This window comes from Phyllobates terribilis, unplaced genomic scaffold (assembly GCF_046119375.1).
Source record: "Phyllobates terribilis strain yellow unplaced genomic scaffold, ASM4611937v1 Scaffold_241__1_contigs__length_2998254, whole genome shotgun sequence".
Classification (NCBI taxonomy): Eukaryota; Metazoa; Chordata; class Amphibia; order Anura; family Dendrobatidae; genus Phyllobates; species Phyllobates terribilis.
The window spans coordinates 170920-243008 of record NW_027363001.1 but is presented as its reverse complement, the minus strand read 5'-3'; the positions used below and the strand labels follow the sequence as shown (position 1 = coordinate 243008).

General features: G+C 48.2%; 1 protein-coding gene and 1 long non-coding RNA gene across 2 annotated transcripts; one reads left to right on the top strand and one right to left on the bottom strand.

Annotated features, from left to right (window-relative positions):
• Positions 1-19273: 19273 nt before the first annotated feature.
• Positions 19274-44619, bottom strand: LOC141217370 (PIH1 domain-containing protein 1-like). The gene is made up of 11 exons (XM_073665797.1): positions 44533-44619; positions 42827-42957; positions 42550-42616; positions 42138-42323; positions 41733-41794; positions 41570-41651; positions 35015-35114; positions 34325-34372; positions 33832-33922; positions 32423-32560; positions 19274-19426 (listed from the first exon to the last, which is right to left on the bottom strand). Exons 2-11 carry the CDS (start codon positions 42905-42907, stop codon positions 19391-19393), a joined length of 891 nt encoding a protein of 296 aa, XP_073521898.1. The 5' UTR covers positions 42908-42957; positions 44533-44619; the 3' UTR covers positions 19274-19390.
• Positions 44620-44694: 75 nt separating this feature from the next.
• LOC141217369 (uncharacterized) lies at positions 44695-50225 on the top strand. Its single transcript, XR_012286209.1, has 2 exons — positions 44695-44822; positions 49728-50225. It is a non-coding gene; the product is annotated as an uncharacterized lncRNA (long non-coding RNA).
• The last annotated feature ends 21864 nt before the right edge of the window (positions 50226-72089 follow it).

The following is a 72089-nucleotide window of genomic DNA, read 5'->3' as shown; positions in this document are numbered from 1 at the left end:
GGTGGCAAGCCAACGGGAAAGTGGCGTGCTCCGGTGGCAAGCCAACGGGAAAGTGGCGTGCTCCGGTGGCAAGCCAACGGGAAAGTGGCGTGCTCCGGTGGCAAGCCAACGGTAAAGTGGCGTGCTCCGGTGGCAAGCCAACGGGAAAGTGGCGTGCTTCGGTGGCAAGCCAACGGGACTGTGGCGTGCTCCGGTGGCAAGCCAACGGGACTGTGGCGTGCTCCGGTGGCAAGCCAACGGGAAAGTGGCGTGCTCCGGTGGCAAGCCAACGGGAAAGTGGCGTGCTCTGGTGGCAAGCCAACGGGAAAGTGGCGTGCTCCGGTGGCAAGCCAACGGGAAAGTGGCGTGCTCCGGTGGCAAGCCAACGGAAAAGTGGCGTGCTCCGGTGGCAAGCCAACGGGAAAGTGGCGTGCTCCGGTGGCAAGCCAACGGGACTGTGGCGTGCTCCGGTGGCAAGCCAACGGGAAAGTGGCGTGCTCCGGTGGCAAGCCAACGGGAAAGTGGCGTGCTCCGGTGGCAAGCCAACGGGAAAGTGGCGTGCTCCGGTGGCAAGCCAACGGGAAAGTGGCGTGCTCCGGTGGCAAGCCAACGGGAAAGTGGCGTGCTCCGGTGGCAAGCCAACGGGAAAGTGGCGTGCTCCGGTGGCAAGCCAACGGGACTGTGGCGTGCTCCGGTGGCAAGCCAACGGGACTGTGGCGTGCTTCGGTGGCAAGGCAGCGGGAAAGTGGCGTGCTCCGGTGGCAAGCCAACGGGAAAAGGTGTGCTCCGGTGGCATGCTAATGGTAAAGGTGTGCTCCAGTGGCATTCTAACGGTAAAGGTGTGCTGCGGTCACATGCTAATGGTAAAGGTGTGCTCCGGTGGCATGCTAACGGGAATAGGTGTGCTCCGATGGCATGCTAACGGGAATAGGTGTGCCCGGTGGCGTACTAACGGGAAAAGGTGTGCTACGGTGGCATGCTAGCGGGAAATGGTGTGCTTCGGTGGCATGATAACGAGAAAAGGGGTACTCCATTGGCACCACAATGGTCAAGGGACTTGGAAATGTCACATGTGAAGTCATACTCGCATAGTGTCTGTTGTTGCAGGGATCAAAAGAGCGACCCGGTGGAACAAGATGTGGACACTGTGCGGCAGATGGTGGTTTAAGGACAGCAAACAGCAAAATAAGACCAAGCAACAGCAAGAAAACAATCCAAGAATTACCGCAGCAGACAAGTAAGTGATTGTGATTCTTTTAAACGGTGATGTATGATCAGATGAAGTGGAATGCAGTAAGTTTGGAAATATGATTAACATGTTAATAAAGTGTCTGAAATGTATGAGCGAGAAAGAGAAAAAGGTGGATTGTTACAGGGGGACAGCTGAGAGTAGGGAGTTGCAGAGAAAGTCCTTGTGACAGGTTTAGGATGTATACGGCTGTTTATTGCCTCCTCCACATACAAAGGCAGGAGATGAGACTATCAAACTATTGAACTTGGAGTTGTCAGTAATGTTGGAGGTGAAATTAATAAAGCAAGTAAAATGGGAAAGAAAAAAAGGGGTTGTATGTTTGCCTGGTCAGAGGGATGTTTGCCTGGTCATGGGGATGTTTGTCTGGTCAGAGGGATGTTTGCCTGGTCAGAGGGATGTTTGCCTGGTCAGGGGGATGTTTGCCTGGTCAGGGGGATGTTTGCCTGGTCAGGGGGATGTTTGTCTGGTCAGGGGGATGTTTGTCTGGTCAGAGGGATGTTTGCTTCACGTTGGGGAAGAGGGAAAGGATTGAATAATCCGGCACCTGTCCTATGCACAGGATGGTCAGCTAGTGCCGCCATTGGGAAAGAGCTGACCTAGTGTCACTATCAATCATCAGAGTCTGCAGTACAACTGATTAGGGGTCCAGCAGGGGGGCGCTGATGACACAGGTGGACCTTGGGGCGGTTTTCCGGTTGCGGACGCTGCACCTAGAGGGTTTTCTTCATGTAATTATCCTCCTCACATTGCAGACTTGTGAACTTAATAAATTTTCTTCATTTGCTTATTTTCTTCCTTCTCTCCCAAACACGTTGCTGAAGTGCTGTCTCACCCCCACTGCCCCCATCCAGAAGCTTCTTGTGGCTGCTGTTCAGTGAGATTTGTCCTCTATATACCAGCAGTCTGTGTATGGGCCTGTCCCTGTCTGATCCTCTCTGCTCTCCACCCCTGCACTCAGACATGGGAAACCCTGTACTCGGATTACTTCACATCTTGGTGAACAACAGCTGAAAGGACCCTATAAAGGAGCCTTTACCAGGCAGGTGACAGCGGTGCAGCATTGTGCTTGTGGGGGCAATCGGGCGGTGGAGTCAGAAATTGGGGAATACTTGGGTGCTCTCTGGACGGACAATATTAGTGCTGCAGTAATTTCCCACAAGTTTTTGCACAGAGCGGCCACTAATATAGAATAAAGTAAAACAATTGTGCTCTGTAAATAATGGCTGTGCTTTGCTACAAATGCTTCATGTTCGCAGGAGGTTTTTTTTTCTTTAATAAATTTTATTTAGTTTATAATTGATTTTTTCTCTTTCTGCTAGATATCAGCACATGATAGAGGCCGTACGGGACTGATATAAGAAGTTCTTGGCTGAGAAGGAAAGAAGCTTCATTCCTCCATGAGCTGCAGTTCTTTGTGTCCAGTCGGGAACTCTATTAGTAAGTAGATTTTATCACCGGCGCAGACATTTCCGGGAAGGTTCCAATTGGCCGAATACAAGACGTTCATTAAACTCTTCAATTGAAATAAACGTCTGGTTATCATCCACAATACTTAATACCGGTCACTTGTCACAAATTTGTATATTTTTACCTGTTATAAAATGCTGCTGATCCCTTGAATCTTTTCTTTTTTTTTGTCATTTTAGACAAAACATTACATATTTCTGACAAGTCCCAGGTCTTTTCACACCACTCGTTTTGCAGGTTCTTTAATACTACAGCACTTATGTTATTGGGGTCATTTTTGTGCAGTTTGCAGTTACATGATTTTTTATACATGTTTTTTTTTAGCTTTGTCTTGTTATTACATCACATTCATCTTTTTCCTCTCTTGCTTTCCTGGACTGAAGGAAACATATCTCCAAGTCACTCTGAGCTGCCGGCAGGAGAGATGGACCCTCAGGAGCCTCCTAGTCTTCAGAATCCACATGAAGGAGAAGTCCAAGAACAAGAAAGGCCTCCGACAGCAGAGCAACCTGTCCGCCAAAAAGTCCCAGAAGAAGAAGCGATGGTCCCGCAGCTCATCTGTGTTTTTCCTAAATGTGGTTTATACTTTTACTGATTGTAATTTTCTTGGTCGATACCAGATAAAGTTTTGGATGACAACTGTCTGGACTTGTGTCTTATTTTACATTTCTCCTTTTTTCTTCTTGCTTCCCCTCCAGTGAGATCTGGCTTAGGTGATAAAAGCCTTTCTCTATCCGGCATTTTTGCAGCAGGCTGGAGAAAGACTTTCTGGATGATAACTTGCCTTAGTCTCAGGTGCCCATACACTAGTTAGCTTTAGACCGGACGCTTGTCCACACAACACATCCCGACTCCCTCATATACATGAATGTGGTTATATGTGTGGGGGAGATGGCCCCATACACAGCACATGGTCGGCTGCTCCAGCAAAAATCCTTGGGTTTGACCTACCTTCCTGTAATATATATGGGGGGCCATTAGTTGGATGTTTGCAGGACCCCTCTTTGTCCAACAGCTTCCCTCCCCCACACATAGCAAGCAGTGTACAGACAAGCTCCCTTCCCGCACATACAGCATATATAGCATATAAAGAAAAAACTTAGAAGTCTGAACAGAAACATAAATTGATGTGCATGCAAAATGTAAATGCATGTTAACACAAGGCCAAAGCAAAATACTCAAGTAACTGGAAGTAAATGGGTAAATCGCACAGTGCAAAAATAATAAATAATGAAGGGTATTTAGTTAACATAATTTTGATCAAAATAATGTAAAAGCTATCCCGCCACGTCATAGCAACCCTTATGGGACAATCCTAACTCTAATATTAAAACCTTACCATTTGTCAAGTGACGTACATATGGATAAGGGCAGAGAGACTGACCCCCTAGTAGAAGCATAGACCTGAGGCAGAATAAACATTTCAGCTCAGACAAAGGGTGGCCACACCCTAATATGTACTAAAGCACACTGAACTACAAAGAAAAAACCTAGAAGTCTGAACTGAAACATAAATTGATGTGCATGCAAAATGTAAATGCATGTTCACACAAGGCCACTAGACAAAGAAAAACCAAAGACAAGCAAAATACCCAAGTAACCGGAAGTAAATGGGTAAATCGCAAAGTGCAAAAATAATAAATAATGAAGGGTATTTAGTAGTGAAGAGCGAGCACTAAAATGCTCGGGTGCTCAAAGCTCGGGCCGAGCTCGCCATGATACTCGGTTGCTCGACCTGAGCCACGAGCCCAATGTTAGTCTATGGGAGACCCGAGCATTTTCGCGGCGGCATCCCCGGCTGTCTTTTAAAAGCCTAACAAGTGTCCAAAATGTGGCAGTGCTCAAATGACATGGGGACAGCATGGGGATCGCCCCAGGAAGAATTTCTGACCCCCAGGTCACTTCTGTCAACAACGTGGTCAGAGGTATTAAGCCACTTTTAAGGGCTCACAATAAAACGTTCAAAAACTAAACTGAAACTGCTTTCCTGTGAAATATGTTAAGGAAGTTCCTTTCCAGGGTAAAGACTTGTGTATAAGGTAAAATAAATAATAGAAAAAAAAAATACTCCTCCACACCTTGGGCTATGTTCACAAGTAGCATTTTTAATGTGTTTTTGCACTTTTGTATTGCTTCAACCGTGACAAATGCATTCACCGGGAAATGTCATTTTAACATTTTACAACCTTATCTGGCCATGTGCTGTGTGACACATGCATACAGTGCTGAAAAGACATGGGGACAGCATGGGGAAGACCCCTGGAAGCATCTCTGACTCCCCGGTCACTGCCTAAAAGTGTGCCCATCAGAAGTCATCCTTGCCGCATCAGAAGATGCAGACTTGCAACTATCCCCGTGCAAGTTCTTGTCCCAGGGCAGGGTTCAATTGTACCTCCCCCATTCCTTGCAATGCAAGCGCAAATATGCAGCCAACCACCCACCCACCCCCAGGCTGCAATACCATATTGCTTGCTTGCACTTGAAATTGGGCCGTTTAGGCATGTGGAGGCGGAATCTGGCCACCATGTCATGGCAGCGTTGGCGGCCTGGTATCCATACTCAGTCCCCAGCCGCCCGGCGGCGGGGTGTCCACACTCGGTCCCCAACCGCCTGGGGGCGGCCGGGTGTCCATACTCGGTCGCCAGCCGCCTGGGGGCAGCCGGGTGTCCATAAAAGGTCCCCAGCCGCCCCTATTTCTCCTTGGAACATCCCCCCACACACTTTTCTTAGCCTGGCCTGCTTTAGGGCAGCATTGGACGAGCCCACCAGAGAACCAGACTCCTCCGGTGGGCCCTGGCTTCTCCATCAGGGGAGTTGAGAGTGCCAAGGTGAGGACCATGATGATGATACAAGTTAGCATCTGCTTTGTTTTATTGGAATGCAAGCGCATGTATGTAGTAGCGGCAAGGCCTGAGGTGGTCAGCGTTTTGGCGCATATCCTACCTCCTCCGAGGATTGCTGGATGTTTTCCTGCTACTATCCCAGTTCTATGACTCCCGTTAAAACAAAGCTTCAGGTGATGAATGATGGATGAGGTGGTGGCAAAGGAGAGCAGGAGGAACAGGGACCATTCACATCAATATCAGGCAAGTCAACCACATATGTCTTGTAGGATATGTTTCTGTAACAAAAGGAGCGGTTTGGCTACACAGTTATAGGGCATACAGTGAGTGCAATGCCTACCAAAAATTTCGAGGCACTCCAATGTACCTTGGAAATGACATGGAGGTCAGAGGGCCTTAACTAAACAGTTTTTTCCATTTATAGCAACTGGGTCTCCTGTACAATGTTGGCCTAAACAGTGAATGGAAGGCTTTCCAAAAATTATGAGGTACTGCAATGCCCCTTGAAACAGACGTGGATTACAGCGTACTAAAAACCTTCTACCCACTATTGGGGAGTGGGTCTCCCTTAGTATTCGCCTTTGCATTGAAAAGCAAAAGCTGACTAAAATTAGGAGGAAATGCAATGTCCGTTGGGAGAGTTGTGGAGGTTAGAGGTAATTAAAAACAACATTTCAATGCCCCTAGGAAGAGCTGTGGAGTTCAGAGTGGCTTAAGAAGACTGTTTTAATGTCCCTTTGAAGAGACATGGAGGTCACAGTAGCTTAACAAGATGGTTTTAATGCCCCTCGGAAAAGACGTGGAGGTCCCAGTAGCTTAACAAGACGGTTTTAATGCTCCTCAGAAAAGTGGTGAAGGTCCCAGTAGCTTAACAAGACGGTTTTAATGCCCCTTGGAAAAGTGGTGGAGGTCGCAGTAGCTTAACAAGACGGTTTGAATGCCCCTTGGAAGAGACGTGGAGGTCCCAGTAGCTTAACAAGACGGTTTGAATGCCCCTTGGAAGAGACGTGGAGGTCCCAGTAGCTTAATAAGACTGTTTTAATGCCCCTCGGAAAAGTGGTGGAGGTCACAGTAGCTTAACTAGACGCTTTTAATGCCCCTCGGAAGAGACGTGGAGGTCCAAGTAGCTTAACAAGACGGTTTGAATGCCCCTTGGAAGAGACGTGGAGGTCCCAGTAGCTTAACAAGACGGTTTGAATGCCCCTTGGAAGAGACGTGGAGGTCCCAGTAGCTTAACAAGACAGTTTAAATGCCCCTCGGAAAAGTTGTAGAGGTCATAGTGGCTTAACAAGATGCTTTTAATGCCTCTCAGAAGAGACGTGGAGGTCCCAGTAGCTTAACAAGATGGTTTGAATGCCCCTTGGAAGAGAAGTGGAAGTCCCAGTAGCTTAACAAGACGGTTTTAATGCTTCTCGGAAAAGTGGTGGAGGTCCCAGTAGCTTAAAAAGACGCTTTTACTGCCCCTCGAAAAAGTGGTGGAGGTCGCAGTAGCTTAACAAGACGGTTTGAATGCCCCTTGGTAGAGACGTGGAGGTCCCAGTAGCTTAACAAGACATTTTTAATGCCCTTCGGAAAAGTGGTGGAGGTCACAGTAGCTTAACAAGTCGCTTTTAATGCCCCTCAGAGGAGAAGTGGAGATCCCAGTAGCTTAACAAGACGGTTTGAATGCCCCTTGGAAGAGACGTGGAGGTCACAGTAGCTTAACAAGACGGTTAGTATGCCCCTTGGAAGAGACGTGGAGGTCACAGTAGCTTAACAAGATGGTTTTAATGCTCCTCGGAAAAGTGGTGGAGGTCCCAGTAGCTTAACAAGATGCTTTTAATGCCCCTCGGAAAAGTGGTGGAGGTCCCAGTAGCTTAACAAGACGCTTTGAATGCCCCTTGGAAGAGACGTGGAGGTCCCAGTAGCTTAACAAGACGGTTTTAATGCCCCTTGGAAAAGTGGTGGAGGTCGCAGTAGCTTAACAAGACTGTTTGAATGCCCCTTGGAAAAGTGGTGCAGGTCCCAGTAGCTTAACAAGATGGTTTGAATGCCCCTTGGAAGAGACGTGGAGGTACCAGTAGCTTAAAAAGACGGTTTTAATGCCCCTCGGAAAAGTGGTGGAGGTCCCAGTAGCTTAACAAGACGGTTTTAATGCCCATCGGAAAAGTGGTGGAGGTCCCAGTAGCTTAACAATACGCTTTTAATGCCTCTCAGAAGAGACGTGGAGGTCCCAGTAGCTTAACAAGACAGTTTGAATGCCCCTTGGAAGAGACGTGGAGGTCCCAGTAGCTTAAGAAGACGGTTTGAATGCCCCTTGGAAGAGACGTGGAGGTCCCAGTAGCTTAAAAAGACGGTTTTAATGCTTCTCGGAAAAGTGGTGGAGGTCCCAGTAGCTTAATAAGACGCTTTTAATGCCCCTCGAAAAAATGGTGACGTACATATGGATAAGGGCAGAGAGACTGACCCCCTAGTAGAAGCATAGACCTGAGGCAGAATAAACATTTCAGCTCAGACAAAGGGTGGCCACACCCTAATATGTACTAAAGCACACTGAACTACAAAGAAAAAACCTAGAAGTCTGAACTGAAACATAAATTGATGTGCATGCAAAATGTAAATGCATGTTCACACAAGGCCACTAGACAAAGAAAAACCAAAGACAAGCAAAATACCCAAGTAACCGGAAGTAAATGGGTAAATCGCAAAGTGCAAAAATAATAAATAATGAAGGGTATTTAGTAGTGAAGAGCGAGCACTAAAATGCTCGGGTGCTCAAAGCTCGGGCCGAGCTCGCCATGATACTCGGTTGCTCGACCTGAGCCACGAGCCCAATGTTAGTCTATGGGAGACCCGAGCATTTTCGCGGCGGCATCCCCGGCTGTCTATTAAAAGCCTAACAAGTGCCCAAAATTTGGCAGTGCTCAAATGACATGGGGACAGCATGGGGATCGCCCCAGGAAGCATTTCTGACCCCCAGGTCACTTCTGTCAACAACGTGGTCAGAGGTATTAAGCCACTTTTAAGGGCTCACAATAAAACGTTCAAAAACTAAACTGAAACTGCTTTCCTGTGAAATATGTTAAGGAAGTTCCTTTCCAGGGTAAAGACTTGTGTATAAGGTAAAATAAATAACAGAAAAAAAAAATACTCCTCCACACCTTGGGCTATGTTCACAAGTAGCATTTTTAATGTGTTTTTGCACTTTTATATTGTTTCAACCGTGACAAATGCATTCACCGGGAAATGTCATTTTAACATTTTACAACCTTATCTGGCCATGTGCTGTGTGACACATGCATACAGTGCTGAAAAGACATGGGGACAGCATGGGGAAGACCCCTGGAAGCATCTCTGACTCCCCGGTCACTGCCTAAAAGTGTGCCCATCAGAAGTCATCCTTGCCGCATCAGAAGATGCAGACTTGCAACTATCCCCGTGCAAGTTCTTGTCCCAGGGCAGGGTTCAATTGTACCTCCCCCATTCCTTGCAATGCAAGCGCAAATATGCAGCCAACCACCCACCCACCCCCAGGCTGCAATACCATACTGCTTGCTTGCACTTGAAATTGGGCCTTTTAGGCATGTGGAGGCGGAATCTGGCCACCATGTCATGGCAGCGTTGGCGGCCTGGTATCCATACTGAGTCCCCAGCCGCCCGGCGGCGGGGTGTCCACACTCGGTCCCCAACCGCCTGGGGCGGCCGGGTGTCCATACTCGGTCGACAGCCGCCTGGGGGCAGCCGGGTGTCCATAAACGGTCCCCAGCCGCCCCTATTTCTCCTTGGAACATCCCCCCACACACTTTTCTTAGCCTGGCCTGCTTTAGGGCAGCATTGGACGAGCCCACCAGAGAACCAGACTCCTCCGGTGGGCCCTGGCTTCTCCATCAGGGGAGTTGAGAGTGCCAAGGTGAGGACCATGATGATGATACAAGTTAGCATCTGCTTTGTTTTGTTGGAATGCAAGCTCATGTATGTAGTAGGAGCAAGGCCTGAGGTGGTCAGCGTTTTGGCGCATATCCTACCTCCTCCGAGGATTGCTGGATGTTTTCCTGCTACTATCCCAGTTCTATGACTCCCGTTAAAACAAAGCTTCAGGTGATGAATGATGGATGAGGTGGTGGCAAAGGAGAGCAGGAGGAACAGGGACCATTCACATCAATATCAGGCCAGTCAACCACATATGTCTTGTAGGATATGTTTCTGTAACAAAAGGAGCGGTTTGGCTACACAGTTATAGGGCATACAGTGAGTGCAATGCCTACCAAAAATTTCGAGGCACTCCAATGTACCTTGGAAATGACATGGAGGTCAGAGGGCCTTAACTAAACAGTTTTTTCCATTTATAGCAACTGGGTCTCCTGTACAATGTTGGCCTAAACAGTGAATGGAAGGCTTTCCAAAAATTATGAGGAACTGCAATGCCCCTTGAAACAGACGTGGATTACAGCGTACTAAAAACCTTCTACCCACTATTGGGGAGTGGGTCTCCCTTAGTATTCGCCTTTGCATTGAAAAGCAAAAGCTGACTAAAATTAGGAGGAAATGCAATGTCCGTTGGAAGAGTTGTGGAGGTTAGAGGTAATTAAAAACAACATTTCAATGCCCCTAGGAAGAGCTGTGGAGTTCAGAGTGGCTTAAGAAGACTGTTTTAATGTCCCTTTGAAGAGACATGGAGGTCACAGTAGCTTAACAAGATGGTTTTAATGCCCCTCGGAAAAGACGTGGAGGTCCCAGTAGCTTAACCAGACGGTTTGAATGCCCCTCGGAAGAGGGGCTTTTAATGCCCCTTCCAAGAGCCATACAGTACAGCATAGTACAAACATTATTCCCATTATTGGGGAGTGTGTATCCCATAGTCATTGCTTATGCCTTCCAAGCAAAAGCTGCCAAAAATTGGGACGGAGGAACTTGCAATGCCCCTTACAAGAGCCATGCAGTACAGCATATTCCAAACATTATTCCCATTATTGGGGAGTGTGTCTCCCATAGTCTTTGCTTATGCCTTCCAAGCAAAAGCTGCCAAAAATTAGGACGAAGGAGCTTGCAATGCCCCTTACAAGAGCCATGCAGTACGGCATATTACAAACATTATTCCCATTATTGGGGAATGGGTCTCCCATAGTATTTGCTTATGCCTTCCAAGAAAAAGCTGCCAAAAATTAAGAGGAACTGCAATGCCCGTTCGAAGAGTCATGGAGGTTAGAGTTAATTAAAAACAACATATCAATGCCCCTTGGAAGAGCTGTGGAGTTCAGAGTGGTTTAACAAGACGCTATTAATGCCCCTCAAAAGAGATGTGGAGGTCCCAGTAGCTTAACAAGACGGTTTTAATACCCCTTGGAAAAGTGGTGGAGGTCCCAGTAGCTTAACAATACGGTATTAATACCCCTCGGAAAAGTGGTGGAGGTCACAGTAGCTTAAGAAGACGCTTTTAATGCCCCTCAGAAGAAACGTGGCGATCCCAGTAGCTTAACAAGACGGTTTTAATGCCCCTTGGAAAAGTGGTGGAGGTCGCAGTAGCTTAACAAGATGCTATTAATGCCCCTCAGAAGAGACGTGGAGGTCCCAGCAGCTTAACAAGACGGTTTGAATGCCCCTTGGAAGAGACGTGGAGGTCACAGTAGCTTAACAAGATGCTATTAATGCCCCTCAGAAGAGACGTGGAGGTTCCAGCAGCTTAACATGACGGTTTTAATGCCCCTCAGAAAAGTGGTGGAGGTCCCAGTAGCTTAACAAGATGGTTTTAATGCCCCTCAGAAACGTAGTGGAGGTCCCAGTAGCTTAACAAGACTGTTTGAATGACCCTTGGAAGAGACGTGGAGGTCCCAGTAGCTTAACTGGCCGGTTTAAATGCCCCTTGGAAAAGTGGTGGAGGTCACAGTAGCTTAACAAAACGCTATTAATGCCCCTCAGAAGAGACGTGGAGGTCTCAGTAACTTAACAAGACGGTTTTAATGCTCCTCAGAAAAGTGGTGGAGGTCCCAGTAGCTTAACAAGACGGTTTTAATGCCCCTTGGAAAATTGGTGGAGGTCGCAGTAGCTTAACAAGACGGTTTGAATGCCCCTTGGAAGAGACGTGGAGGTCCCAGTAGCTTAACAAGACGGTTTTAATGCTCCTCAGAAAAGTGGTGGAGGTCCCAGTAGCTTAACAAGACGGTTTTAATGCCCCTTGGAGAAGTGGTGGAGGTCGCAGTAGCTTAACAAGATGGTTTGAATGCCCCTTGGAAGAGACGTGGAGGTCCCAGTAGCTTAACAAGACGGTTTGAATGCCCCTTGGAAGAGACGTGGAGGTCCCAGTAGCTTAACAAGACTGTTTTAATGCCCCTCGGAAAAGTGGTGGAGGTCACAGTAGCTTAACAAGATGCTTTTAATTCCCCTCGGAAGAGACGTGGAGGTCCAAGTAGCTTAACAAGACGGTTTGAATGCCCCTTGGAAGAGACGTGGAGGTCCCAGTAGCTTAACAAGACGGTTTGAATGCCCCTTGGAAGAGACGTGGAGGTCCCAGTAGCTTAACAAGACAGTTTTAATGCCCCTCGGAAAAGTTGTAGAGGTCACAGTAGCTTAACAAGATGCTTTTAATGCCTCTCAGAAGAGACGTGGAGGTCCCAGTAGCTTAACAAGATGGTTTGAATGCCCCTTGGAAGAGAAGTGGAAGTCCCAGCAGCTTAACAAGACGGTTTTTATGCTTCTCGGAAAAGTGGTGGAGGTCCCAGTAGCTTAAAAAGACGCTTTTACTGCCCCTCGAAAAAGTGGTGGAGGTCGCAGTAGCTTAACAAAACGGTTTGAATGCCCCTTGGTAGAGACGTGGAGGTCCCAGTAGCTTAACAAGACAGTTTGAATGCCCCTTGGAAGAGACGTGGAGGTCCCAGTAGCTTAACAAGACGTTTTTAATGCCCCTCGGAAAAGTGGTGGAGGTCACAGTAGCTTAACAAGTCGCTTTTAATGTCCCTCAGAAGAGAAGTGGAGATCCCAGTAGCTTAACAAGACGGTTTGAATGCCCCTTGGAAGAGACGTGGAGGTCACAGTAGCTTAACAAGACGGTTAGAATGCCCCTTGGAAGAGACGTGGAGGTCACAGTAGCTTAACAAGATGGTTTTAATGCTCCTCGGAAAAGTGGTGGAGGTCCCAGTAGCTTAACAAGATGCTTTTAATGCCCCTCGGAAAAGTGGTGGAGGTCCCAGTAGCATAACAAGACGCTTTGAATGCCCCTTGGAAGAGACGTGGAGGTCACAGTAGCTTAACAAGATGGTTTTAATGCTCCTCGGAAAAGTGGTGGAGGTCCCAGTAGCTTAACAAGATGCTTTTAATGTCCCTCGGAAAAGTGGAGGTCCCAGTAGCTTAACAAGACGGTTTTAATGCCCCTTGGAAAAGTGGTGGAGGTCGTAGTAGCTTAACAAGACTGTTTGAATGCCCCTTGGAAAAGTGGTGCAGGTCCCAGTAGCTTAACAAGATGGTTTGAATGCCCCTCGGAAAAGTGGTGGAGGTCCCAGTAGCTTAACAAGACGGTTTTAATGCCCCTCGGAAAAGTGGTGGAGGTCCCAGTAGCTTAACAATACGCTTTTAATGCCTCTCAGAAGAGACGTGGAGGTCCCAGTAGCTTAACAAGACGGTTTGAATGCCCCTTGGAAGAGACGTGGAGGTCCCAGTAGCTTAAGAAGACGGCTTGAATGCCCCTTGGAAGAGACGTGGAGGTCCCAGTAGCTTAACAAGACGGTTTTAATGCTTCTCGGAAAAGTGGTGGAGGTCCCAGTAGCTTAATAAGACGCTTTTAATGCCCCTCGAAAAAATGGTGGAGGTCGCAGTAGCTTACCAAGACGGTTTGAATGCCCCTTGGAAGAGACGTGGAGGTCCCACTAGCTTAACAAGACGTTTTTAATGCCCCTCGGAAAAGTGGTGGACGTACCAGTAGCTTAATAAGACGCTTTTAATGCCCCTCAGAAAAGTGGTGAAGGTCCCAGTAGCTTAACAAGACGGTTTGAATGCCCCTTGGAAGAGATGTGGAAGTCCCAGTAGATTAACAAGACGGTTTTAATGCTCCTCGGAAAAGTGGTGGAGGTAGCAATAGCTTAACAAGACGCTTTTAATGCCCCTTACAAGAGCCATACAGTACAGCATTTTAAAAATATTATTCCCATTATTGGGGAGTGGGTCTCCCACAGTCTTTGCTTATGCCTTCCAAGCAAAAGCTGACAAAAATAAGGACGGAGGAACTTTCAATAATGGCAACACGGACCACGGTCACCCTGGTGGTATAGTGGTGGTGGAGGCTGAGGATAAGGAGAAGAACATAAAACAGCCGAAATGAGGAAGCGTATACCCATGTGTGGGTGTGAAGCGGTGCATGTGAATACACTTTCCGAAATAACACAGTGGATTTGACTTTATGTTACTCTGCTGTCATTTGGTGGTGATGAGAAGTCTGGCCCAATCCAGCTACTGTTCATTTTGATAAGGGTCAGCTTGTCAGCATTGTCAGTTGACAGGCGAGTGCGCTTATCAGTTATAATTACCCCAGCAGCACTAAAAACACGCACCGATAACACGCTAGCGGCAGGGCAGGCCAGGACCTCCAAGGCGTACAGAGCGATTTCATTCCAAGTGTCCAGCTTGGATACCCAATAATTAAAAGGCACAGAGGAATCAAGGAGGATGCTGGTACGGTCGGCAAGGTACTCCCTCACCATCTTTTGAAACTTTCCACTGCTTGTGAGAGTACCCCGCGCCTCAGGGCCTGTAAGCTGGGCAGGTCTCAGAAAACTGTCCCAGAATGTTGACAGTGTTCCCCTGCCTCTGCTGGATTGGAGTTGCCTCTCTCTCGCTTGTACGCCTTGGTTGGTCAACGAACTGTGACCTCTGCCGCTAGCGTGTTCAGATGGGAATTTTTTTTTAACAGTTCTGCAGCAAGGGCCTTCTGGTACTGCCCCATTTTCGTAGACCTCTCCACCTCAGGAATAAGAGAGTGAAAGTTCTCCTTGTAGCGGGGGTCTAAAAGTGTCACCAACCAGTAATGACTGTCACCCAACATTTTGACAACGCGAGGGTCACGGTTAAGGCAGAGTAACATAAAGTCAGCCATGCGTGCCAGACTGGTAATGGGCAAGACTTCCGTGTCCTCACCAAGATGACGACTGACCATGCTCTCCTCCTCCTCCTCCTCCCCCCCCCCTGTCCTCAGGCCACCCACGCTGAACTGACAGTATGACAGTTGTACAGGTACTACCGTCTACAGCGCATGATACAAGCTCCTGTTCTTCCTCCTCCTCCTCTCCCTCATTGTCCCCCAATGCACGTTGGGATGAGATGAGGCTGGGCTGTGTGTAATCGACCGCTACGGCTTCTTGATCCATTTCATCATACTCTGGCTGCAATGCCTCCTCTTTAATTCTCTGCAGAGAGCATTGCAAAAGACAGACAAGTGGAATGCTGACGCTAATGATGGCGTCATCGCCACTCACCATCTTGGTGGACTCCTCAAAGTTTGTCAAGATGGTACATACAGTACAGACCAAAAGTTTGGACACACCTTCTCATTTAAAGATTTTTCTGTATTTTCATGACTATGAAAATTGTACATTCACACTGAAGGCATCAAAACTATGAATTAACACATGTGGAATTATATACTTAACAAAAAAATGTGAAACAACTGAAAATATGTCTTATATTCTAGGTTCTTCAAAGTAGCCACCTTTTGCTTTGATGACTGCTTTGCACACTCTTGAGAGACTGCCATAAAGACTGAGAGGAGGGGGCATCTTTGCATGCAGTATGGACAGGGGATTGCCATGCACACACAACAGGTGACACCAGCTGACACTGGTCATGGACCCTGGGGTTCGCCCCACAAAGTCAGGTGCTTTGCTGCCATGTGCCTGATCATGCTGGTGGTGGTCAGGCTGGTAGTTTCGTCACCCCTGCTGATGCTGGCATGGCAGGTGGTACAAATGGCCTTTTTGGGGATATCAGCAGAGTCTTTAAAAAAATTCCAGACTCTGGAAGACCTACAGGTTGTACTGGCAACGTCCCTCGTGTTGGTGTTACGGGGAACTGTTGCCGGCCTTCTGTGTGCGGCCACCACACTGCTTTTTTCTGCCTGTTGGGGTACTCTGCCTCCCTCACCCTGTCTGCTGCTGGCCTCGCTCTGCATGTCCTCCTGCCACATTGGGTCAGTTACTAGATCATCCACCACCTCCTCCTCTTCCACTTGCGCACCACGATCCTCCTCCTCACTTCCTGGCAATTGTGTCTCGTCATCGTCAACCTCTTGTGACAAATTGCCAGCGTTGACTTCCTCTGGCCGTGGCTGTTCAAATATTTGGGCATCTCTACATGGGATCTCCTCTTCCACCACTTCAAGCGGAGCAGGCGAGGGGCACAAATCTGGAAATGAACCAGTGAACTGCTCTTCAGAGTGTCCAAGTGTGGGATCAGTTGCTGTCTGATGACACTCGGCATGGTGGGAGGGAGGAGCATCAGGGTGAGGAGGAGTATGCGGTCGAGACTCATGGCTACTAAGAATTGACCGTGTGGAAGACAGACCGGAGGTGGTGGTGCCCAGGTAACTGGAAGTATTATCTGCTATCCAATTAATAACCTGTTCACACTGATCTGGTGTTGTTCTGTGCTTCCCTAGTAATTCGGTCAAGAAGTGGGAGCGAGAAGATATGGCTGTTGATTGTGGCACATTTTCACCCTGGCCACGGCCCCGTCCTCTGCATGCACCATCACCAGAACGTCCACTTCCATGTCCCTTGCCACGCGCCTTGCCCATTGTAAAGTAAGTAAAATAGCTTACACTCGCACCATCAATGGAAAAAGGGTAATAAAGTAGATTAGAACCGTGGAAGAGGAAAACCACAGTTCTATTTCTCTGGCCTACACCCGACTCTTTTAAACAATCTGAACAATCAGGGAGAAACTATTACTGTTTTTCTTTACGGAAAAAATACCAAAAGGTGAATAATAGAGATTTTTTACCGTGGAATGGCAAAACCACAGTTATTGTTTACTGGGGTATACCAGAAAATTTTAAATAGATATATTTGTGTCTGAACAATCAGGAGATAGTACTGTTTTTCTTTACAGCAAAAAATGCAAAAAAGCAGGATAATACAGAGATTTGACCCGTGGAACTGCAAAACCACACTTGTATTTCTCGGGCCTACACCAGACTATTTTCAACAGATATATTTGTGTCTAAACAATCAGGAGACACTACTACTGTTTTTCTTTGCGGCAAAAAATGCCAAAAGCAGGATAATAGAGATTTTTTACCGTGGAACAGCAAAACCACAGTTATAATTTACTGGTGTATACCAGACTATTTTCAACAGATATATTTGTGTCTGAACAATCAGGAGACACTATTAGTTTTTTTTTACGGTGACACATATTACTATAACTTGCACCCATAGTGCAAAAAAAACAAAAACCCTAAAAAAACACAATGGGTTCAACCGTACTCAAATTGTTAACTAGGAGCAATGATTAGTGTGAATAATATAATATTTTGATTGGAGATGATCCAACCTCTGGTTCCACCACTGATCCTGAGAATGAAGGAATGGGGAACCTATCAGCTTTTTTTTTTTCCTGCACAGCTGTGCTCCCAACCACCCACAGTGCAAAAAAAACCCCTAAAAAAACAATAGGTATAACCGTACTCAAATTGATAATTGGGAGCAACGATTAGTGTGAGGGATATAATATTGTGATTGGCGATGTTCCATCCACTGATTCTGAGAAAGAAGGAATGGGGAACCTATCAGCTTTTTTTCCTGCACAGCTGTGCTCCCACCCATTGCGCAAAAATACCCTAAAAAAATGCACGTACTCAAATTGTTAATTGGGAGCAATGATGAGTGTGAAGGGATATAATATCTTGATTGGCGATGGTCCGACCTGTGGTTCCGCCACCGATCCCAAGAATGAAGGAATTGAGAACCTATAAGCTTTTTTTTTCCTGCACAGCTGTGCTCCCAACCACCCACCCATAGTGCAAAAAATAAAAAAAACAATAGATCCAACTGTACTCAAATTGTTAAATTGGGAGCGTGAAAAAAATAATGCATCCACTTCTTTCTAAATTAGGCTGTCAGACCCCCAAGAATGACATCCTAGTAATATGCCATGACTTATACCTCTTTAAATGTATGCAAAGGATAAACCTGGATATCCAGGTATACGTTCTATTGATTGATTTCTATAAGGGCCTATTTACACATGTAAATGTGTATCTGCTACGGACATGAATGATCGGCTGCAGCCCTTCCACGTGGCCAGTCAATGGATCCGCAAATCACAACAAGTAATTCAAGGAAATGGAAAAGTAAAAAAAAAATTCTAGTAACATTGTATAGCGTACCGGCGATTGCGCTATTTAACTTGCCATCAGTGATTGACAGCATATAAATGGTTAAACAGCAGTGATTGACGCTCCGCTCTGGCCGCTGCTGTTACAGCAAGATGTCAGCTGTGTAGGATGGGGGCTCTGCTCCTGAGCCCACCCGAAACAGCAATCCAATGGACGGTTTCACACACCACATTATCCAGTGGTGTTTAATTTGCTTTTCTATTTAGGAAACAAAACCGTTTTAATAACGTTTTCCTTCTCTGGTATCTAGGAGCCATTTCAGCTATTTGTAAAGGGAATCTGTCAGCAGGTTTTTCTTGGCTATTCTGAGAGCAGCGTGATGGGGTGAGCGCCACACTAGGAGTAGGACCACCGAGCCCAGAGCTATTGCAAGACGTGCAGACAATATATACCAGGTATGAATGAATCCAATACAACATTACTGTTACTTGGGAATTAACCTACTTGGATATAATACATCCCTTGATATGTATATACCAAAAGGTCATTATCTTGGGAATGCCTAAATTGGCTTTTATTATTTGGGATTATATCCTTTTACTATGTGACCTAGGATATACTATCAGTATGCATTAGCACAATTGGAGCTACTACTATTTAGCCCTGGTGTCTCTGCAATTCAAATATTTACATTATACCTCCTCACTATTATATGGTATTACTATATATATGTGTGTGTGCTCTTTTCTTTCCCGCCATGTACCCAAATTATTATAATAAAGGTCTTTTTTAACACATTGACCCCTTGTCGGATGTACTATATATTGGTTGTTGTTGAGAGCAGCATGATGTAGAGACAAAGACCTCTTACTGGTCTTTTATTAGCAGAAGATTATCACTAGAGGACTAGTAAACCTGCAGCCAGGTAGTCCAACCACGCCCCCCACCACTGATTGGCAGTTTAAATACAGTGTACACAGAAAGCTGCCAATCAGAGGTGTGGGTGGGGTTATTATACAGAGCTCAGCATTCAGAGATCTGCATGAGAAAAAAAAACCTGCAATTTTATCAAAATAACACCAAGCAGCCCAGTAAGTGATACATCGTTGGAATCAGGGCCTCGGATTATGCTGCTCTCAAATGGGATAGCAAAAACCTGCTGACATATTCCATTTAAAGGGGCAGCTGCTACTAAAGCCAGACATGGTGCAAAATGTAAATTCTGCTGCAGATTTACTGCTGTAGATTTTTAATTCCTAAAAATCCCTGTAGATTCAGAGGATCTCAACCTTTTCAATGCAAATTATTTTCAAGACTTATTCACAGATATTATGAAATATTACAGTAGAAATAAAAAAAAAAAGCACAATACCTAAACCCCCTCCTTGGGAAAAATATACGGCAAGTATAAGAAAGACAAAAATTTATTCTGGAGTCATATTGAAGTGTAAATAGAATTGTAACCATACAATGTAAACAGCAGCGAATGTAAGTAGGATCCACTGGATCTATATAAGAGGAACATTTTCCAAAGCTGATCTTCGGAGCCCACCGCTATGCTGGCTGGACCGGCATTGTGATCGTCAGCACCTGGAATATACGTCACGTTTCACTGCAGCTCATAGAACCAAATGATAAGACGCAGAGCAGTGCGAGGCTTGTGACTCGCTATACACAAAATATACGACATGTTTGATGAATGGCATAAAGGAAAGCCGATGCATTCAGATGTCTCTGGGCAACTATATGTTGTGATAGATAAGTTCCTGTCAGGGTGAGGGGCAGCATCCTATCTGCTCACTCATCATGACAGGTTTACAACATGTTGACTCATGGACGTGATCAGTCAGTCAATCAATGACAGATGCACGTTCTTGATTCCGACAGGTAGGTCAGAGATATAAAAAATAGAAACTACCGCACTCCTGGAGTGGTGGTGGTGCCCAGGTAGGGTTACAAGCCCGTATAGATACAGAAAAATAACCTGGCACTCAGAAGACTCATGGGTTCTTTTAGTGATTTTTAATAAAGTAATGTAGTAAATAACAAATAAACAGACGTTTCGGTCACAATAGACCTTCATCGGTGTACTACAAAAGCAAAAAAATATAATAGTGAGTACCACATAGAAATATGCAATTCATATAACATAGGTTTGACAGAATGAGATCAAAATTCAATTGGTCATGGATAATGTACATACAGAAAATACAACATCGGGAAAAAATAATAATATAGTAGAGGATCTGGGGAAAGGGGATGGGAAGGAGAACTAGGTTAGGAGGGAAAGGGAAAAATAAAAAGTGACATACCGGTTTTATTAAAGGCGAGATGCATTTGGGCCGCTGTCTGTAGAAATTTGTAAACTAAGGGAACACATATAAAAAAATTTTTTTTAAATAAAGAGGTCTAGAACAATGTAAGATGTGTGATGACACTTAGTGTAATCGGTGGCTATGAGGTTAGAAATACCCCGATAGGTGCTGTGGGATGAGGAACAAGGAAGAGCACATAATGTGTGAGGGCAGGGGATGAAAAAACGTACCCGTTGCTTGCGGTAGGTACTTAAAGGTAATGGCCTGGTCGGTGCCGTAAGCTGTATAGAAAATGGAGTAAATAATAAAATATCTATGGGATATAGGGGCATTAAGTATAGTAGGAGCCAAAAAAGGAAAACATACCCGTAGAAGAAAATGAATAACCAGAGGCAGTAGCCCGGTAGGAAGTTGTATGCTAAGGGAAAAAATGGCACATTAAATGAAGCCCCAATAAGTATTAAGGATAAGGGGACCAGTGTAGGAAGCGTACCTGTATTGTAAAGGACGCAGGACGCGGTATCCACCGTTTGTCCAGAAGCATGTGGCAGGATAAGGCACCAGGGGTCTTTAAATAGGGGGTAGGAGGGGTGAAAGGTTGTAATAGGAGCCAATCATTGGTGGTAGTGGTGTGGGAACGCGCTTTACTAGATTCTGGGATAGGACCTGAAAACCGGAAGTAGCGTCAAATGACGCTATTCAGGTCCTGTAAGGAAAAAACCGGTCACGTGACCGGAAGTGACATGTGTATGCGTTCCACACAATGTTCTATGCGTTCCACTGAGCGAGGGGAGCGCTGTAATACTTGTAACAGCGCTGTAGAGCAGAGGAAACCCACTAATAGATATGTGGTTGCGTTCCACACAGGTACCATGCGTTCCACAGAGCGGTGGGAGCGCTGTAATACTTGTGACGGCATAGTAGAACAAGGGAAAGCCAGGATGGGAGTCCAGGAAGGATGGGGATCAGGAGGAGGGATGCCATATTAGGATGGGATCTGGAGAAACAGATAATGATAGCATAAGTTATTAAGGCAGAAAACACGGTGTATATCATAAAAACCACAATAAAGTGTAGTCATATCATCACGACCCCCCAAGTAACAAATAAAAGAAAATAAAAGAGGTTCCAACAAATAATATACCTGTGGTCTTGGTAGTGAATACATGTATATATGCAATCCGTGTTGTGTGGCAAGAATCAGTCGAAGTGGAAGAACTTAATTGGTTAGGAGGCACACACACATAAACACACATATACATTTATTTATATATCCATATACACACATACACACCCATTCCGAGGTGGCTATAGTCGTTTAGGTAAAGAAGCTGAGATCGTATTCCTTATTTAAGCCCCTTGGGGATAACGATTGTAACTCGTGGATCCAAAAAGCCTCTCTATATTTAAGAAGGCGAATACGGTCGCCTCCCCGTCTGGGAGGGGGTACGTGTTCAATCACTTGAAATTTTAGCTGCGCCACTGAATAGCCAGCTGATGCAAAATGTGATGGAACCAGAAGAAGAAGGTTTTTACAACGTATGGTCGATTTGTGTTTTGAGATCCTATCTTTAACACACTGGGTGGTTTCCCCCACGTACATGAGACCACAAGGACATTTAAGGATGTAAACAACATAGGAAGAGTTGCAGGTAAAGTAGTCCTTAATTTTGTACTGTTTCCCCGAGTGTGGGTGGTAAAAAGTGTCGCCTCGGATGATATTGTTGCATTGGTAGCATTGAAGACATGGGAATGTCCCGTTTTTGGGTGTGGACAGAAATCTTTGTCGAGGTTTAGTGATGGGGGTGCCTACGTCGGAATGGACGAGGCGGTCACGGATGTTAGTGGGTCTCATGTAGCATGGTAAAAATGGAGCTTTGAACTCTTGAACTGTGGGATAGGCTGTTTGGAGTATGCTCCAATGTTGTCGTATTTTCTTGTGTATTATCGAGACTACAGGATGGTAGGTATGGAAAAACGGTATACGGTTATTGGTGGAAAGTCTGGGTCTGTTGGTGGGTTCTAGGGCTCGAGATAATGTATCAGGTGGGTAACCTCTGTTGAGGAACTTCTCTTTCATCTCGGTGATCCTGATGTCCCGTGTGGTAGGATTGCTAACAATTCGTTCAACGCGGTGGAATTGGGACTTGGGCACTGAGGTGAAGATGGATTTGGGGTGGAGGCTGGTATAATGTAAGAGGCCGTTTCTGTCTGTGGGTTTAACATAAAGGTCCGATGAGAGGTGTCTTAGATTATCTTTTAAAATGGTAGTGTCGAGGAAGTTTATGGATTCCCTGCTAGAGGAAATGGTGAACCGTAGGCCCTCCCAGGATGAGTTGAGGGTCTCAAAGAATTGTGATAGGGTTTCTATGGGTCCCGCCCAGATGCAAAAAATGTCATCAATATAGCGTTTCCACATCCTGGAATAGGTTTGGAAGAGTGGGTTCGTATATACCACCTCTTCTTCAAACGATGACATGAAGCAGTTTGTCACAGACAGAAACGGCCCCTTACATTATATCAGCCTCCACCCCAAATCCATCTTCACCTCGGTGCCCAAGTCCCAATTCCACCGCGTTGAACGAATTGTTAGCAATCCTACCACACGGGACATCAGGATCACCGAGATGAAAGAGAAGTTCCTCAACAGAGGTTACCCACCTGATACATTATCTCGAGCCCTAGAACCCACCAACAGACCCAGACTTTCCACCAATAACCGTATACCGTTTGTCCATACCTACCATCCTGTAGTCTCGATAATACACAAGAAAATACGACAACATTGGAGCATACTCCAAACAGCCTATCCCACAGTTCAAGAGTTCAAAGCTCCATTTTTACCATGCTACAAGAGACCCACTAACATCCGTGACCGCCTCGTCCATTCCGACGTAGGCACCCCCATCACTAAACCTCGACAAAGATTTCTGTCCACACCCAAAAACGGGACATTCCCATGTCTTCAATGCTACCAATGCAACAATATCATCCGAGGCGACACTTTTTACCACCCACACTCGGGGAAACAGTACAAAATTAAGGACTACTTTACCTGCAACTCTTCCTATGTTGTTTACATCCTTAAATGTCCTTGTGGTCTCATGTACGTGGGGGAAACCACCCAGTGTGTTAAAGATAGGATCTCAAAACACAAATCGACCATACGTTGTAAAAACCTTCTTCTTCCGGTTCCATCACATTTTGCATCAGCTGGCCATTCAGTGGCGCAGCTAAAATTTCAAGTGATTGAACACGTACCCCCTCCCAGACGGGGAGGCGACCGTATTCGCCTTCTTAAATATAGAGAGGCTTTTTGGATCCACGAGTTACAATCGTTATCCCCAAGGGGCTTAAATAAGGAATACGATCTCAGCTCCTTTACCTAAACGACTATAGCCACCTCGGAATGGGTGTGTATGTGTGTATATGGATATATAAATAAATGTATATGTGTGTTTATGTGTGTGTGCCTCCTAACCAATTAAGTTCTTCCACTTCGACTGATTCTTGCCACACAACACGGATTGCATATATACATGTATTCACTACCAAGACCACAGGTATATTATTTGTTGGAACCTCTTTTATTTTCTTTTATTTGTTACTTGGGGGGTCGTGATGATATGACTACACTTTATTGTGGTTTTTATGATATACACCGTTGTAGTGCCGGCGTCCCTGCCCTCTGCTAGGCAGGGACGCTGTTCCCCTCACCGCTCTGCTCCGTGCCCGGCGTCCCTCTCCCGCTCTGCTGGCAGCGCGCGCTCCTTCCCGGCCACTGTGCTTAGGGCGCGCGCGTGCGCCCTCCCTCCCTCTTAAAGGGGCCGCGCGCGCCGTCCTAAGGAGTCCCCGGCCAATGGCCGGAGGACTTTACCATATATAAGGCACCTCCTCCAAAATGGAGGTGCCCGAGCAATGTTGTTGCACCGTTCTACTCTGCTTCAGCCCTCAGGTCCCTTGCCAGTTACCTGCCAGTTACCTGCCAGATTCCTGCCAGCTTGCTGTCCTAATCCTGCCTGATTTCCTGTTACCTGCCTGCCTGCCTGAGGTCCGACGGTCTGCCTTACAACTCCGGTCAGTCTGTCTAAGGACCAACTTGCCCGCTCACCTGGGAGCGCACATCAGCTACCTGCCTGCTTGCCTGAGGTCCGACGGTCTGCCTTACAACTCCGGTCAGTCTGTCTATGGACCAGCTTGCCCGCTCACCTGGGAGCGCTTCTCCGCTACCTGCCTGCTTGCCTGCCCGGAGGCTCCGCTGTCACGTGCTGTGACCACCAGCTATTCCAGACTCTTGCCCGCTCACCTGGGAGCGCTTCTCCGCTACCTGCCTGCTTGCCAGCCCGGAGGCTCCGCTGTCACGTGCTGTGACCACCAGCTATTCCAGACTCTTGCCCGCTCACCTGGGAGCGCTTCTCCGCTACCTGCCTGCTTGCCAGCCCGGAGGCTCCGCTGTCACGTGCTGTGACCACCAGCTATTCCAGACTCTTGCCCGCTCACCTGGGAGCGCTTCTCCGCTACCTGCCTGCTTGCCTACCTGGAGGCTCCGCCGTCACGTGCTGTGACCACCTGCTATTCCAGAGACTCTCGCTTGCTCACCTGGGAGAACACATCCTCCATCTGCCTTGCTAGCCTACCTGGAGGTTCAGCCATCACAGGTCATACCTACCCTTTACCTAGAGACTGCCCCGGTCACTTGCCGTGACCTCCAGCCCGTTCTTCCAGAGACTGCCCCGGTCACTTGCCGTGACCTCCAGCCCGTTCTTCCAGAGACTGCCCTGATCACTTGCCGTGACCTCCTGCCCGTACACCCAGAGACTGTCCCGGTCACCTGCTGTGACTGCCTGCCTGGTCGCCACCCGCTCCCTTACAAGGACCGCTCCCTTGTATAGTAGCCCAGAGGTTCCGCCTCCCAGACCCGTTACAGTTTGCTCGGGCCATGGAACCCGGTGGCACCCAAGCTCCCTCGCTCTCGGACCTGTGTCATGAACTGTCCCATCAGAGGTCCCAACAGGAGTCCATCCTGGGTCACCTGCGGAATGTCAATACTCGCCTGGACACTCTGACTGCTCCACCAACAACCTCCGCCAGTGCCATGTCTCGCAATCCGGCAGCTCCGCTGTCCACTAACACCATGATATCCTACCCCGGACCTCGGCTTTCTGCACCTCCTCGCTTCGGAGGCGACTCAGCCCAGGCTCGGGGCTTCATAAATCAGTGCACCCTGCACTTTGAACTATTGTCCCACCAGTTTAACTCCGACCGAGCCAAAATTGCATTCATCATGTCCCATCTCACCGGGGAGGCCCTGGCCTGGCTAAATCCTCTATGGGAGAGAGGAGACCCCCTGGTGTCCAACTTGCCTGCTTTTCTCACGGCTTTCCGGAAAGTCTTCGACGAACCCGGACGGAAGACCTCATCCGCATCATCGTTGCTACGCCTCCGTCAGGAAAGTCTCACCGTGGGCCAATATGCCATACGGTTCCGTACCCTTGCCTCGGAGCTGGCCTGGGATAACGACGCTCTGGTTTCCGTCTTCTGGGAGGGTCTGTCCGGCCGTATTAAAGATGAACTTGCCGGTCGGGACATTCCTACCACTCTCGATGACTTAATAACTCTTGCCACCCGGATTGACCTACGGTTCCAGGAGCGTGCCAGAGAGGTCACCCGTGAGAGGAGGTTACCACGTCTAGCTCCTACTTTTCAGAAACCCGTCACTCCTTCTGTCTCTAACCAGGTACACCCTCTTGAGCCTATGCAGGTCGACCAGACCAAGATGGTCAAGACCCGTCAGGACTTACGCCGTGCCGAGGGGACCTGCTTCTACTGTGGCAGTAAGGAGCACCGGATCCGTGCCTGCCCGGAGAGGTCGGGAAACGCCTGTGTCTAGGTTCGCTCAGAGAGGTCCACCTAGACAAGAATAAATCCTCTCCATCCCTGCTGTTGTCAGTTTCAATCGTCTACGGGGAGAACCGTTATTTCGAACTAGCCCAACTGGACTCTGGAGCAGCCGGGAATCTTATTTCACAGTCCCTGGTAGAGAAATACCGCATCCCCACCAAACCTCTGGCTGTACCCTTGTCTGTTGCTGCCGTGGATGGGGGGCTCTTACCACGCCCCATCCAACTCATCACCGAATCCATTACTCTGCAGGTGGGAATGCTGCATTCTGAAAGTATCTCCTTCCATGTTCTGCCTGGACTCTCTCACGCCCTCTTGCTAGGCCTACCTTGGCTCCAGAAACATGCACCCGCTCTTGACTGGCAGACCGGAGAAGTCCTTCGCTGGGGACAGGGCTGCCATAAGACCTGTCTGGTTCCCGTTCATCCCGTCCGTCCTTCTCCTACCCCAGCTAATGTACCTGGACTTCCGATTCCTTATTGGTCTTATGCTGATGTCTTTAATAAAAAGGAGGCAGAGACACTACCCCCTCATAGACCATACGACTGCCCTATCGACCTGTTACCTGGTACTTCTCCTCCCCGTGGGCGTATTTATCCATTATCCGCTGCTGAGACCCGGTCGATGTCCGAATATATTGAGGAGAATCTGGCCAGGGGATTCATCCGGAAATCTACCTCCCCGGTGGGAGCAGGCTTCTTTTTCGTCAAAAAGAAGGACGGCTCTCTCCGTCCCTGTATAGACTATAGAGGCCTTAACCAGATCACGGTGAAGAATAAGTACCCCCTTCCGCTCATTCCGGAGTTATTTGATCGTCTGAGGGGGGCTAGAATCTTCACCAAACTGGACCTCCATGGGGCGTACAACCTGGTTCGTATCCGTCAGGGGGATGAATGGAAGACGGTATTCAACACCCGGGACGGCCACTATGAATATCTGGTAATGCCCTTTGGCCTCTGTAACGCTCCTGCCGTCTTTCAAGAGTTGGTCAATGACATCTTCCGGGACCTTCTCTACTCCTGGGTAGTGGTGTACCTGGACGACATCTTGGTCTTCTCTCCGGATCTCCAGACTCACCGGAGGGATGTTCGTCAGGTCCTGCTCAGGCTCAGGCAGAACCATCTCTACGCTAAATATGAGAAGTGCCTCTTTGAGCAGACCTCGCTTCCGTTTCTGGGCTACATTATCTCTCAGACCGGCCTACAAATGGATCCTGAGAAACTGTCTGCCATCGAGAAATGGCCCCGACCAGAGGGGTTGAAGGCTATTCAACGGTTCCTGGGCTTCGCCAACTATTACCGCCTCTTCATCCCGCACTTCTCTTCCCGGACTGCCCCAATTTCCGCGCTCACCCGTAAGGGTACTAATCCCAAAGAGTGGCCGCCCGAAGCAGAGGAGGCCTTTCTTTCCCTAAAACAGGCCTTCTCTTCCGCCCCGGTGCTGCATCGCCCGGACGGCAACAAGCAGTTCTTCCTGGAAGTTGACGCCTCCTCCTCTGGAGCCGGAGCGGTACTTACTCAAAAATCATCTTCCGGGAGAATGGTAACTTGTGGCTTCTTCTCCAAACTCTTCTCCTCTTCTGAGCGCAACTATTCCATAGGAGACCGAGAGTTATTGGCCATCAAGCTGGCGTTGGAGGAGTGGCGTTACCTACTCGAGGGGGCTCTTCATCCGGTAATAATTTACACTGACCACAAGAACTTGGCTTACCTCCAGCATGCCCAGAGACTTAACCCGCGCCAAGCCCGGTGGTCCTTGTTTTTTGCTCGCTTTGATTTTGTTCTTCATTTTCGCCCGGCTGACAAAAACGTCAAAGCAGACGCCTTGTCCCGATCCTTTCTGGTGTCCGATCTCGAGGAAGAACCTAAACATATCATCGATCCCGCCAGAGTAATGCAGGTGGCTCCCGTGAGTCTAAATCGTCTCCCTCCCGGTAAGACGTTTGTTTCAGTACCTGATCGGGAGAAGATCCTACACTGGGGCCATTCGTCTAAACTAGCTGGCCACGCCGGTCAGAAAAAGACCCTCCAGCTTATTGCCCGGCACTATTGGTGGCCTACCCTGCACAAGGACATAATAGACTTTGTTTCTGCCTGTGTGTCCTGCGCCCGCAACAAAGTCCCGAGACATCTGCCAGCCGGACGCCTCCTTCCGCTTCCTGCACCTGCTGCCCCCTGGCAGCATATAGCAATGGACTTTATAACTGATCTCCCCGTCTCTGCCGGTTGTACGGTCATTTGGGTGGTCGCTGACCGCTTTTCCAAGATGGCTCACTTTATTCCCCTGCCAGGCCTTCCGTCTGCACCCGAGCTGGCTAAAGACTTTATCCGCCACATCTTCCGTCTTCATGGCCTGCCCCTCCACATCGTGTCGGATCGTGGGGTACAGTTCACCTCACGTTTCTGGAGAGCCACTTGTAAACTACTAGACGTCACCCTGGACTTCTCTTCCGCTTACCACCCACAGTCCAATGGTCAAGTGGAGCGGATCAATCAGAACCTGACCAGTTACCTCCGGCACTTCGTTAATGCCCACCATTCTGACTGGGTGGATCTCCTACCATGGGCCGAGTTCTCTTATAATAATCACGAGAGCGAATCCTCCTCCAAATCCCCGTTTTTTGTAGTCTTTGGTCAGCATCCTCGGATTCCTTTTCCTGTCTCCACCTCTGTGGACAACCCGGCTGCGGAATCTCTCGTTAGCAAATTTTCCTCCATATGGGAGAGTACCCGGTCCGCACTCCTTCTGTCATCCGAGCGTATGAAAAGACACGCTGACAAAAAACGCCTGGATCCTCCACAATTTCGTCCAGGAGATAAAGTCTGGCTCTCATCTAAATATGTTCGACTCAAGATACCTTCTTACAAGTTAGGACCTCGGTTCATCGGTCCTCTGGAGGTCATCAGTCAGATCAACCCGGTGGCCTATAAATTGAAACTCCCGGCCAACTTACGGATCCCTAACTCCTTCCATGTATCTCTCCTCAAACCCGTGGTGCTTAGCTCTTTTTCCAAGTCTACAGGTACGCCTCCTGCTCCGGTTTCTGCTGAGGACGAGTTTGAGGTAGAGAACATTCTTGCCACCAAAAGGGTAAGAGGAAAGACCTTTTTTCTGGTAGATTGGAAGGGGTTTGGTCCTGAGGAGAGAACGTGGGAGCCCCGGGAGAAAATCCATGCCCCTCTCATCCTAGCTAAATTTCTATCTGGCCTAAAAAAGGGGGGGCCTAAAGGGGGGGGTACTGTAGTGCCGGCGTCCCTGCCCTCTGCTAGGCAGGGACGCTGTTCCCCTCACCGCTCTGCTCCGTGCCCGGCGTCCCTCTCCCGCTCTGCTGGCAGCGCGCGCTCCTTCCCGGCCACTGTGCTTAGGGCGCGCGCGCGCGCCCTCCCTCCCTCTTAAAGGGGCCGCGCGCGCCGTCCTAAGGAGTCCCCGGCCAATGGCCGGAGGACTTTACCATATATAAGGCACCTCCTCCAAAATGGAGGTGCCCGAGCAATGTTGTTGCACCGTTCTACTCTGCTTCAGCCCTCAGGTCCCTTGCCAGTTACCTGCCAGTTACCTGCCAGATTCCTGCCAGCTTGCTGTCCTAATCCTGCCTGATTTCCTGTTACCTGCCTGCCTGCCTGAGGTCCGACGGTCTGCCTTACAACTCCGGTCAGTCTGTCTAAGGACCAACTTGCCCGCTCACCTGGGAGCGCACATCAGCTACCTGCCTGCTTGCCTGAGGTCCGACGGTCTGCCTTACAACTCCGGTCAGTCTGTCTATGGACCAGCTTGCCCGCTCACCTGGGAGCGCTTCTCCGCTACCTGCCTGCTTGCCTGCCCGGAGGCTCCGCTGTCACGTGCTGTGACCACCAGCTATTCCAGACTCTTGCCCGCTCACCTGGGAGCGCTTCTCCGCTACCTGCCTGCTTGCCAGCCCGGAGGCTCCGCTGTCACGTGCTGTGACCACCAGCTATTCCAGACTCTTGCCCGCTCACCTGGGAGCGCTTCTCCGCTACCTGCCTGCTTGCCTACCTGGAGGCTCCGCCGTCACGTGCTGTGACCACCTGCTATTCCAGAGACTCTCGCTTGCTCACCTGGGAGCACACATCCTCCATCTGCCTTGCTAGCCTACCTGGAGGTTCAGCCATCACAGGTCGTACCTACCCTTTACCTAGAGACTGCCCCGGTCACTTGCCGTGACCTCCAGCCCGTTCTTCCAGAGACTGCCCTGGTCACTTGCCGTGACCTCCAGCCTGTTCTTCCAGAGACTGCCCTGATCACTTGCCGTGACCTCCTGCCCGTACACCCAGAGACTGTCCCGGTCACCTGCTGTGACTGCCTGCCTGGTCGCCACCCGCTCCCTTACAAGGACCGCTCCCTTGTATAGTAGCCCAGAGGTTCCGCCTCCCAGACCCGTTACAACCATGTTTTCTGCCTTAATAACTTATGCTATCATTATCTGTTTCTCCAGATCCCATCCTAATATGGCATCCCTCCTCCTGATCCCCATCCTTCCTGGACTCCCATCCTGGCTTTCCCTTGTTCTACTATGCCGTCACAAGTATTACAGCGCTCCCACCGCTCTGTGGAACGCATGGTACCTGTGTGGAACGCAACCACATATCTATTAGTGGGTCTCCTCTGCTCTACAGCGCTGTTACAAGTATTACAGCGCTCCCCTCGCTCAGTGGAACGCATAGAACACTGTGTGGAACGCATACACACGTCACTTCCGGTCACGTGACCGTTTTTTCCCTTACAGGACCTGAATAGCGTCATTTGACGCTACTTCCGGTTTTCAGGTCCTATCCCAGAATCTAGTAAAGCGCGTTCCCACACCACTACCACCAATGATTGGCTCCTATTACAACCTTTCACCCCTCCTACCCCCTATTTAAAGACCCCTGGTGCCTTATCCTGCCACATGCTTCTGGACAAACGGTGGATACCGCGTCCTGCGTCCTTTACAATACAGGTACGCTTCCTACACTGGTCCCCTTATCCTTAATACTTATTGGGGCTTCATTTAATGTGCCATTTTTTCCCTTAGCATACAACTTCCTACCGGGCTACTGCCTCTGGTTATTCATTTTCTTCTACGGGTATGTTTTCCTTTTTTGGCTCCTACTATACTTAATGCCCCTATATCCCATAGATATTTTATTATTTACTCCATTTTCTATACAGCTTACGGCACCGACCAGGCCATTACCTTTAAGTACCTACCGCAAGCAACGGGTACGTTTTTTCATCCCCTGCCCTCACACATTATGTGCTCTTCATTGTTCCTCATCCCACAGCACCTATCGGGGTATTTCTAACCTCATAGCCACCGATTACACTAAGTGTCATCACACATCTTACATTGTTCTAGACCTCTTTATTTAAAAAAAAAAATTTTTATATGTGTTCCCTTAGTTTACAAATTTCTACAGACAGCGGCCCAAATGCATCTCGCCTTTAATAAAACCGGTATGTCACTTTTTATTTTTCCCTTTCCCTCCTAACCTAGTTCTCCTTCCCATCCCCTTTCCCCAGATCCTCTACTATATTATTATTTTTTCCCGATGTTGTATTTTCTGTATGTACATTATCCATGACCAATTGAATTTTGATCTCATTCTGTCAAACCTATGTTATATGAATTGCATATTTCTATGTGGTACTCACTATTATATTTTTTTGCTTTTGTAGTACACCGATGAAGGTCTATTGTGACCGAAACGTCTGTTTATTTGTTATTTACTACATTACTTTATTAAAAATCACTAAAAGAACCCATGAGTCTTCTGAGTGCCAGGTAGGTCAGAGATGTCCGTCTCAAACAGTTTACTTTCACCCATCTAGGATGGACGGCTGCTGACATTGTTGGCCATTATGTCCATATGCAATTATTATCCCCTAATTGTGATGTACAATACAAATTTATATTATGGTACCGTGTTAGCCAGAAAATTTGATGGAAATAATTTTATGCCCAAAAATGGCAAAAGTATTCTCGGAGTGATACCTTTATTGGCTAACCAGAAAAAAATATATATATATGCAAACTTACAGAGCACAGAGGCTCCTTCTTCAGGCAGGATTACAAATGTTAAGAATTCATGTGTAATATTGCCTGAAGAAGGAGCCTCTGTGCTCTGAAAGCTTGCATATATATTTTTTTTCTGGTTAGCCAATAAAGGTATCACTCCAAGAATACTTTTGCCATTTTTGGGCATAAAAGTATTCACATAGAATTATCCACTAATTAAAATAATTTATTTTTGCTAAATAAATGTATACATTTTTTTAAATTTTATTTTATACATTTTCTCAGACAACCTCTTTAAGAAGGAGATTTCAGAATGGGCTATAAGACATGTCCAGCTTTGCTTAATTGTCTCACCTTACTGTCCTTGTTGAACTGAGCTCCACTTTGTTCTTGGATAATACTGTAAGGAATGAAGACGTCTAGATGATACAAATCGGGACGTCTGACTATTCTGTCTTCACCCAAGTCCAACACAAGAGATCTAGCAGAAGACTGAAAAGAGAAGACCAGCGTGGTAACAACGCTTATGTCGCTGAATGCTTCTGTACGGGAAAGAAAGTTGTAACCAACAAGTGCACAAAAATCTAAACTTTTATCTTGATACGTGGCCAACTAGAAGTTACTGTGTAGCTCCACACGTCTCCTACATTAAATCTGACACGTGGAGGAACTGCTCACAGAAAATGCTGAAAAATATTTTTTAGGATTCACACTGCATTAAAAGGGGTTGTCCACCACTTTAATACTAATGGAATATCCTTAGGATAGGTCATCAATATTAAAGTGCCAGGCAACCCCTTTAAGTGAGGCATAATGAATGGTACCAGAATTTCAGATAATGTAGCCTTCATTAGGCAGAAGGCCCACTCGGTTATATGAAGAAATCTGGGGTCCCCAAAAGCAAACCCAGTAATCACCAGATTCCCGTGTGGTGACTACTTAATCTGCTTTTTGGGAAGACCAGAACTGACCCCTATATTTAACCAAGTGGGTCCCCTCAAGCTACATTATCCTGTCTGATGAAGGCTACATTAGCTGAAAAATTCTTAATCTTCATTATGCCTCATTTAACGCAATGTGAATCATGGACATGAGAAAAATCAAATTAAAAAATAAATACATTTAAAGCATTTTCTGTGCGATTCCTCCAAATGTCGCATTAATATAGAAAAAATAAAGAGCGGCGTGTTCTACACTATTGCAACAAGCCTCTTTCATCATTTATATCATCATTATAACATCATTTATATGCACCAGCACCATGGAATCAATGGCACTATATAATTAAATAATAATAATAATATATACATCTTCCCACCAGCTTGTTTTCCCTCTATCTCCTCTCTGGATCTATGAAGCCAGAACTGTCAAAGAAGAGGTGATGGTGGAGATGGAGGGGAAACAAGCAGGGGGGGAGGCTTATATAAATGACTGGTCCCGCCGTGAAGCATTGGGCGTCTGTGCTTGGTTTGAACAGTCGTTCTCTGCTGACAGAGTCGTTTACAGAGATCTTCTTTCCAATTCCAACAGCTTGCAAACAACCCACCATGGTATGAAAAAAAAATTATATCATCATCATCCAGCAAATGTGTCACAGCTGCCAGCAATTGGCTACTGTGGACACATCAAAGCTGTGATGATAAAAGTTGGCAGAGGAGGACCGGTAGCACGAGGTTGGCACAGACTTTTAATAAGGGAAGACTATTGGAAATCACATGAAATACAAAAAGGTCACAATCCTAAACCACATCTGAGGGTCTCACCACTTTAGGTAAAGAGATTTCAGCCACCAGAAAACTTGGGTGTCCTACAGGAGGTTCCGCCACAATCATGTAATCTGGTTTCACGGGTGAACTGATAAAAAAAAGGAAGGCAGCAGTATATTGCAAGGGTACACCATCAATTTATGATCTGTTGGGGTCGATCTCTAATATAATAAAGGGGCACTGATGCTGGTAATGAGGAACAGCCCCTTTCACAGTCATTCCCTGCACATTGGCATCATGGCCTCCACTGTGCAGCGGAACGACAGCATAGATCCAGCAAAGTGAATGGGCTTAGCTGCAGTTCTCCTGCACAGTGAAAATCCGGGTAGCTGCCCCACACCAGCATATTCTTTAAAAAGGGCAGCAGGGTTACTTCCAGGCTGCAGCCCCCTTATTCTTGGAGTCCAAGAAGTTGGATATCCTATATCTTTTGTAAGATGGGATTCTAAAAAAAGTAAATGCATGCATTAAACCTCAAAGTAACCCAAACCTTTCAACTTCTGAGATGAGGGACTTGCTTGGAGTTAGCTGGGAGGGTCTGTAGGAAAAAAATAAAGAACATAAAGGCATAATAGTTAAAACAAAAAAACAAAACAATGTCCACATTGTTCTTGCACCATAACAAGCCATTCTGCAACTTCCCCCATCTGTTGGGTATAACCCATCACCACGAGGAGTGGTGCTCCCCCATCTGTTGGGTATAACCCATCACCTCAAGGAGTGGCGCTCCCCCATATGTTGGGTATAACCCATCACCACGAGTAGTGGCACTCCCCCATCTGTTGGGTGTAACCCATCACCACGAGGAGTGGAGCTCCCCTATCTGTTGGGTGTAACCCATCACCACGAGGAGTGGCACTGCCCCATCTGTTGGGTATAACCTATCACCAGGAGGAGTGGCGCTCCCCCATCTGTTGGGTGTAACCCATCACCACGAGGAGTGGCGCTGCCCCATCTGTTGGGTATAACCTATCACCAGGAGGAGTGGCGCTCTTCATACTTTGTGTACCTAGAGGAAATGTGGTATTATAAGACATCCAATCAATTGAATGGCCGACCATGTACTGCATGGATGAGCGAGGAACATCAGAGAAGAAGCCGCCGATGCTCAACAGCAGCCTACTCTGTCGTCTTTTACAGACTGTATGCCATAGACTTGTACCTTAGAGTTGGGACTTACCCCATTATGTCCATTTCCTGAATCATCGGTTTTGATTTGGTTCTGATATTCTGTTCAAAAATGGATCCCAGGAACTTCCGATTTTTCAGCATTTTCCACTCTGAAGGGAAACCATAGATGATTAACAGGGTCGGACTGGAACTGAAACTCAGGCCTGGCATGTGAGAGCACGCAGCCCGCCCGACGCGCGTTGAATGTGAAATATTTTCGAGAATGATTTGGGTATATGTCACAATAAAAATTGCAGCAAACTGCACTTTATCATCGATAGACAAAAACTGACATAATGTAAAATATAAACTTCCCTCCAGGAAAATGTTAATTTCTTTCAACTGGAGGGACGGACATATTTGTAATATAGAGCTCCAAGTTCCCAAAAATGCTATGTTTGATAGTACCAGGAAAAGCAGGAAAAGTGAATCCTTGAAGATTTGAAGCAGTTTCATGTCTATTCTTTCAGTATTTTTGCAGCGTTTCTAAAGAACGGGAAAAAAAATCTCAAAAAACGCAATTTCAAGGGGATTTTCCTGCTGAGCGAAACACTTTTTGTGCAGAAATGTTCTTCCCTTTCTTTTTTGTTTATATTTTGTGTTATACACTAGTGGCCAAAATTGAGGCAACACCTTCAGTTTTTCACCATCACCAATATTTAATGGAAGTTTTCACTGACCTACTTACTTGTACACACGCCCTCTTCTGCGATATGTAGTCTATGTTGGTTTATAGTGACCTGGGTGTGATTTAAGACAGATATTGTGCGATTAAAATTCGGTTTTTATATTTTAATGCCAGTTTGTCATCAGAAGGTAAGCAATTACATGTTTTCGTTCTCAAAGTGTGTAAGCGGTTTCAAGAGACTGGTTCGATAAAGAATAAAGCAGGTAGAGAAAGGAAGAAGGCTACAAGTCCTCAGACTGATAGAAGAATTGTTAGAATCGCCCTAAATAACAGGAAATAAACTGCTGTTAACATCAACAAGGAGCTTGTCAACACCGGAGTGACAGTGTCTGATCGGACGGTCCGACGACGACTGGTAAACGCGGGGTTAAGAGCCAGAATACCAGGTAAAAAGCCATTTCTGAATGCCTCACAGCGTCAGAAACGTCTACAGGGGCCAAAGAACATTGTAAATGGACCATTGAACAATGGAGAAATGTTATATGGAGCGATGAGACACGCATATCCATCTTTGGCAGCGACGGTGTCCGCTACGTTCGACGACGACCTGGAGAGGACTGGTTGCCAGAGGGTACAGTACCCACCATGAAGCCTCCCCTGAGTGTTATGGTAGGGGGCTGCGTGTCCAGAGATGCAGGTGGTCGGCTGCAGGTAATTGAAGAAACAGTTAATGCTGAAAAGTACATCAAGGAAGTCCTTCAGCCTAAACTCATTCCTTCGGCACGTGATGTATTTGGTGAAGGGACACCGTTTATTTTAAGATGGAGCCCCATGCCATACAGCTAAAAAATGTCTCTCTTGGTTCAAGGACAAAAATGTCCAGCTATTGAATTGGCCAGGAAACAGCCCAGATCTCAATCCTATTGAGAATCTCTGGGCTCGGCTCAAAAGAGCGGTGTCAAAACAGCGGGCTTCACACAAGCAGGAACTCATTGCAGCCATCATCAAATCATGGCTTCATATCATCACACCATCTGATTTACACAAACTGGTAGATAGCATGCCAAGTAGATGCCAGGCCATCATCAAGGCTGAGGGCTGTCCAACTGAGTATTAACATTTAGTGTTAGATATGAAAATAGGACAAATCAATGGCTTTTCTCCCACAGTCATCTGAGTGACAATAGTCTCCAATTTGTTGACAAATGAACAAATTTCCTGCTAATATTGTGTTTCTATATGAGATTTTATTTCTACTTAAAAACTTTACTGTGAAATCAAAAACATTCATGAAATTTGTATTTGTATTGGCAAAATGCTAAAAATTCATAAATCTTGGGGGTGTTGCCTCAATTTTGGCCACTAGTGTATAGAGTTCCTCAGTATATTTATATGTTGTCCCCCATCACATTTTTCATCTCTCCTTACAAGTATGCCTTGTATCTTAGCTAAAACATGGTAGTAAGTAGCATATGAAACCCTTTTATAATGGGCAGTGTAGAATCGCTGCATATTTCAGGGATATGCGCTCCTGAGGACTCATTAGTGCTGCCCTCCTCAGGCGAAACCTGGTTGTGATATAATATGGGGCTAGCCGGTCTCACCTACCAGTTTGGGTCACAAACCCTTTTTCGTTTGCTTTGATGTTTTACTCATTGTTTATTACGTTTACACCCCAAATCTCTGCTAATCCTGGAGATCAAACCTATGAAAGCAATTTATGAATGATCGTAACACCTCTATGAAGGGTAATTATCATCTCCTTCATAAATATACATTTATATGTATAAATACATATGTGGTCAATGCATAGTACTGGCACATGACTTATCACTTTCCAGGACTATACAAAGCACCAGGAACATTCATAACAAGCGGAGGAGAAGCGATTCTGGCAACTTAATAGGAAAGGATTCTTTACAGTTAGAGCAGTCAGACTGTGGAATGCCAACCACAAGATATAGTAATGGCAGATAGTATAACAGCATTTATAGAAGGGCTGGATACTTTTTTAACAAAACATGACATTGTGGGTTATAAATAATCTAGTAAAAAGAAAATGGATAACTTTGGAGATAGACCAAGGACATTAAAGTTCAAACTTTTTCAACCTATGTAACTATGCAAGTATGCAGAATGCACATTAGGAAAATGCTTGAAATGCAATTCCCTATAATATTATTTTACAAGTCATTTCCTCTTAATTTTCTGCTTTGTAAAGTGCTAGTTATAAGCCCAATCTATGGATCTAAAAAGTGCAAAACACTCCTGAAACACTTGTACGTATGTTCTATAATCTATGTTTCTTATGGTGCCTAAGGGAAGCCGTAATTATAAGACTCCTGCTTGGTAACAAGTGCAGTTATTTGCCTCCATAATGAAAGTGAATTACTAATGATGAAAGGGTTAATACTTGGACCCTGCATCAATAATAGCCCTTGTAGTAATCATGACAACTATTGTGAGGGCATAAACAAGTGTCATAAAGAAGATTCCATAAAAGAATGCCGCGCTGCCACGATCAGCGCCATTACTGATGATGCGCCTGAGGACCTTGAGCTTGACCACCCCACGTAATGTGCCAACGTTGGTGTAATTTGGAGGTTCTAGCAGGGAAAGGGGTTGTCTTCTTAGACACCCCGGGGGGAAGGGAAGGTAACAGAATGGGGGGTCCCCAAAACAGGATCCCCTTCTGTTACTATGTACAAACAGCTGCTCTTCTTTGGGAGTTCATGGATGGATCCTTGACTTTAATGGGTGATAAATTGGGAGGGGGAGGGGATACTCATCCTATTAGGGGTTATCCATAATGAGCAACCCCTGTAACCAAGTACCCAACTTCTTGAGAGACGGAGCTGGATCTGTAAGGGAGAAGTGGTAGATCCATCTGGGAAATCAGATCAACTAAATTCGTTCCAGCAACAAATGTGGTGACAGATATCGCAGTCAGATCTCTCCCACATCCAGTTTATCACATTAATAGTCTATATTTGTTATGTCGTTCTCTGTAAATATGTAGAAATTCTAAAACTCCGTCATATATCGGCACTAACTCTCTAAGCCCAAGGGAAGGGCAGCCCTCCAGCCATGGTTCCCTAGAGGTTTCCTCCACAGGGGGTTTTCCTCTCCTGAGTGCTGGAGGGTGACTCTTCGTGAGTCGAGGGTTGTGCCATTTTCGGTGTCATGTAAATTTAAATAAAGTTGAGAACGTTTGACACCTAATTGCAATGCTTTGTGTATTTATTTTGTATGTGTCTGATTCATTTTGTTTGGGAGTCGGGGTCCATCACACTTCACTGAGTCATACGTCTGGACATCTGCTGCCAGCAGTTTTGCCCCAGGGGTTGCCCCTGCTCTGGGGAGTTTGATGGAGCAGAGAAGACAAGAATTATAATAGACTCAATTCTCATAGACATAATATAACCACAGGATTCATGAAACATGGGCTGTCCCGACATATGGTCCTGCAACACAAGCAGGATTACAGGGATCTTAAGATCTTACCTATTGAACATGTTTTGCCTGACACCCCTAATAGGGTGCAATGTCTGAATCGTAAAGAAATTTATTGGATGTATAAACTCAACACTTTGAAGCCACAAGGGCTAAATGAAATCACAGAGGTTTTTATATGAGTCTTGAGGTCAGTTATCACATATACCCATTATATACATTTCTAATTCAATTATATATCATATGTCCACCCCACCCCCCTTTTTTATTCCCAATGTATTCTGACACATGGCTCAAACCCCACAATTCCTACAACACAAAATTCGTTATCGTCCTTATTCCTGCCATACATATTATATATATTGATGATAACAGAACAGCAAGATTTCTAGCCTTGCAATTCGCATACCAATTCCTTCCATGCATTTCCCGAGGTCTTCTACACTAACATCTATATACATATGCCACAGCACATAATAAGAATTAAGTATCTCAGCATTCTACAGTCACACAGCCATCTCCTCATTCCCCCACTCTTTCCTACAACCTGCCCCCTTCTATTTACACTGCTACTGATAACACACATAATATACCTTTAGCAGACTAGTACGTCCCACGGAGACTAGTTTGCATTTTCTTCTCTTCCTTTAGTTCCCTGTCCTCTGTCAGTCAGCCGACGAGGTGTGAGATCCAGCACAGTGATCTGGAAGATCTTATCTTCAATACATTGTAATATACCAATCGTTCAGGAGTTTACACACTTGCGGTCCTCAGTCATCTCTACATGCCCGTCCTCCCTCCTTCCCCCCCTTTCCTCACTGACAAACACCTCATACCTAATACACCAGTAGCAGGCTTGCACCTTCTGCCATTCCTTCAGCTCTTGGTTTTCTGCCTGTCAGCCGACGAGGTGTGAGGTCTGGCAGAGCGGTCTGGACTCTCTGATCTTTCACACATGATACAATATAGCTAGGACTTTGGGATGCATACACTGCGGTCCTCGATCAACTACAAATGTTTTATCCCATGTGCTTTAATATAAATGTTTTAAAACATTTGGATCATTACATTTCAGAGGTCATTTTAATTATTTGTTCTATGGTTTTCATTTTATCTGCATAAGAGTGTAATTAGTCGACCAATAATTTTATTTAATCTATTTATAAATAATTTCACTGTCTCTCTGTAAACCGTTGGTTGGTCTTGGCGCCAAAAATAACAGCGGGCTTTTCTCCTTTTTTTTTTCACCACGTGTAGTTTTATGTATATAAGACCGTTTGATAAATCGGTCTACATCAGCTATGTACCTGAGGAAGTGGACGGGACGTCCACGAAACGCGTAGTAATCGTAGCTTTTAACAATAAACCACAAGATTGTTTAATTATACAATCTCTCGTCATAATTCTTCACTACGGAGGAGCGCGGATTTTTTACCAGCACCTACTTCATCCTACTACAGACTAAAGACAAGAATTATAGCACTCATCCTCAGAATAAGGACTTCTATTACAGTACTACAAGCAGCTTCCTCGCCTCATTCACACAGTGAGTATTTTGGGCACTAATTTACATCAGTATTTGTAAGCTGAAAACCAGAGGGGAACAAACACAGTGAAAAATAGTAACTGAAACACTTTCACCTCTTCTGTTTTGGATCCACTCCTGGCATCTGCTAACAAATACTGATGCAAAATATCGCCATGGAAGTGCCCTAAATTCTTACTGACTGATTTGACTGTTTGAGTTGCAGTCAAGCAACAGAGGTTGCAAGCGTTAAAGGAGTTTTCTGGTATCAAAAACCCCTGTCCCCCTTGCCATTTTTCTCTATCCTGAACCTGTGCTGCCTGCCCCGATCTCAGACTGTCTGACCTAGTCCTTGTCTTCGCTCTCCTGTGTCTGGTACCCTGGTACCTCCGGAATGCTGCTACAGTCCCGGGGACTGCCCTGAAGTGGTACCTGGTGTCTATCGGCGGCCCAGTCTATCCTCACCATCAGAGGTTCTAGTGGAGACCCAGTAGACACCTAGTCACAACCCTCCCGTGGGGCAGTGGGTCCATATCCACCAGTGTTACACCCACATAGCAAATGTGGTACCAATATTCAAGAAGGGGATAACATCTGAGCCTGGAATTTATAGACCGGTAAGTTTAACTTGTACTGTGGGCAACATCTTTGAGGGTTTGCTAAGAGATACTAACCTGGAGCACCTCAATAAGAATAACCTAAACATATGATTATGAGGGATCTGTCCTGCAAACTAATCTGAAAAGATTCTATGGGGAGGTAAGTTCTAGGTTGGACCAGGGAAACTTAGTGGATGTTGTCTATCTGGACTTTTCAAAGGCATTTGATACGGTGCCATACAACAGGTTGGTACATAAAAATTTTCAATATATTATGTGGTAAACTTGCTCCACGAAAGAACAAGTCCTTGTGTGGTCGATGGAAAAAATCAAGGAAAATATCAGTGATGCGGTCGTTACCTCTTGACAGCTCCATTTGGTACTTGTTCTCTAGTCCCTCCATGGCCACAGTGATAAAAAATTCCCTGAAAAGCTCATTATTCTAATAAAAAAAATACAAAGTAAGGAGCTGACACAAAGGAGAGCAGACAGCTCGTATGTCGGAATAAGCAATTGCAGTTACCGTAATTTTCTCAAAGAAGGTGCCATTAATCACTATGTCGTACGCCGAGCAGCCGCCTCTACCTGTAGGACAAAGTGCACCAGGACTTAGATACTTTGCGGTGCCGACTCAATCCATTGACCTTAGTAGGGCTGCTATGAATAAGTGGTATAAGTTCTTAAAGGGGAATCCAAGTAGTGGACAATCCCTTTAAGTCCCAAATCTAAACCAAAAAAGTTCAAAAGTCAACAACAAGATGTCAAACTTTATTCCGCAGACTGGAAGTGGACCTACCAGAACCTGTGGAGATGGCACCTTTGACCATTGAGGATTAGTAAGTTGTAATACTTGCTATTTTAACCCCTTTAAGGATATCTCTGGACTACCCCTTTAAAAAGAGACGCGCTGTATTAAAAAAAACCGTACTATTATCAACTTCAACATGGGGCTCTCCAAGGCTCATGGGGACTCGATAGCCAGAGGGATCATCAGATTCCAGGATGCTGACTAACTCCTGCTCCGTCAGGTCCGGGGGCGCTGGGATCTGGTTCGACTTGCAGATGTTAATAAAGATTTTGGTATTTTTGGATGTGCGAGTTTTAATGCAGAAACCTAACACAGAAATAAAAACAAAAAGTGAACAAAAATACAATAAAATTGGCAAAAGCCAAGCAGCATTTACATGTAACCAACTGTATAAGAAAAAACGATGTGACCCCCCACGTTGGTTGCATCATGTGACCGCTGCAGTCAATAAGACCCCACTGCCCCACTGTGGTATCTGTCACATAATATGCACAAAGTAATCTGGATAATAATCAGAGGACGCTCATCTCACCCGATTGGGGTCTGATCTGTCTGCTTTCTGGTAAGTTCGGTATTCTGCTCTGTATCTCCTGTTTGGCCTGAAATGAGGCAACAAGTGAGAATCAGTGAGTAACATGAACAGGATGGTTCTGCAAACTGATTTTTCCTGCACCAAAATAGTACAACTGTGAGGGGTCTAAAGCCAACAATACACATTAGGTAAATGTTGGAGACTGCAGCGCCCCCGGCGGCTGACGGAGGAGACATTCACCCTGTGATTGCTGGCCTCTCCAATTCATCTTTCGTACCTTCATCAGCATCTGTTCATACAGCGCTTCCTCCATGTTTGTGTTCATTTCTACAGACAGCAGCGACTTGTCAGACGCCATTTTTTCGGTCAAAGACAGAAGCTCAGGGATCTTGTTTTATAAGAGAAAACCTGAAAAATGAAAATATGTATTAATCTTCTCCACAGACAACGACAAGGGGAGAGTGCGGAAGCCTGACAGCCCACGGCACGACGGGGTGCGGGAGACTGACAGCCCAGGGCACGAGGGGGTGCGGGAGCCTGACAGCCCACGACACGAGGGGGTGCGGGAGCCTGACAGCCCACGACACGAGGGGGTGCGGGAGCCTGACAGCCCACGGCACGACGGGGTGCGGGAGACTGACAGCCCAGGGCACGAGGGGGTGCGGGAGCCTGACAGCCCACGGCACGAGGGGGTGCGGGAGCCTGACAGCCCACGACACGAGGGGGTGAGGGAGCCTGACAGCCCACAGCACGAGGGGGTGCGGGAGCCTGACGGCCTACGGCACGAGGGGGTGCGGAAGCCTGACAGCCCACGACACCAGGGGGTGCAGGAGCCTGACAGACCACGACACCAGGGGGTGCGGGAGCCTGACAGCCCATGGCACGAGGGGGCGCGGGAGCCCCACTGCCCACGACACCAGGGGGTGCGGGAGCCTGACAGCCCACGACACCAGGGGGTGCGGGAGCCTGACAGCCCACGGCACGATGGGGCGCAGTAGCCTGACAGCCCACGACACGAGGGGGTGCGGGAGCCTGACAGCTCACGACATGAGGGGGTGTGGGAGCCTGACAGCCCACGACACCAGGGGGTGTGGGAGCCTGACAGCCCACGACAAGAGGGGGTGCGGGAGCCTGACAGCCCACGACACGAGGGGGTGCGGGAGCCTGACAGCCCATGACACGAGGGGGTGCGGGAGCCCGGCAGCCCACGACATGAAGGGTGCGGGAGCCCGACAGCCCACGACACGAGGGGGTGCGGGAGCCCGACAGCCCACGACACGAGGGGGTGCGGGAGCCCGACAGCCCATGACACGAGGGGGTGCGTGAGCCCGACAGCCCACGACACGAGGGGGTGCGGGAGACCGACAGCCCACGACACGAGGGGGTGCGGAAGCCCGACAGCCCACGACACCAGAGGGTGCGGGAGCCCGACAGCCCACGACACGAGGGGGTGCGGGAGCCCGACAGCCCACGACACGAGGGGGTGCGGGAGCCCGACAGCCCACGACACGAGGGGGTGCGGGAGCCTGACAGCCCACAACACGAGGGGGTGCGGGAGCCCGACAGCCCACGACACGAGGGGGTGCGGAAGCCTGACAGCCCATGACACGAGGGGGTGCGGGAGCCCGACAGCCCACGACACGAGGGGGTGCGGGAGCCCGACAGCCCATGACATGAGGGGGTGCGGGAGCCCGACAGCCCACGACACCAGGGGGTGCGGGAGCCTGACAGCCCACGACACGAAGGGGTGCGGGAGCCCGACAGCCCACGACACCAGGGGGTGCGGGAGCCTGGCAGCCCACGACACGAGTGGGTGCGGGAGCCTGGCAGCCCACGACACGAGGGGGTGCGGGAGCCTGGCAGCCCACGACACGAGGGGGTGCGAGACCCTGACAATATTGGGAGTGGGATTCTGCACACCTACAGCTAGCTACTTATTGTCCTGAATGTAGTAATCACCTTGGCACATTCCCATCTTCTTACCTGTAGTACAGACGCCAAACACCACTACTCTGACTGCAATCACCCAGCTACAGCGTCACCACGCCTCAGCAACAGGGGAGCGTCTAGATTGGAGTTGATGTCTTGAGGGGGAGGAGTGATTTCATGGAATCATGACGTCACCGGAAGGGGCGGGGCCTTCTCAGTCCAGTGGACACTATTCCACCTTCAGCTGCAGCAGTGCGCACATTGTGCCGGGACAGGAGGACTGGTGATGAGGAGCTCGTGTTCAGCGTTGTGCTGTGAGGACTGAGGCGGGGAGAACTGACCATGTGAATAAATGCTGTGCTGGCATAAAGGGGGGGTGGTGTGAGGGGCATCCAGGGGGCTGTGTGGGTGGTGTGAGGGGGCCAGGAGTGGATTAAGAGTGGCAAGGGCCCAGGACACACACACACCTGATGTATCATGTGACATGTCACATGATCCCCTGTGATAGATCATGTGATAGTTCACGTGAAATTAATTTGGCACAATATTAATTATAATCATTTTTTTTAGGCTGTGTGCCCACTATTCGTTTTTTAAGCGTTTCCGCAGCGGCAATTCCGCTGCAGAAACGCTTAAAAATGCTTGGTAGAAGGTTTGCCATGTTCCCCAATGATAATCCGCATGTGCACAGCACATGCGGAAATTTCCGCTGCGGATTATCATTGCGGAAAAATCCACAGCATTACCAATTATTCTGCGGAAGTGCGGCGAAAAGAGGGATTGGAAAAGCGGATGCCTGGTGTGTTTGGAACCATACTTTGAAACATTGTGGAACCTCTGTGATTTGTCCTGGACAGTTACCTATTGAGGGATTTAAAGGAAACATCGCCCAAGGCATCTACCGTGACCTCAGATGGACTAGAGATCAGATAAGTCCATTTCTCTTTTTTGGTGTTTTGAACAGTATTTCTGTCATGTAATGGTACTCATTTGTATAAGTGGGTGATTGCTGCTCTTATCTATCTACCTACAGTACAGACCAATTTTTTTGACACACCTTCTCATTTAAAGATTTTTCTGTATTTTCATGACTATGAAAATTGTACATTCACACTGAAGGCATCAAAACTATGAATTAACACATGTGGAATTATATACTTAACAAAAAAGTGTGAAACAACTGAAAATATGTCTTATATTCTAGGTTCTTCAAAGTAGCCACCTTTTCCTTTGATGACTGCTTTGCACACTCTTGGAATTCTCTTGATGAGCTTCAAGAGGTAGTCACCGGAAATGGTTTTCACTTCACAGGTGTGCCCTGTCAGGTTTAATAAGTGGGATTTCTTGCCTTATAAATGGGGTTGGGACCATCAGTTGTGTTGTGCAGAAGTCTGGTGGATACACAGCTGATAGTCCTACTGAATAGACTGTTAGAATTTGTATTATGGCAAGAAAAAAGCAGCTAAGTAAAGAAAAACGAGTGGCCATCATTACTTTAAGAAATGAAGGTCAGTCAGTCCGAAAAATTGGGAAAACTTTGAAAGTGTCCCCAAGTGCAGTTGCAAAAACCATCAAGCGCTACAAAGAAACTGGCTCACATGAGGACCACCCCAGGAAAGGAAGACCAAGAGTCACCTCTGCTTCTGAGGATAAGTTTATCCGAGTCACCAGCCTCAGAAATCGCAGGTTAACAGCAGCTCAGATTAGAGACCAGGTCAATGCTACACAGAGTTCTAGCAGCAGACACATCTCTTCAACAACTGTTAAGAGGAGACTTTGTGCAGTAGACCTTCATGGTAAAATAGCTGCTAGGAAACCACTGCTAAGGACAGGCAACAAGCAGAAGAGACTTGTTTGGGCTAAAGAACACAAGGAATGGACATTAGACCAGTGGAAATCTGTGCTTTGGTCTGATGAGTTCAAATTTGAGATCTTTGGTTCCAACCACCGTGTCTTTGTGCAACGCAGAAAAGGTGAACGGATGGACTCTACATGCCTGGTTCCCACCGTGAAGCATGGAGGAGGAGGTGTGATGGTGTGGGGGTGCTTTGCTGGTGACACTGTTGGGGATTTATTCAAAATTGAAGGCATACTGAACCAGCATGGCTACCACAGCATCTTGCAGCGGCATGCTATTCCATCCGATTTGCGTTTAGTTGGACCATCATTTATTTTTCAAAAGGACAATGACCCCAAACACACCTCCAGGCTGTGTAAGGGCTATTTGACCAGGAGGGAGAGTGATGGGGTGCTACTCCAGATGACCTGGCCTCCACAGTCACCAGACCTGAACCCAACAATAAATACACAGAGGAATGGATCCCATAAATAATTTGTCAACAAATAAGGACCACCCCCCTAAATTTTGCTCATATACAGTACAGACCAAAAGTTTGGACACATCTTCTCATTTAAAGATTTTTCTGTATTTTTCATGACTATGAAAATTGTACATTCACACTGAAGGCATCAAAACTATGAATTAACACATGTGGAATTATATACTTAACAAAAAAGTGTGAAACAACTGAAAATATGTCTTATATTCTAGGTTCTTCAAAGTAGCCACCTTTTGCTTTGATGACTGCTTTGCACAGTCTTGGCATTCTCTTGATGAGCTTCAAGAGGTAGTCACCGGAAATGGTCCTCAAACAATCTTGAAGGAGTTCCCAGAGATGCTTAGCACTTGTTGGCCCTTTTGCCTTCACTCTGCGGTCCAGCTCACCCCAAACCATCTCGATTGGGTTCAGGTCTGGTGACTGTGGAGGCCAGGTCATCTGGCGTAGCACCCCATCACTCTCCTTCCTGGTCAAATAGCCCTTACACAGCCTGGAGGTGTGTTGGGGGTCATTGTCCTTTTGAAAAATAAATGATGGTCCAACTAAACGCAAACCGGATGGAATAGCATGCCGCTGCAAGATGCTGTGGTAGCCATGCTGGTTCAGTATGCCTTCAATTTTGAATAAATCCCCAACAGTGTCACCAGCAAAGCACCATCACACCTCCTCCTCCATGCTTCACGGTGGGAACCAGGCATGTAGAGTCCATCCGTTCACCTTTTCTGCGTTGCACAAAGACTCGGTGGTTGGAACCAAAGATCTCAAATTTGACTCATCAGACCGAAGCACAGATTTCCACTGGTCTAATGTCCATTCCTTGTGTTCTTTAGCCCAAACAAGTCTCTTCTGCTTGTTGCCTGTCCTTAGCAGTGGTTTCCTAGCAGCTATTTTACCATGAAGGTCTACTGCACAAAGTCTCCTCTTAACAGTTGTTGAAGAGATGTGTCTGCTGCTAGAACTCTGTGTAGCATTGACCTGGTCTCTAATCTGAGCTGCTGTTAACCTGCGATTTCTGAGGCTGGTGACTCGGATAAACTTATCCTCAGAAGCAGAGGTGACTCTTGGTCTTCCTTTCCTGGGGTGGTCCTCATGTGAGCCAGTTTCTTTGTAGCGCTTGATGGTTTTTGCAACTGCACTTGGGGACACTTTCAAAGTTTTCCCAATTTTTCGGACTGACTGACCTTCATTTCTTAAAGTAATGATGGCCACTCGTTTTTCTTTACTTAGAATTTGTATTATGGCAAGAAAAAAGCAGCTAACAGTCTATTCAGTAGGACTATCAGCTGTGTATCCACCAGACTACTGCACAACACAACTGATGGTCCCAACCCCATTTATAAGGCAAGAAATCCCACTTATTAAACCTGACAGGGTACACCTGTGAAGTGAAAACCATTTCTGGTGACTACCTCTTGAAGCTCATCAAGAGAATGCCAAGAGTGTGCAAAGCAGTCATCAAAGCAAAAGGTGGCTACTTTGAAGAACCTAGAATATAAGACATATTTTCAGTTGTTTCACACTTTTTTTGTTAAGTATATAATTCCACATGTGTTAATTCATAGTTTTGATGCCTTCAGTGTGAATGTACAATTTTCATAGTCATGAAAATACAGAAAAATCTTTAAATGAGAAGGTGTGTCCAAACTTTTGGTCTGTACTGTAGGTAGATAGATAAGAGCAGCAATCACCCACTTATACAAATGAGTACCATTACATGACAGAAATACTGTTCAAAACACCAAAAAAGAGAAATGGACTTATCTGATCTCTAGTCCATCTGAGGTCACGGTAGATGCCTTGGGCGATGTTTCCTTTAAATCCCTCAATAGGTAACTGTCCAGGACAAATCACAGAGGTTCCACAATGTTTCAAAGTATGGTTCCAAACACACCAGGCATCCGCTTTTCCAATCGCTCAAAGAAATATAGGAATGGAAGCACTTATCCTGGGTGCACCTATTATGGTCTCTCTCCTCTAACATTTCCCTGTCCCCTGATGAGCCCCATATCGAGGAGGGGGTGAAACGCGTTGGGACTTTTGTTCTTTGCTGATGGCTATATATTTCTTTGAGGGATTGGAAAAGCGGATGTCTGGTGTGTTTGGAACCATACTTTGAAACATTGTAGAACCTCTGTGATTTGTCCTGGACAGTTACCTATTGAGGGATTTAAAAGAAACATCGCCCAAGGCATCTACCGTGACCTCAGATGGACTAGAGATCAGATAAGTCCATTTCTCCTTTTTGGTGTTTTGACCAGTATTTCTGTCATGTAATGGTACTCATTTGTATAAGTGGGTGATTGCTGCTCTTATCTATCTACCTATATGAGCAAAAATTTAGGGAGGGTGGTCCTTATTTGTTGACAAATTATTTATGGGATCCATTCCTCTGTGTATTTATTGTTTTTTCCACTGACATAAATGTTGTGTGATTTTTTGATGTTTAGCATGTCAATTATGGCATGACTAGTATATACTGCTGGTCAATATGTTTATTGTTTGTGTGTGTGCTTAGGGATACATAGGGATAAGCAAGGGACAGCCTCCGAGGAGCGGGGACACCAATCTGCACTACTAGGGTGAAAACACTCCGATGTTAGGGAGGGAGAGATACTCCACTAGGGCTGCTTAGGGCAAGTCTGTCTGTACTACCTACCACCCTTATTATCCATCCCTCATATGGTGCTTTTATTGATATGTGTAGTTAATTTTTGTCCTAGTTGTACTATTGAGTACACTTTTAAATGGCTTTGATAGCAGCCTTCAGCTCGTCATCATTGTTGGGTCTGATGTCTCTCATCTTCCTCTTGACAATACCCCATAGATTCTCTATAATAGATTCTCTATGGGGTTAAGGTCAGGCGAGTTTGCTACCAACCAAGCACAGTGATACTGTTGTTTTTAAACCAGGTATTGGTACTTTTGGCAGTGTGGACAGGGGCCAAGTCCTGCTGGAGAATGACATTTCCATCTCCAAAAAGCTTGTCGGCAGAGGGAAGCATGAAGTGCTGTAAAATGTCCTGGTAGACGGCTGCGCTGAGTTTGGTCTTGATAAAACACAGTGGACCTACACCAGCAGATGACATGGCTCCCCAAACCATCACCGATTGTGGAAACTTCACACTAGACCTCAAGCAGCTTGGATTGTGGGCTCTCCACTCTTCCTCCAGACTCTGAGACCTTGTGGAGTGTGTCAGTGACTGCCTTCTGGACATCTGTCAAGTCAGCAGTCTTCCCCATGATTGTGGAGCCTACTGAAACAGACTAAAGGACCTTGTTAAATGCTTAGGAAGACTTTGCAGGTGTTTTTTGTAAATTATTCTAATTTATTGAGATAATGACTGTTGTGTTTTCATTGGCTGTAAGCCATAATCATCAACATTAACAGAAATAAACACTTGAAATAGATCACTCTGTCTGTAATGACTCTATATGAGTTTCACTTTCTGTATTGAAGAACTGAAATAAATTAACTTTTTGATGATATTCTAATTTAGTGAGATGCACCTGGATTATTAGAATTATCACACCAGTACACCTGTTTTCTCATTTGCAAGATTTAAGTAAACCTTGTATTATATCTTTTTCATTTGTGAATGTCCTTATACTTTCAAGCAGAACCTAGACACCCCACAATACAATAACCCATCGATCACTACAAGCCCTCCGTTTTCCATGGATATCCATATTATAGACTGAGTATACCTTTCTTATGCCTGAACTGCGCACCCCTCGGTGAAGACAGTGAGTTTTTTGGGGGCAGCTTATGGTCGTCTCAGGATATGAACACCCCCTGATCTGCTTGAAAATAGAACTGAAATAAAATGTTGAGAAAAAATGTCAAATATCACGTTGACCCTTCAAGTCACTGTCTTGTAAATCTTTATCACTTCTCCACAGAATAGGTGATTGGTCTGAAATCACTCAGGGGGTAAAGAGACTCTGTCATCACAGAATAACTAATCAAACCAATGGCAGCCCCTCAGTGTATCATGGCACCCTGTATTTTGATTGGCAGCTGTAGCTTTATAGACTCGAGCGGGGGTCTCAAACATTTGGCCACAGGGGCTGCTTCATGCAGGCCGCAGGCACCGTACACCTTGAGGATTGTGGCACGTCAGCACTTTTTCAGTGGAACATATTGCAGGCGCCGTGCACAGACAAGCTCTTTGCTCAGCTCTACCAATGCCAACTGTGGGTCAATCACAGGCCAGCAGCGAATGTCCGCAGGGGACCAGGATGGGAACAGGACTAGAAGATGAGGATCAGGATGTGGTACCACATTTTTAATCTTGATTTCTTTTTGTGTTTCTTAAAGCCATAAAGTTGCCATTTGAAATGACTTTAGTTTTGTGCCATGTCTGTGATCTGCTTTTTTTCAACAACATTAAACAACTGAATGAACATCCTCCGAGCCCGGTGACTCCATAATTTTTGCCAGGGGTTGTAGAAAAGAAATATGGTGTCCCTGAAAATGGCACTTTGTCTTGCTAAGAATGAAGCACAACCCCCCTCACCCCACTCAAATTATTTATTTTTCTAGGTGCGGACAATTATACCCCATTAAGGCTCATACACCTGGACTAGAGAAAAGCAAGTATGTGGTAAAGTGCACTGAGCTGTTCGGCACAACAAGGGTGCACCGAGTGCCTGCACTACATTGGAGCCGTCTTTTTTTGTCTTTATGACAGAATCCCTTTGCAGAGTTACTATCCTTTAGGCAGAGTGCACGTGGTTATAATAATAGTCTAGCCAATCCCATCCGTAGACATGAGTGATCATGTGCTTCTCACACATGCCTAACATAGCTGTTTTGCTGTTTATTTACCCCAATTTGATCAATAAATTAATGCAGAATAATGTTTACTGCTCATTTCCAAGGGATCTTGGTGCAAGCCCCCCAAAAAATGCTTCTGTGCGCAGGCACAATCATTATTATTTAGATACGTCCGTTAGGCAAGCTGTACTACTGTGCCCAGAAATCATGGACCTCACTGCAGCAACTCAGTTCTAGTCATCTCTGTAGTGAGACAGAATGGAGTTACTGTATAGAGAACATACTTATATTCCTTACAGTGCACAGACATCACGAGCCTCCATACAGCAACTCCAAGCTAGTCACCTCTGTAGTGAGACGGCTAGCATGGAGTTGCTGTACAAGGGGCGTCCTTATACACAGTACAGTGCACAGAGATCATGGACCTCAGTGCAGCAACTCCCATCTAGTCACCTCTGTACTGAGACATCTAGACTGAAGTTACTGTGCAGAGGACGTCCTTATACACAGTACAGTGCACACAAACTATGAATCTCACTACAGCAGCTCCAATCTAGTCACCTCTGTACTGAGACATTTAGACTGAAGTTACTGTACAGAGGACGTCCTTATACACAGTACAGTGCACACAAACTATGAATCTCACTACAGCAACTCCCATCTAGTCACCTCTGTACTGAGACATCTAGATTGTAGTTACTGTACAGAGGACGTCCTTATACACAGTACAGTGCACACAAACTATGAATCTCACTACAGCAACTCCCATCTAGTCACCTCTGTACTGAGACATCTAGATTGAAGTTACTGTACAGAGGACGTCCTTATACACAGTACAGTGCACAAAGATCATGGACCTCAGTGCTGCAACTCCGATCTAGTCACCTCTGTACTGAGACATCTAGATTGTAGTTACTGTACAGAGGACGTCCTTATACACAGTAAAGTGCACAGAGATCATGGACCTCAGTGCTGCAACTCCGATCTAGTCACATCTGTACTGAGACATCTAGATTGTAGTTACTGTACAGGGGACGTCCTTATACACAGTACAGTGCACAGAGATCATGGACCTCAGTGCTGCAACTCCGATCTAGTCACCTCTGTACTGAGACATCTAGATTGAAGTTACTGTACAGAGGACGTCCTTATACACAGTACAGTGCACAGAGATCATGGACCTCAGTGCAGCAACTCTGATCTACTCACCTCTGTACTGAGACATCTAGATTGAAGTTACTGTACAGAGGACGTCCTTATACACAGTACGGTGCACAGAAATCATGGACCTCAGTGCAGCAACTCCGATCTAGTCACCTCTGTACTGAGACATCTAGATTGTAGTTACTGTACAGAGGACGTCCTTATACACAGTACAGTGCACAGAGATCATGGACCTCAGTGCTGCAACTCCGATCTAGTCACCTCTGTACTGAGACATCTAGATTGAAGTTACCGTACAGAGGACGTCCTTATACACAGTACGGTGCACAGAAATCATGGACCTCAGTGCTGCAACTCCGATCTAGTCACCTCTGTACTGAGACAACTAGACTGAAGTTACTGTACAGAGGACGTCCATATACACAGTACAGTGCACAGAGATCATGGACCTCAGTGCAGCAACTCCGATCTAGTCACATCTGTACTGAGACATCTAAACTGAAGTTACTGTACAGAGGACGTCCTTATGCACAGTACAGTGCACAGAGATCATGGACCTCAGTACAGCAACTCCGATCTAGTCACATCTGTACTGAGACATCTAAACTGAAGTTACTGTACAGAGGACGTCCTTATGCACAGTACAGTGCACAGAGATCATGGACCTCAGTGCAGCAACTCTGATCTAGTCACCTCTGTACTGAGACATCTAGATTGAAGTTACTGTACAGAGGACGTCCTTATACACAGTACAGTGCACAGAGATCATGGACCTCAGTGCTGCAACTCCGATCTAGTCACCTCTGTACTGAGACATCTAGATTGTAGTTACTGTACAGAGGACGTCCTTATACACAGTACAGTGCACAGAGATCATGGACCTCAGTGCTGCAACTCCGATCTAGTCACCTCTGTACTGAGACATCTAAACTGAAGTTACTGTACAGAGGACGTCCTTATGCACAGTACAGTGCACAGAGATCATGGACCTCAGTGCAGCAACTCTGATCTAGTCACCTCTGTACTGAGACATCTAGATTGAAGTTACTGTACAGAGGACGTCCTTATACACAGTACAGTGCACAGAGATCATGGACCTCAGTGCAGCAACTCCGATCTAGTCACCTCTGTACTGAGACATCTAGATTGTAGTTACTGTACAGAGGACGTCCTTATACACAGTACAGTGCACAGAGATCATGGACCTCAGTGCTGCAACTCCGATCTAGTCACCTCTGTACTGAGACATCTAGATTGAAGTTACTGTACAGAGGACGTCCTTATACACAGTACGGTGCACAGAAATCATGGACCTCAGTGCTGCAACTCCGATCTAGTCACCTCTGTACTGAGACATCTAGACTGAAGTTACTGTACAGAGGACGTCCTTATACACAGTACGCTGCACAGAAATCATGGACCTCAGTGCTGCAACTCCCATCTAGTCACCTCTGTACTGAGACAACTAGACTGAAGTTACTGTACAGAGGACGTCCATATACACAGTACAGTGCACAGAGATCATGGACCTCAGTGCAGCAACTCCCATCTAGTCACCTCTGTACTGAGACATCTAGACTGAAGTTACTGTACAGAGGACGTCCTTATACACAGTACAGTGCACACAAACTATGAATCTCACTACAGCAACTCCCATCTAGTCACCTCTGTACTGAGACATCTAGATTGTAGTTACTGTACAGAGGACGTCCTTATACACAGTACAGTGCACACAAACTATGAATCTCACTACAGCAACTCCCATCTAGTCACCTCTGTACTGAGACATCTAGATTGAAGTTACTGTACAGAGGACGTCCTTATACACAGTACAGTGCACAGAGATCATGGACCTCAGTGCTGCAACTCCGATCTAGTCACCTCTGTACTGAGACATCTAGATTGTAGTTACTGTACAGAGGACGTCCTTATACACAGTAAAGTGCACAGAGATCATGGACCTCAGTGCTGCAACTCCGATCTAGTCACATCTGTACTGAGACATCTAGATTGTAGTTACTGTACAGGGGACGTCCTTATACACAGTACAGTGCACAGAGATCATGGACCTCAGTGCTGCAACTCCGATCTAGTCACCTCTGTACTGAGACATCTAGATTGAAGTTACTGTACAGAGGACGTCCTTATACACAGTACAGTGCACAGAGATCATGGACCTCAGTGCAGCAACTCTGATCTACTCACCTCTGTACTGAGACATCTAGATTGAAGTTACTGTACAGAGGACGTCCTTATACACAGTACAGTGCACAGAGATCATGGACCTCAGTGCTGCAACTCCGATCTAGTCACCTCTGTACTGAGACATCTAGATTGAAGTTACCGTACAGAGGACGTCCTTATACACAGTACGGTGCACAGAAATCATGGACCTCAGTGCTGCAACTCCGATCTAGTCACCTCTGTACTGAGACAACTAGACTGAAGTTACTGTACAGAGGACGTCCATATACACAGTACAGTGCACAGAGATCATGGACCTCAGTGCAGCAACTCCGATCTAGTCACATCTGTACTGAGACATCTAAACTGAAGTTACTGTACAGAGGACGTCCTTATGCACAGTACAGTGCACAGAGATCATGGACCTCAGTACAGCAACTCCGATCTAGTCACATCTGTACTGAGACATCTAAACTGAAGTTACTGTACAGAGGACGTCCTTATGCACAGTACAGTGCACAGAGATCATGGACCTCAGTGCAGCAACTCCGATCTAGTCACCTCTGTACTGAGACATCTAGATTGTAGTTACTGTACAGAGGACGTCCTTATACACAGTACAGTGCACAGAGATCATGGACCTCAGTGCTGCAACTCCGATCTAGTCACCTCTGTACTGAGACATCTAGATTGAAGTTACTGTACAGAGGACGTCCTTATACACAGTACGGTGCACAGAAATCATGGACCTCAGTGCTGCAACTCCGATCTAGTCACCTCTGTACTGAGACATCTAGACTGAAGTTACTGTACAGAGGACGTCCTTATACACAGTACGCTGCACAGAAATCATGGACCTCAGTGCTGCAACTCCCATCTAGTCACCTCTGTACTGAGACAACTAGACTGAAGTTACTGTACAGAGGACGTCCATATACACAGTACAGTGCACAGAGATCATGGACCTCAGTGCAGCAACTCCGATCTAGTCACCTCTGTACTGAGACATCTAGATTGAAGTTACCGTGCAGAGGACGTCCTTATACACAGTACAGTACACAGAAATCATGATCCTTACTGCAGCAACTCTGATCTAGTCACCTCTGTACTGAGACATCTAGATTGAAGTTACTGTACAGAAGACGTCCTTATACACAGTACAGTGCACAGAGATCATGGACCTCAGTACAGCAACTCCGATCTAGTCACATCTGTACTGAGACATCTAAACTGAAGTTACTGTACAGAGGACGTCCTTATACACAGTACAGTGCACAGAGATCATGGACCTCAGTGCAGCAACTCCGATCTAGTCACCTCTGTACTGAGACATCTAGATTGTAGTTACTGTACAGAGGACGTCCTTATACACAGTACAGTGCACAGAGATCATGGACCTCAGTGCTGCAACTCCGATCTAGTCACCTCTGTACTGAGACATCTAGATTGAAGTTACTGTACAGAGGACGTCCTTATACACAGTACAGTGCACAGAGATCATGAACCTCAGTACAGCAACTCCCATCTAGTCACCTCTGTACTGAGACATCTAGATTGAAGTTACTGTACAGAAGACGTCCTTATACACAGTACAGTGCACAGAGATCATGGAGCTCAGTGCTGCAACTCCGATCTAGTCACCTCTGTACTGAGACATCTAGATTGAAGTTACTGTACAGAGGACGTCCTTATACACAGTACAGAGCACAGAGATCATGGACCTCAGTGCTGCAACTCCGATCTAGTCACCTCTGTACTGAGACATCTAGATTGAAGTTACTGTACAGAGGACGTCCTTATAGACATTAATCCAAGCAAAGTGGTATCAAAGTTTAGTTAAAATATAACCTTTACTTAGTGCAATTAAAAGGGTACAATAATATGTCATCCAGTAAGGTTGTGTGCCCACGATGCGTTTTTCAAGCGTTTATGCTGCGGAATTTCCGCAGCGTAAACGCTTGGGAAACCTTCCCCCATGGTCTCCAATGCAATTCCGCACTTTCAATGCCCATGCTGCGGATTTTTCCGCAGAGTTTATGCTGCGCTCAAAAATCTGCAGCATGTCCATTAATTTTGCGGAAGCGCTGCGTTTTCCCCGCCATCGACTTGCATTAGAACGCGCCAATTCGGCAAGACTCCATCTGTACTTGCGTAATTGGCGCGTTCTAATGTGCGGATGGTACCCGGGTGTGGAGGACAGGAGACTCTCCTCCACACCCAGGTACCATTAAAAGCTGTAAAAAAAAGAATAAAATAAAAAATAAAGATTATATTCACCTTCCGACGGCCCCCGGACTCCTTCCCTGTGCTTGCCGATAGATCGCGCAGGACTGAAGGACCTGCGGTGACGTCACAGTCATGTGACGGCAGGTCTTTCAGTACAGCGTACCGCGATCTGCCGGCAGCCAGCACAGGAGCGCAGCAAGACTGCAGGGGCCATCAGAAGGTAAGTATAGGTTAATTTTTTTATTTTTAACCATTCTCTCGGGTCACACTATATAAATCCATGCCGTTTGCATGGATTTATATAGTGTGACCTAGTTGTCAAGCACTTTCCAAGTGATGCTAAAATCGCTTGGAAAGCGCTTGTCAACCCGCATGCGGAAATGCATGTGAAGAACGCTTCACATCCGCATGTCCCTGGCAGGAAAAGCGCATGTACAATCCACATGTACAATCCACATGTACAATCCACATGTACAATCCGCATGTACAATCCACATGTACAATCCGCATGTACAATCCGTATGTACGATCCGCATGTACGATCCGCATGTACAATCCGCATGTACAATCCGCATGTACAATCTGCATGTACAATCTGCATGTACAATCCGCATGTACAATCCGCATGTACAATCCGCATGCGTTTTTTTCTGCCAGGGAGATGCAGAAACGCTCAGGAAAAAATCCTGAGCATTTCTGCATCGTGGGCACATAGCCTAAGACAAAAACTAACAACATACAAACAAACTCAGAGGCAGTGGCGTACCGTCCATAGAGGCAGACCACGCAACTGCTATGGGGTCCGAATGATCAGGGGGCCCGGCGTCGGATGTCCTGTCCATAGACACGCCCCTCTAGATGGCTACGCTGCGTGCACAGCAGAGAGGAGTTGAGGCTGAGCAGCCTGAGCGACCATCATTAGAGCTGCCTAGTGGAGGCAGAGGAGCCGGCCGTGCTGCAGGGTAAGTCTCTGACTGGCTGCAGAGGGAGCCGGCCTGGCTGCAGGGTAAGTCTCTGACTGGCTGCAGAGGGAGCCGGCCTGGCTGCAGGGTAAGTCTCTGACTGGCTGCAGAGGAGCCGGCCTGGCTGCAGGGTAAGTCTCTGACTGGCTGCAGAGGGAGTTGGCCTGGCTGCAGAGTAAGTCTCTGACTGGCTGCTCAGGGAGCCGGCCTGGCTGCAGTGTAAGTCTCTGACTGGCTGCAGAGGAGCCGGCCTGGCTGCAGGGTAAGTCTCTGACTGGCTGCAGAGGAGCCGGCCTGGCTGCAGGGTAAGTCTCTGACTGGCTGCAGAGGGAGCCGGCCTGGCTGCAGGGTAAGTCTCTGACTGGCTGCAGAGGAGCCGGCCTGGCTGCAGGGTAAGTCTCTGACTGGCTGCAGAGGGAGCCGGCCTGGCTGCAGGGTAAGTCTCTGACTGGCTGCAGAGGAGCCGGCCTGGCTGCAGGGTAAGTCTCTGACTGGCTGCAGAGGGAGCCGGCCTGGCTGCAGGGTAAGTCTCTGACTGGCTGCAGAGTAAGTCTCTGACTGGCTGCAGAGGAGCCGGCCTGGCTGCAGAGTAAGTCTCTGACTGGCTGCTCAGGGAGCCGGCCTGGCTGCAGTGTAAGTCTCTGACTGGCTGCAGAGGAGCCGGCCTGGCTGCAGGGTAAGTCTCTGACTGGCTGCAGAGGAGCCGGCCTGGCTGCAGGGTAAGTCTCTGACTGGCTGCACAGGGAGCCGGCCTGGCTGCATGGTAAGTCTCTGACTTGCTGCAGAGGGAGTCGGCCTGGCTGCAGGGTAAGTCTCTGACTGGCTGCAGAGGAGCCGGCCTGGCTGCAGGGTAAGTCTCTGACTGGCTGCAGAGGAGCCGGCCTGGCTGCAGGGTAAGTCTCTGACTGGCTGCAGAGGAGCCGGCCTGGCTGCAGGGTAAGTCTCTGACTGGCTGCAGAGGAGCCGGCCTGGCTGCAGGGTAAGTCTCTGACTGGCTGCACAGGGAGCTGGCCTGGCTGCAGAGTAAGTCTCTGACTGGCTGCAGAGGAGCCGGCCTGGCTGCAGGGTAAGTCTCTGACTGGCTGCAGAGGAGCCGGCCTGGCTGCAGGGTAAGTCTCTGACTGGCTGCAGAGGGAGCCGGCCTGGCTGCAGGGTAAGTCTCTGACTGGCTGCCGAGGGAGCCGGCCTGGCTGCAGGGTAAGTCTCTGACTGGCTGCAGAGGAGCCGGCCTGGCTGCAGGGTAAGTCTTTGACTGGCTGCACAGGGAGCCAGCCTGGCTGCAGGGTAAGTCTCTGACTGGCTGCAGAGGAGCCGGCCTGGCTGCAGGGTAAGTCTCTGACTGGCTGCAGAGGAGCCGGCCTGGCTGCAGGGTAAGTCTCTGACTGTCTGCAGAGGGAGCCGGCCTGGCTGCAGGGTAAGTCTCTGACTGGCTGCAGAGGGAGCTGGCAGGGCTGCAGGATAAGTCTCTGACTGGCTGCAGAGGAGCCGGCCTGGCTGCTGGGTAAGTCTCTGACTGGCTGCAGAGGGAGCCGGCAGGGCTGCAGGGTAAGTCTCTGACTGGCTGCAGAGGGAGCCGGCCTGGCTGCAGGGTAAGTCTCTGACTGGCTGCAGGGTAAGTCTCTGACTGGCTGCAGAGGAGCCGGCCTGGCTGCAGGGTAAGTCTCTGACTGGCTGCAGAGGGAGCCGGCCTGGCTGCAGGGTAAGTCTCTGACTGGCTGCAGAGGGAGCCGGCCTGGCTGCAGGGTAAGTCTCTGACTGGCTGCAGGGTAAGTCTCTGACTGGCTGCAGAGGAGCCGGCCTGGCTGCAGGGTAAGTCTCTGACTGGCTGCAGAGGGAGCCGGCCTGGCTGCAGGGTAAGTCTCTGACTGGCTGCAGAGGAGCCGGCCTGGCTGCAGAGTAAGTCTCTGACTGGCTGCTCAGGGAGCCGGCCTGGCTGCAGTGTAAGTCTCTGACTGGCTGCAGAGGAGCCGGCCTGGCTGCAGGGTAAGTCTCTGACTGGCTGCAGAGGAGCCGGCCTGGCTGCAGGGTAAGTCTCTGACTGGCTGCAGAGGATCTGGCCTGGCTGCAGGGTAAGTCTTTGACTGGCTGCACAGGGAGCCGGCCTGGCTGCAGGGTAAGTCTCTGACTGGCTGCAGAGGAGCCGGCCTGGCTGCAGGGTAAGTCTCTGACTGGCTGCAGAGGAGCCGGCCTGGCTGCAGGGTAAGTCTCTGACTGTCTGCAGAGGGAGCCGGCCTGACTGCAGGGTAAGTCTCTGACTGGCTGCAGAGGAGCCGGCCTGGCTGCAGGGTAAGTCTCTGACTGGCTGCAGAGGGAGCCGGCAGGGCTGCAGGGTAAGTCTCTGACTGGCTGCAGAGGGAGCCGGCCTGGCTGCAGGGTAAGTCTCTGACTGGCTGCAGGGTAAGTCTCTGACTGGCTGCAGAGGAGCCGGCCTGGCTGCAGGGTAAGTCTCTGACTGGCTGCAGAGGGAGCCGGCCTGGCTGCAGGGTAAGTCTCTGACTGGCTGCAGAGGGAGCCGGCCTGGCTGCAGGGTAAGTCTCTGACTGGCTGCAGGGTAAGTCTCTGACTGGCTGCAGAGGAGCCGGCCTGGCTGCAGGGTAAGTCTCTGACTGGCTGCAGAGGGAGCCGGCCTGGCTGCAGAGTAAGTCTCTGACTGGCTGCTCAGGGAGCCGGCCTGGCTGCAGTGTAAGTCTCTGACTGGCTGCAGAGGAGCCGGCCTGGCTGCAGGGTAAGTCTCTGACTGGCTGCAGAGGAGCCGGCCTGGCTGCATGGTAAGTCTCTGACTGGCTAAAGAGGAGCCGGCCTGGCTGCAGGGTAAGTCTTTGACTGGCTGCACAGGGAGCCGGCCTGGCTGCAGGGTAAGTCTCTGACTGGCTGCAGAGGAGCCGGCCTGGCTGCAGGGTAAGTCTCTGACTGGCTGCAGAGGAGCCGGCCTGGCTGCAGGGTAAGTCTCTGACTGTCTGCAGAGGGAGCCGGCCTGGCTGCAGGGTAAGTCTCTGACTGGCTGCAGAGGGAGTCGGCAGGGCTGCAGGGTAAGTCTCTGACTGGCTGCAGAGGAGCCGGCCTGGCTGCTGGGTAAGTCTCTGACTGGCTGCAGAGGGAGCCGGCAGGGCTGCAGGGTAAGTCTCTGACTGGCTGCAGAGGGAGCCGGCCTGGCTGCAGGGTAAGTCTCTGACTGGCTGCAGGGTAAGTCTCTGACTGGCTGCAGAGGAGCCGGCCTGGCTGCAGGGTAAGTCTCTGACTGGCTGCAGAGGGAGCCGGCCTGACTGCAGGGTAAGTCTCTGACTGGCTGCAGAGGGAGCCAGCCTGGCTGCAGGGTAAGTCTCTGACTGGCTGCAGAGGAGCCGGCCTGGCTGCAGAATAAGTCTCTGACTGGCTGCTCAGGGAGCCGGCCTGGCTGCAGGGTAAGTCTCTGACTGGCTGCAGAGGAGCTGGCCTGGCTGCAGGGTAAGTCTCTGGCTGGCTGCAGAGGAGCTGGCCTGGCTGCAGGGTAAGTCTCTGACTGGCTGCAGAGGAGCCGGCCTGGCTGCAGGGTAAGTCTCTGACTGGCTGCAGAGGGAGCCGGCAGGGCTGCAGGGTAAGTCTCTGACTGGCTGCAGAGGGAGCCGGCAGGGCTGCAGGGTAAGTCTCTGACTGGCTTCAGAGGGAGCCGGCCTGGCTGCAGGGTAAGTCTCTGACTGGCTGCAGAGGGAGCCGGCCTGGCTGCAGGGTAAGTCTCTGACTGGCTGCAGAGGGAGCCGGCAGGGCTGCAGGGTAAGTCTCTGACTGGCTGCAGAGGGAGCCGGCAGGGCTGCAGGGTAAGTCTCTGACTGGCTGCAGAGGAGCCGGCCTGGCTGCAGGGTAAGTCTCTGGCTGGCTGCAGAGGGAGCCGGCAGGGCTGCAGGGTAAGTCTCTGACTGGCTGCAGAGGGAGCCGGCAGGGCTGCAGGGTAAGTCTCTGACTGGCTGCAGAGGAGCCGGCCTGGCTGCAGGGTAAGTCTCTGACTGGCTGCAGAGGGAGCCGGCAGGGCTGCAGGGTAAGTCTCTGACTGGCTGCAGAGGGAGCCGGCAGGGCTGCAGGGTAAGTCTCTGACTGGCTTCAGAGGGAGCCGGCCTGGCTGCAGGGTAAGTCTCTGACTGGCTGCAGAGGGAGCCGGCCTGGCTGCAGGGTAAGTCTCTGACTGGCTGCAGAGGGAGCCGGCAGGGCTGCAGGGTAAGTCTCTGACTGGCTGCAGAGGGAGCCGGCAGGGCTGCAGGGTAAGTCTCTGACTGGCTGCAGAGGAGCCGGCCTGGCTGCAGGGTAAGTCTCTGGCTCACTGCAGCACTCTGTACTGTAAGTGTGAAATGTAAATGAATTTCTTTTACTTTGTGTCCTGTTTTGGATGTGCGGGTGTTAAGGCAGGGGGGAGGGGTCGTGTTTGGAATTCTGCCAACTATCTAGGGTAACTGGGGAGGAGGGCTGCAAACAAATAAAAAGTCAGGAAGCCCCTCACACCAAGCCACTGTCTTGTGTCTGTCAGTCACCACAGAGATCCTGAACCTGGGACCAGAGGGTTGAGCTAAACATTAGGACACCTGTGACAATGGAAGCCTATTAATAAATTGTTTAAATGACTTCTTTACACACATTTATCTGCATTGCAGATCATGCACTCCTAATGAAGGATTAACTGAAGGAGGAATGGACAGGCTGCAGAGTGCACAGCAGAGCAAAGGACACGGCTGTCAGAGTGAGTACATCTGACCCCAGACCATCACTAATCACTAGTATTGCTGCAGCTAGCCACACTGTATGTGCGCACAATGCATACCAGCCTGCGGCCCCAATGCTGCGGAATAGCTACCATTTTTTTTTCACCTGCAGACTTTCCTTTGACGCTGCATAAACACGCAGCGTCAAACCCGCAGGGGCTCCGGATCATGGGCACATAGCCTAAGGGTACGTTCCCACGTTCAAGATTTGCTGCGGTTTTGACGCTGCATATTTATGCAGCGTCAAACCCGCAACAGCCAGATGTTACAGCATAGTGGATGTTCTTTTCTGTCCACTATGCATCTCTGTGCACCAGCGGATCACCAGCGGAAACTGAGATGCGGCGTGTCCTTCAGACCCCGAGCATGTCGATTTCTCTTGTGGGTTCGCATGTAGACTTTCCTCATAGACTTGCTTAGTTGAGGAAGATCCGCATGTGTAAAAATGCGTGTCCAGTAATTTACATAATAAGTACAAAAATTCTGCAGCGTGAAAACCGCAACAAATCCTGAAAGTGGGAATGTACTCTTAAAAAAGTTATCCACTACTTTGACATTGATGCTCTATCCATAGGATAGGGCATCAATGTATGATCGGCCGGGGTCCCGGACGCCCCATCCCCATCAATCAGCTGTTATCATGCCGGCGGCAGCGGCCACAAGTCCTTATCTGCGGTGCTTGGCCGTCCATCTGTAGTGGCCGCCGCTCGTAACTGCACATCCGCCTCCCATTCAATTGAATAGGAGGCGGATATACAGTTACAAGCGGCCGCCACTACAACTTGACGGCCAGGCACCACAGGCAAGGACTTCCGGCCTGTGATCAGCTGTGATAACAGCTGATCGGCAGCGATGCCACGTGTGGGACCCCAGCCGATCATACATTGATGCCCTATCCTAAGGACAGGGCATCAATGTCAAAGTAGTGGACAACCCCTTTAAAGGGTTGTCCAGGCTTGAGATGAAAGTCTGCAATCACTCTATGACTGCAGACTTCTGAATCCTCAGAGCGCACACATCGCGTGCAGGCGGTCATGCCACCACAAGTATGTGATTTGTGTTATGATCTGCAACATGAACTAAGGAAAGATAGGGGAAGGCTGTCCCTACAATAAGACTAAGCTGAATCCCTACGATGTAGCGGGCTGCCTGTTCCGAGTGAACAGACCCGCCTTAGTCTTCAGCTAGTCTGAACGGAGACCTATAGCATAAAGGAGAGGGGTCCCTAAAAGAACTAAGGACTGGGACAAAAATGGGACACCTCCTAAACAGAGTAGTTGCAGAACACAAAAATACAAACTGACAAAAGGGTACTAGAGGTCCCAGAAGGACCAAGCGAGCTGCCAGATAGGCACAGAAGCACCTGGCTAGAGAAGCAGTCAAACAACACTGAAGTCCAACAGAGCCAAAAGGGCGGAGCTGTAATATAAAGGCAAATGGTCACATGACCGCTATACACAGGAAGGAAAAAACAAACAAACAGGAGGGTTCTAACAATTTGCATGCTTCCAGTCACATTCTGACTAGACGTGTTCGTCCTCGATCAATACAAGGGAACTGAATGCACGTTTAATCGACACGTGACCACAGATATGCAAAACACATACTTGTACGTGACCGGCTGCTCTTGCCACTGTCATTGAAGAATCCTGACAGCGTATGATGTGAGGATTCAGATGACCGTAGTCATATAGAGCGATTGTAGACTTTCAGCCCAAACTTGGACAACCCCTCTGTGTTTATGTATGTATATCGCCTCCAGACAGAATAAATTAAGTGTGAACAGGCGCTGCTGCTATCACTGCATAATAAAGAATACAGTCGCCTCTGTAAGCGTAGAGATATGGAAAATGAAGGTACTTGGTGCATAAATTGGCCAATTCATGGGAGCCCATCAAGAAAAACAAGATGTACCATTCTTTCATAGGACTAACCAAATTTAAAGTGTGCAAATTGAAGTAGTCAGTGCCAAAAAGTGCCTGTTTCTGCCATTTTCCCATAACTCCACCTGATGAAGGCAGCAGACCGCTGCAGAAACGTGTTGTGGGCATTAATACTTCAATAAAGAGGTTTGTTTTATCCTTTTCCAGTTTCTAGCGCCCCACTGACCACTTCAATTTGCACACTGTTCACTTTTCCCTTGGGAGTTGTGGCTGGAGGCTGCAGAGAACTGGATACAATTTCAGCTGCAGGACCTGTAGGACCTGCGATGATGTCATCACCCATGTGACCCCACCCGGAATCACATGATTGGAAGCTCCATCTGCTAATCCAGAGGAGACACTGAAGGCATCGTGGCAGCGCTATCAGCGCCAGTAGCTGTTTAACCTGGGATGTGCGGTCTGCACAACCCACTCAGGTGAGCAGACCACTGTATCTGCACGTATATTCCACTTCCATACAGGTTCACACAAGCACTGCGCTTTTCCACCCCACCCCCTTTTTTGTCTAACCAAATTTAAAGGGCAGGTAGGATCCACTACTAATTAAAAACAACCTTAGGACTCATTCACACTTCTGATTTTTCCACATACAAGAAAAATGGCCAATTATTCTGATCAGACTTTAATCAGAGTGTGACCTGAGTGTCATCCGTTGTTCTCGCATCTGGAGAAATAAAAAAATAAAGCAATTCTCCACCTTCTTCATTCTTACAGACCATAAAAATCGACTGCACTGAGATGTCAGAGTGCAGTCCGTTTTTTTTTCACAAACCCATTGACCTTGCATGGCCAAGTGTAATCTGACCCTTGGATCAAAATCGGGCATGTCTCTAAAATCACAGACATGTGAATGGCCCCATAGACTATCACAGGTACGAGTGCTATCCTTGAAGACGATGGATAGCACTCGTATGCAAATAGTGCATGTGTGATTGAGGCCTTAGGCTGATGGGAGATCATATACTATTGGAGGTGGTGACTGTCTCCATATCTCACTGATCCCCTCCCATCAGCCTAAGACCTCATTCACACATCCATACTTTTGATCAGATTCTCGGCAGGCCAGTCTGTTCTTCACAGCCAGCTGACGTTCTGAGTGCTAACACAGTGGAGTGTAGAGAGATGCGCTTTGCACAATCTTCACAGGTTACAACCCGTAAGGCTATATTCACACATTGTGTTTGCTAATTTTTTTTCCGCTGCCAAAACCTGCTCTCTTGGCAGTAGAGAAAAAGCAGGTTTTGCTGAGTTTTTTTCTGCGTTTTTGTCAGGGTACATTTGTTTCTTGTGCATGCTGATAAAGTTTAGTGCATAAAAAGAAACATGATTCAATTTCCTCAGGTTTTTGCACCAAAAACACAGCAAAACTTGATACCTGCGTTTTTGCTGCAATTTTGCGCTACCCTTTGCTTTCTATGGGTGAAAAACGCTAAAAGAAGTGACATGCTGCTGTTTGCAAAAACGCAGCTCTTTGACAAAACAGTCAGGAAAAAAAAAACAAAGTGTGCATGAGATTTCTGAAATCTCAGACTTTGCTGGTACTGTAAAACGCAGCAGAAAATTCATAAATGCTGCAAAAACGCAACATGTGAACATAGCCTAAAGTTAGCTCAGTTTCTTATCAGGGGATTTCATCCACGATGTTGATATTTCGGCAAATGGACAAAGGTTGTCTTTATAAGTGAAGCTCTATACGTAATATGGACTTCACTATATATGTATGTGTGGCGCCCCTGAGGGTTCGACCGCCACAGGGATGCTGCACCTCTTTAATGGGGTGTAGTGTTCCTCCTCTGAGGTAACAACAGTGCGATGGTCAGGATTCTACCTCCACATCCAACACCACACTTCTCCCACCAGAGGGGGCTAGTAGGCACTAGGTGCTGCCCCTACTGGAAATCGGGAGACTGGGGAACCAAGAGATAGGGGAACCAATTAGTGGGTGAGGGTGGAGGATTCACAGTTTAGTGACACTTTAAATTTCATATTTAATACAAAGCCATCTTGGTTCTGGGTTCATTGATCGTTCTTTGATCGTGACCTTCCTCCCTGAGCGTGGATCCTGTGTGGACCTGCAGAGGATGGAGGCACGGCCCTCGTACCCTGACTTTGGGTCAAGGGGCAGGTTGCAGATAATGAATGTCTCAGCCCGGTCAAGGACCATGACCAAGAAGGCCCGGAGCTTAGGAGTGTAGCTCCATCGCAAATGGATCACAGGGGGATGCAGACGGAGCGGTATACGCCACCTATCCTCGCCAACCTGATTTATTCAGAGGGATTCCGGCTGCAAGAGGGGTACCGGCCCCCGACACCTGACCTTGCCACTGTACGTCCTGGTCAGGGAAGTCCGGTAGGCCCTGAGGACCCCATCGGGTAACGGAAGGAGCGGAGCTGCCACCCGTACCCTTTTTCTGAGTGAAGTTCAGAGGGAGACCCGGCCTATCTACACACACACAGACAGGTAAGGACCTGGTCTGAAGTCTAGGAACACTCTGGTGCTGAGTCCTGATTGAACACTGGACTTACTTGGAGGTTGTCGGACCCCCCCCCCCCCGTCTCTGGTGACCGCAGAACTCTGCGAGGAGCAGGGAGAAGCCTTCCAACTGCAATCTCCACCGTGAATAAAAACCCTGGAAGTTAACCCCTATGGCCTCCGGACTCTTTATTCTGCATTACACCGCACTACGCAGTACCAGACCTCCTAGACTACAACCCCCTCCATCCTGTCCCTCTGCCCTGAGGCCCTGCTCCACCTGTGGGGAGTAGTAACAACAATGGCTACAATAACACCCTGCCTCAGCGGACTGTAGCGGCGCTGGTGGCCTTCACCAGGTGCCACAGGTGGCGTAGTCGAGATCAGCCACTCAACCCGGATAAGCCCATACCATCCTTTTTAATGTGACGGCCCTGGGCACGGAGCGGGTCCAGGCCACGGCTGCACCCCATCTACAACACAGGACCCCCATCTCCCAGGGTAGGGCTTACAGCGTCACTCAACTGGCGTAGTCAGCAGGATCGCGTGCCCGCAGCAAAGGAAGGAATTACCCATTGCTACCGGGTACTGTGTGCCTTACACCTTAGACTGTCATTTCCACTTAAAATGGCGCCCGCCCAAGAAGAACAGATGCCATAGTCTATTGGAAAGACGGTCTTCTAACACCTCCTATCATGGGCCAGGCTCCCACATGGCGCCAAAAGTGTGGACTGCCCCTTCCATCAGAAACTGTCCGCGGGGTAATGCCCGTCAAAATGGATGGGCCAAACGAAGGCGTGGCTGTCAGCATACCGCCCTGGAGCCGCCCCAAAAGAGGAGGAAAAAGAAAAAAAACAACAAGGTGCGGTTATTGCAGTTGAGGTTTGGCGGCCTTCAGGAGCGGACATGGACGCTGCTGGAGCGCAACAAACGGAACCTTCCTAACCTGGCCCAGGTCCTTCCCCCGGCAGGGAGCGAAGCGGCACAATACTTACAGCGGGAGATATTGAATTTCTCCACCAGTAAGCCCCGGGTCTTGCACAGAGACTGGATGAGGCCCAGAAGGCGGCGTCTGCTGCGTGGCAGGAAGAAATGCTGCTGCGCATACGAACCCGCCATCAAGGAGCCGAAGCTCAGGGAGAAGCGGTGACAAAGGTCGTGAGCGGCCCAGAGGCAGGTGAGTGTGCTTCACCTGCCCCGGCTGCTGAACCTACCGTGCCTGTACTGGACCTCATGGCCGAGTATCTCCTGCTTGGCGCGGTCCCCTGGGAGCAGGTCTTTGCCCCGGAGCTGCAAGCTTCTGCTATAGGCGGAGACCTGCACTGCCGTCCAACTCCTGATTCGGAAATACCTGAGGCTGCTGGGGTATCCACCGACCCCAACCCGGACCGGTCCGCACTTGCAGAGGACCCGCTGCAACCCCTGCTGACACCGCTACCCGCACCAACAGTCACCTGGCCGGCGGCTGAGGAGTGGGCCTGGGACAACCGGGGGGGGACCTGATGGGCTTCCCCCGGGAGACCCAGGCTGAAGCGCGCAGGAGGAGCGAGCTGTGCCGTCAGCAGATCCTTCAACTCAGCCGGGAGCAGCGCCAGAGGGAGATTCGCTGCGAGCGCCTCGAGGTGCGCGCCAAGGCTGCAAAGTCCCGGGCCCGCCAGGAGGAGAAGACCCATCCAAGCCCCCGTGTGGAAGGGCAAGTTGTCCGCTTCCACCATGAGGCGGGGTGGGGATTCATTCGGAGTTCCCAGCATGAGCACGACGTCTTTGTCAGCCGGCGGGACGTCGAGCCGCGGCTGAAAAAGGGACACCCTGGCCGGAACCTCGTCCCGGGTGACATAGTCACGTACACCCGCCACCACGGGGTGCGGGGGTGGTACGCCCTGGATGTCCACAAGGTGTTCGGGAGCGATGCCCCCTCGCGCTCGGCCTTAGAGGACCGGTGAGCCTCCGTCAGGAGGAATGAGCCTTTTCCCCGGAGGGGACCCGAGAATTAAGCAGCCCCGGCGGCTGTAACTTGTTTAAAGTTGTAATGGTTGTGTTTATGTTTTAATTTACATTCCCGGTTTCTAGAGACATTTGGCCCTGCGGACTTGCAGCAGACAGACTCATACCCTGTAAATAGTTTGCATCTCTTTAGGTGCTCCTTATATTGGTTTTATGTAAAACCGTGGCTATTTCTACCTCAGACCTCAGAAGAAAAACCTGTCTGGAGTGGCTCTCCTGGAGGTCCAACTCGGGATCTTCATGCCCTGCAGCCACCCCAGGGCCTACGTTGGGGGTTTGGGACAGGTCCCTCGTGCTTCTGAACTGCCTTTAAGTCCCTGCACTTTAACCCGTCTGTCTGTGCATAAATGTCTCTGGATGATTCTTGTACTTTTATATTTTTATACCTTTGTACTTTTATATTATATGCTGTTCGAAACGTTTAAGAAGAAGTGCCTCCCATAAAGGGAAGATAGTTTATTGTTCATATATATAAAAAAAAAAAAAACTGTACCAGGTATTGCTCTTTTGCAGCCCGCGGACGTGCTGTGTTTCACCAGGGGGGAATGTGGCGCCCCTGAGGGCTCGACCGCCACAGGGATGCTGCACCTCTTTAATGGGGTGTAGTGTTCCTCCTCTGAGGTAAGAACAGTGCGATGGTCAGGACCCTACCTCCACATCCAACACCACACTTCTCCCACCAGAGGGGGCTAGTAGGCACTAGGTGCTGCCCCTACTGGGAAACGGGAGACTGGGGAACCAAGAGATAGGGGAATCACTTATTGGGTGAGGGTGGAGGATTCACATTTTAGTGACACTTTAAATTTCATATTTAATACAAAGCCATCTTGGTTCTGGGTTCTTTGATTGTTCTTTGATCGTGACCTTCCTCCCTGAGCGTGGATCCTGTGTGGACCTGCATAGGATGGAGGCATGGCCCTCGTACCCTGGCTTTGGGTCGAGGGGCAGGTTGCAGATAATGAATGTCTCAGCCCGGTCAAGGACCATGACCAAGAAGGCCCGGAGCTCAGGAGTGTAGCGCCACTGCAAATGGATCCCAGGGGGATGCAGACGGAGCGGTATACGCCACCTATCCTTGCCAACCTGATTTATTCAGAGAGATTCCGGCTGCAAGAGGGGTACCGGTCCCCGACACCTGACCTTGCCACTCTACGTCCTGGTCAGGGAAGTCCGGTAGGCCCTGAGGATCCCACCGGGTCACGGAAGGAGCGGAGCTGCCACCCGTACCCTTTTTCTGAGTGAAGTTCAGAGGGAGACCCGGCCTATCTACACACACACAGACGGGAAAGGACCCGGTCTGAAGTCTAGGAACACTCTGGTGCGGGGTCCTGATTGAACACTGGACTTACTAGGAGGTTGTCGGACCCCCCCCCCCGTCTCTGGTGACCGCAGAACTCCGCGAGGAGCAGGGAGAAGCCTTCCAACTGCAATCTCCACCGTGAGTAAAAACTCTGGAAGTTAACCCCTATGGCCTCCGGACTCTTTATTCTGCATTACACCGCACTACGCAGTACTAGACCTCCTAGACTACAACCCCCTCCATCCTGTCCCTCTGCCCTGAGGCCCTGCTCTGCCTGTGGGGAGTAGTAACAACGATGGCTGCAATAACACCCTACCTCAGCGGACTGTAGCGGCGCTGGTCGCCTTCACCAGGTGCCACAGGTGACATAGTCGAGATCAGCCACTCAACCCGGATAAGCCCATACCATCCTTTTTAATGTGACGGCCCTGGGCACGGAGCGGGTCCGGGCCATGGCTGCACCCCATCTACAACACAGGACCCGGCTCCGAGTCCCCCATCTCCCAGGATAGGGCTTACAGCGTCACACATATGTACAAAAGAATGTCACTGTGTAAAATAGCTCTTACCATAGTACCAGTGGCATACCACTAATAGCGGCAGATCATATGGCCACATTTGAGCTCTTTAGGAGACCAGATGCTTAAAGACTCCCTGCTGTACCATTCAGCCATGAGTCTGTGTCTCAGTGCACCAAGCATGATGTCACTATGTCACGTCTGCTGTGCATCGCCTCCGTTCACACGGTGCATAGAGCAGCTCATTGGGGAAACAGGGGTAGGTGATTAATTTTTATATATTTTTTTATCAGTCAGGACTTGTAGGGGGTTGTGGAGCCTTATACTGTGGAGGCGCCTACTGTGGGGTCATCACTCTGTGTGTGGGGTACCTGTGCAGGCTATTATACTGTGGCTACTTTCATCATATTGTATGGAGGTCCTGTGGAGATCATGATACAGTGGAGGACCTGTGGGCCATTATACTGTTTGGGCAGCTGTGAGGGCCATCATACAATGTGGGTCTGTGGGGACCATCATACTTCTTGGGAACCATAATACTGTGTGAGGGAGGGGAGTTGCTAGGGAGCCATCATACAGTGTGGGTATATGGGGGGCCATCATGCTGTGTGGGTGTTTGTGAGGGCATCATACCTTACTGGGGGGACTATGGAGTCATCTTACTGTGTGTGTGTCAGGGTTACTGTACAGGAATTTACTGTAGGGGGGTATAATACTGTGTGTTGGATGCATGTTTTGTTGTATTTAAATCAACAGGGTGATAAAAAGGGATGAGAACACTAAAGGACTTCAGTATGGGCACATTCACTATGTGCATGCCACAAGACATGTTCATTTCCCTGTCTTCAAAAGTTGAGCTATGCCCTTTGTGAAAGCACCTATATACTGCGATTCTACTTACACTGCAGAATTTATTATTATTTTTTACTGGTGGGGGGGCAATTTGGACTTTTGCTATGGGGCCCCATGATTTCTATGTACGCCCCTGGTTAAG

Bases quoted from the DNA above. Each gene is read 5' to 3' on its own strand.
- LOC141217370 (XM_073665797.1), bottom strand. From the start codon at position 42,907: ATGGCGTCTGACAAGTCGCTGCTGTCTGTAGAAATGAACACAAACATG. The intron at 41,795-42,137 runs GTACGGTTTTTT...TTTGTCCTACAG, and splicing joins CCATGTTGAAGTTGATAATA to GTAGAGGCGGCTGCTCGGCG. The intron at 32,561-33,831 runs GTGAGACCCTCA...TTCTCTTTTCAG, and splicing joins AAATCTCTTTACCTAAAGTG to TCTTCTGCTAGATCTCTTGT.